Here is a 72,089-nt window from a genome sequence, read left to right as displayed (position 1 = left end):
ATTTTTAAGACATTGTGAAACCATTTTCCAGAGTGGCAGTACCATTTTACATTCCCACCAGCAATTTAAGAGAACCAGTTTCTCTGCATCTTTGCCAGCATTTTGCATAGTTTTATATATATAATTACACTAGTATTTATAATATATTATATTAATATATTAGTGTACCATATATATATTAAAGCTGTTCAAGTACTCATATAGTGATATTTCATCATGACCTTAATTTGTGCTTTCCTAATGAGTAGTGGTATTCAATATGTTTTCATGTACTTATTTGCCATGTGTATATCCTCCTTAGTGAAATATCTCTTCATGACTTTTGTCCATTTTCTAACTGGACAGTTGTTGAATTTTGAAAGTTCTGTATATAGATGTGTCTTTTGTCATATATGTGGCTGGAAATATTTTCTCCATATAGCTTATTTTTTATTTTTTCTTCTAAACAAGATTTTTCACAAAGTAAAAGTTTAAATTTTGATGGGCTATAATTTATCCAGTTTTTCCTTTTTCAAATTTAAGTATTATGTCTATGAATTCTTCAACAAGCTATAGGTCCTAAATGCTTTAGCTATGTATACTTCTTTTTTAATTTAAATTCAATTAGCCAACAGATAGTATATCATTAATTTAAAAATTTTTTTTAATTTTATTTTTTCAGTGTTCCAAGATTCATTGTTTATGTACCACACCCAGTGCTCCATGCAATACATGCCCTCCTTAATACCCACCACCAGGCTCACCCAATTCCCCACCCTCTCCCCTCCAAAATGCTCAGTTTGTTTCTCAGAGTCCACAGTCTCTCATGCTTCATCTCCTACTCCAATTTCCCCCAATTCACATCATTAATTTTTGATGTAGTGTTCAATGATTCATTAATTGTGGATAACACACAGTGCTCATTAGATCACACACACACATACACACACACCTTTCTGGAGGCACGCTGTAGAGAAAGTACACACATTGTACACATTGTATTCGATGAGTTTTATACAGAATACATCTGTGAAGCTAGACCCAGATCAGTAAACAGCCTATTCCTGGGTGCCTTCTTGGTCACTATTCCCACCTGCTGTCCACACCCACCACATCAGTCACTTTGTGGCATCTTCAGAAGGCAGGGATCATTACTGGGGACACCTGGTAACCCTTATGTGTATTAATCCACTGACCCCTCACCTCACTGAGATGGTTCTATTACTGACTCACTTACAGGTGAGGAACATGCAGGATGAGCTACTTGCCTAGCTCCCATTGCTGGTGATTAGCAGAGCCGAGATTCAACACAGATGACTGGTTTCAGAGTCACACTCCTGAACCACTAAACTGTGCTGCCAAAATCTCATGGTGCCTGAGAGAAACAGTGTGAGTCAAATAAAACTAGATTCTGGAAGAATAGTCACTCACCCCTGCATGGCTCTTTGCCTTTAGCATCCATATGTCCTTTTGTTTGCCTCTCCCTACCTGCTGCTCAGAGCCCAGTGAGGGGTGTGAGGCTCAGAGCAGGGAACGGCTGGCCAGAAGGCCACAGATGAAAATGGACAGTCATGTTTGAGCTCAGAACAAATCAAGAAAGATTCTTGCTCCATTTTGCATGGGGAAACTGAGGCCAGGAAGGGGTTAAATGAATGACACTGTCCCTCCCTCCTTCTGGTGGATTTTGCTCATGGCTGGGGCAAATTTTTTTCAGTCAGTGCCCACACCTGGACTGAATGATCAGAGGCCACTTACTCTTTCTTCAGACTCTTTGGTGGAACCTGGGACCTTGGCTGCACTTGTGCAGGTGACAGAGGTCAACAGAGACTGAGGGACAGAGCCAGCTGCTTTAGGAGGAGGAAATGACAATAAGAGGGCAGAGAACTCTATGCATCTGGGGTCCACTAGGGGATGACATATGAGCTTCTGACCTGCAGGGACAGCCCATAAAACCCTTGGCAACATGACGTTTGTCCTGAAGCCTGGGGTTGCCAGGGACACTTCTGAATTTGAATCCTACCTGATTGTGCACCCCAATGTTTGCTTCAGCAATCAGTTCTGGCTTTTGTCATTTGTAATCAGGGTTGACAGTGACACTGATCACACCAAACCACTGCGTGAATTTAGTAGAATGGTGCATTATTAGTAGACTATTAGTAGAATAATATATTATTTATCTTATGTGGATGTGAGGACTTTTTTTTTTTCTCTTACCTATGATCTCTTTCTGCTCAACCCTGTTGATACAGATCTAGTAAACATTGATGGGAGTTTACTCCCTTATAAAGAAGAGTAAAAGAGAAAATTATCTTTTTAAAACCCTCTTAGTGTTGAGTGTTTTCAAGGATCTCATAGGACTACAGGCAGGAGCAGCTTAGATGGAGTCATGGGGAGAAAGCAGCCCAGGATCCTGTCTTATAGGTAGTGCAGAAATGGGCTCTCCCTGCCTTCCACTGGGGTGGGAGGTTGCTGCATTCCTTGAGCAGCTGCTGAAGATGCTCTGTGCAAGTATCCCCACGTGGTTAGGGTGCTCCCCAGCCTTTTACTAAGATGGCCATTTCTATGCAGCCCCTAAGAGGTCCTGGAGCTCCCTTCCCTTTGAGTCCGCCCTGTGTGCTCGTCCACATGCTCAGAAAGGTACGTGACAAACACACCGAGAACTGACAGCACACATATCACCTGAAACCTACCTCCTTCTGTTATCTGAGGGCCCTGGGCTGGTAGACGTACAAGCTCTTCATATTTAAGTGACAGGGAAATACAATAGAAAGTTCAGTGCCATAGCTTGTCACCTCGTCTCCTCCTCCTCCCTGCTTCTGACGTTGCCTCTACCACCTGCCCTTCCCCCCACAGTCCCTTCATGCTGGCTCTCCTTCCGGGCATACACATCCCACATTCATCGTCCCCTCAGGGCCTGGCAGTTGCTCTTCATCTCCCTTGAGACACTCTTGCCTAGATTGTCCCCTTGCTCTCTTGTCACTTAAGTTCCAGTGGAGTCATCCCTTTCTCAGAGGCCTCCCTATGCCCTGGAAATGCAGCCCTCCATCCAGCCCGCTTCTGTCCTCTACTGCATTCCCTGGCATCTGCTGTCCACTTACTTGTTCCCATGTTTAATTCCTGTGGCTCCCCACCAAAATGTTAGTGATTTGAAGGCAGGGATACTTATTCCTTCCTCTCACCACTGATGTCCACTGCCTGGGACAGCATTTGGGGCAGATTCATCATTCAATAAACACTTGCTGACTTGTCTCCTAAACTTGAGTTTCCAGATTTCAGTCATTTGAGCTTCATCCTCAGGAGGCTTGCCTTGTTTGTGTCACATCTGTACTAGGACTTAATATTTGTCTTTAAACTGACCTGCCTTCTAACTTTATCCCACACCAATGAAGTTAGGGAACTTACATGCTGATTTACATGCTAAACATACGTTAAAATATACACATGATTATTTCACACTTTTTAGTCCATGCTTCCTGGAAATCATGGTGCTCCTCTCAAGTGTATACACACTTTTGGGAACATTGCTGCACCCCAGCCCATGCTTGGCTATTTCTCACACCCCCTCCCAACTTGGCTGCTGTTCCCTATTCCCCTTCCACCGCAAAGTTGGAGTTCAAGTTCATCATTGAGAACTGACATCCTGGTGCAATTCAGAGTTTGACTAGTTTGGCCTTCGCTGCCAGATGCATGACCCTACATGATCATCTGACCCTCCCCAAAGGCCTGGCCAATGTGTACAGCCCAGACCAGCTCACTGACAACACTGACCATCCCCAGAGACCTGCTGGTTGGGCCACAGCATTGATGATCACAATTATTTTTTCTCTAAATTTGGCAATGGCCTCAGGTCCTTCTCCACCAACCGTGTCAGAAACATGAGTTCTGGCCAAGCCAATTTCTCATATGCTACTTTCAGCCTTAGCTGAGTCAGATAAAGGAAAGGAAGAGATGCAAACCTCTCTAACCTGCCCTGCCTTCAGCTTTGGGCCCATTGGAAAACCCAGATGGCTCTGCCAGGCCAACTTGGTCTGGTTGTGTGTCCTGCATCACCAGCAGCTGGGATGTTTCTGTAAATGGGATGTGTCAGGATTTGGTGCATATTATTTTTCCTTTCCTATCTTATCTTTGCGTTGTTTTATCTCCTTTTTCTGAATACAAAGCATGGTTTCATCACTCAAGGGACCTTCTCCTTGAATCTGTTTCCCCTTTCTTCCTTCTTTCCTCCCTTCATTCCTTTCTTCTCTCTCTCTTCCTCCCTCCTCCCCTTCCTCCCTCCCCCTCCTCCCTTCTCTCCTTCCCTCCCCACTTCCTCCTTTCCTTCTTTCACTCCCTACCAATGGCCACCAGCCCAATGTACTCTTTCTACTCCTCTTAAGATACAACTTGTTAGGGACCATGCCATCCCTCGCCTACTCTGAGCCTTCTAGACCTCCATGGTCCTTTTCCATCGCATTGAGCAGCCCAATGTTAACCATCCTTACATGTCACTTCTTCTTTTAGTCTTCCTGTCACAGGTTAGGTTAAATGTCCCTCCTATCTCTTTTCAAACATCTTGTACCCCCTCTCTATCAAAATCAGAGCATTGCATGGGGCAGTGTGTGTGAAGGGTTGATTCCCGGGTAGGGGACCTTATCTCCTTGTAATCACCACTAGTCCACCCTCTAAATAATCATGCAGCCCAAATAAGAAGTCCCAGAGTCCTGTGGTAGCTTCTCTGGACTGTTAGATTTTTGAGGGAGAAGCCCTGTTCTTGCTCATCACTGGGTCCCTACCACTTAGCAGAAGGCTGTGGTAATAAATATTCATTGAATCAGTGGCTGTATGAATTGATTTTCTAGAATAACTGACACTGGCTGGAGTTTTATGACTCTACTGAGTAATAGAGAGATAATGAAAGGAAAGAGTGAATATACTAGATTCCCCTGTATAGCTGACAAAACAGGTCCTAACATAACCAATTCATTGCCAAGTTAGGCTCTGGGTCAGTTCTATTCCCTCCTTCAGTAAAATATACTGGAGTAGGGCAGAGGGGAAGAGGGAGAGAGTGAGAGTATGTGAGGGAGAGAAGGAGAGGAGGAACTGAGGGAGGGAGAGAGGAGAGCAAGGGGGAGGGAGTAAAGAGAGAGAAGGAGAGAGATTTTCATGCTGTTACTGACCTGGGTTTTGCCTCTCAGTTCCACTTACCATCAACAGATGACTGAAAAGGAAACAGTATGATAGTTTTAGACCCCTTCTTTCTTGGTATCTGTCCCAGCTAGCTTCAGAGAAGGATTTTTTACTGTCAGAGAAAGCAGGTCCAGTGGTAGAAAAATGTTAAGGAAATGCATAATGTAATTTTTAAAAAGGAATTTTAAAAATGACATCATAAAATCAGGATTTCTTCCTCTTTTTCTTTCTAATCTGAAAGTTTAGAAAATCTAAAGAAATAAAAATATCGTATATCATCATTTAAGTGATGTTCAGAGAAAAATTCCCTTCTTAAACATGAGTACCAATAAAAAAGGAATTAAAAAAAAGGAATTAAGCATCTAACTTGGTTTGAAAAAAATAACAACAAACTAAAGGAAGAAAAGTACAACGAAGTAATGAATAACACACGAGGAGAAATGATGGCTTACAAAGCAGAAAGTTAAAAAATGAATTAAATATATCCAAGTTCTGATTCTTTGACTAAAGTGATGAGAGAGATATGCATTAGTTATCTTAATTAAAAAAAGAGAGAGAGAATGCAAAAATATACAAATTAAAAAAATTAAGGGAGGTATGCCTGGGCGACTCAGTTGGTTAAGCCTCAGACTCTTAGTTTTGGCTCAGGTCATGATCTCAGGGTCCCGGGATCAAGTCCTGGGATCAGGCTTCCTGGTTAGGTGGGGGAGTCTGCTTGAGAATTCACTCTTCCTCTCCCTTTGCCCCTCCCCCACTCTCTTTTTCTCAAATAAATAAATAACTCTTTAAAAACTTTTTAAGGGAAAGTTAAAGCTAGAGAGGAAATTAAAGAATCATGAGAAACTGCTTTGTTCGACTCTTTGTAAATGTATCTGAACACTTAGATAAAATGGATAATGTTCTAGAATCCTTTACCAAAATTGAAGTGGGAAGATAGAAAATCTTAATAAACCAAGCACTGTAAAAGAAATAGTGAAAGCTGTCAAAGAGCAGCCCAGGTCCAGATGGTTCCAAGTGCAATTTTTGCAAATCTTTCAAGAATAAATCATTCTAGTGTTACTTAAACTGTTTCAAGGCATAGAAAAGAGAAAAGCTTTCAAATTCTCTTCATGAAGCAAGCATAATATTAATACCAGTCTCCATAAAACTGCACAAAAGAAAATCACCATTCAATCTCACTTACACTGATGCAAAAAAAAAAAAAAAAATCCTAAATAAATTCAACGGCACTTTGATAGAAAAATATACTATAACCAGTAGAGTCTGGTCCAAGAACATATGGATGATTTAATAATAAGAATGGCTTAATAGGATGATTTAATACTAGAAAATATTTGTTGTTTTTAACCATGAAGTTGCATGAAAAAAATTGGAAATTCATCAAATCTTTTAACATGCATTTTAGTGTTTCATATTTTTTATTTTAATATTTTTTATTTTATTTATGATTCAAATCATAATAGTTTCAGTGTTTAGGGCTTCTCGACAGTCTTTACCAGATCTTCACTCAGTGAGAAATTGAATAGCTTTGCAGACTGGCCTTTGCATGGGGGTCCTGGGTCTGCTGGTTGACCCGGTTTAGAGCACAGGTGAGCCTCGGGACTGAGTGTGTGAAAGAGAAAGAAAGCCGCTCAAGGGTGCCCATAGAGGCCCTGTCTCCCCCCGCAACTTCTCTCTGCTCCCACAAGGGACAGTCAGAGAATCCATCTTGCCAGCACTCCGAGGGGTTGTTTTCGATTGTCATGGAGCTCAGTGAAGTGTGCCTTGCCTCTTGTGGGGGGGAGGGGCATCCTACAGGGACTGGTACTTCCACAACAGCAAAGGTGGCCACTCATTTCTAAGACATTTGAAATGGTTATATTTTTAGATGCAGTCAAATAGTGCACTCAATAGTGACAAATGACAATGACCTTGAGGTAAAGGTTACTATATTGGGGATGAACATCATAATGGATTTCCACAACCACTTTGGCTCAGTGATGGTGTTGAGCCGAATCAATGAGAGGGTTGTACCAATTTTGAACATTTCCCCCTACCATTCTTACTTGTGTATGTGATAGATATCAGTGTATATTGATGGAGACATAGAGAGAAAGAGAATGGGGAGGGAGTGAGAGGGGGAGACTTGTTTTATTTTTCGGAAAAGATCAATAATTAAGGAACCTGCTGGTTACCTGATTGTGGTTTGCAGAGCAACAGCTGCTTCTCAGCTGAGGTGACCCCCACCTTGCACTGGGTGGCATTTGCTAAATCCTTGCTCACAAAAGTGCTGGCCAGACAGAACACAGGCAGACTTACAACATTCTGGGGGGGCTGGGTACATACTGCGTCATATCTCTTTGGACACCTGGGCTTGTCTTCAGTTAGATTGTCAGCATGCCCTCCCATCTATCTGCTAGTGCTGTGAGGACAGTGTGTGCTCCAGTTTCTACCACAAGCACCCTATGCATTAATAGAGAAACATAGCCATTAAGGTCCTGGAGAATCCGCTGTTCTGTTAGGCCGGCTGTATGGAAAGCCAGCCCTGGGACACAGAACTCAAAGCCCACAGAAGCAGAGGGGAGTGTGGAGTGTGGCACTTCCTAGCGCCAACCCCCTCCTGCAGCCTGGAATCTTCATTGCCGCTTCTCCAAGGGTTGGTTGTCATCTTCTCCTTAATCTTTTCTGGGGATGCAGTTTATACTGCAAAAATCAATCCCCCCCTCTTTTTTTTTTTTTTAACTGTAAATGACACCTGCCATTGTTTTGTTTTCAATTTCTTTGACATAGAGGTGTCAAATATCTTTTCAATATGCTCATAATGGTCAATTATATCCATTCGTTTGTGATTTATTTGTTTACTCAAAGATTTTAATTTATTTATTGGAGGGGAAGAACAGAGGGAGAGGGGCAAGCAGACTCCTTACTGAGCATTACCTGGGGTGGATCTCATGACCCTGACATTGACTGAGGCGAAACCAAGAGTCCGATGCTCAACCGACTGAGACACCCAGGTGCCCCTCATTCCTTTGTGATTTAACTTTACATTTCATTGGCTCCACTTTTTTCCCTCATTGGTGTGATAATGTTTTTAAAGTTAACTTATAAGAACTTGAAACAGTTTTACCCTTATAAATTTCTTCCTAGTATTATTGAACTAGAAATTTGTCATTCTCTAACTTTTACTTCTTGAGCATTCTTCTGTCCCTGTAGCCCCCAATCATGAGATCCCCAATGATGTCATTCTGTCCAAAATTGGGTAGCTCTGTAGGAAGCTGGCTCACTATTAGAACACCTACTAAGGCTGACACTTGCCTTTTGTCTTCTTAGTGGAAGGTGCTGACCCCTACATCTCTAGGTCACTGTGTGGCTGGGTTAGAAAGCTACCTTGTTCCTCTGATGGCAGCTTTCTCAAAAGACCAGGTATAGGCAGAACAGCCTCAATTGTCCATGGAGGAGCATTTTTTTCAAAATGTGCTGTTTTTTAAATGTTTACAAACAAATCAGCCTTGCCTTTTTGTAATTGGATAGATGGGGGGAGAAAGAGGAGGAACAGAGATGGCGGTTCTAAGTCTCGAAGGGAATCAGCCCCCACAAAACACGCCACTTTGCTGTATAAATCATTTTGAGTTCAAAGGTTTTGATTTCTTGAAATCTCTTACCTGTTTTAAAGCTGAGTCTCCCCCAAAATTCATTTGTCATCAGTACCCTCCTTTCCCCGAAACTTTAATCTCTTCTTAGAGACAAGCAGCAGGTAGCACAACCATGCAGTTACTGTCACAAAGCTATCATATTCCCCTCTATTCTAAGGGTCCATTTATCTTTCCAAAAAGTTGTTTTTCTATAGGTGCCCTGTCTGTCCCCCCTACCTCTTCTAAGAAGTCTTTTGTTCTCCCAAAATGCCCCTCTGCCCCTCATCTATTGAGATGGTATGTAAGTCCACATTCCACCTCTGAGTCACATTCTTCTGTGAACTCCTATGTCCATAAGTGAATAAAAATGTACTGTTTCTTGCTAATCTGCCTTTTGTCAGTTTAATTTGCAGATTCCTAAGTACTGAATGTCAGAGGGCAGAGGAAAAGCCTTTTTCTCTATGATAGTCTATAACTCGGCTGGTGATAGAAGGAGACCTGCCTGGGCCCTCTTGAGGCCAACTTGCCCATTTCCACCTCGGGAAGAGACTATGCACGAGTGTCTAAGGCACCTAAGTTTCAACAGCCACAGTGGATGGCAGGGAGAAACAGTGGTTGTCATGGGACACCCCCAGATTCCAGGTTCCTCACCAGCATTGGTGAAAGCTGATTCCTTTGTGACTGAGTAACCCCTGGGATTCTTGGATAACCCAGTCTGTGTGGGTTGAAACCTCAAGAGGGATACACTGAACCAACTGTTCACAAGGCTTATGCATACTCAAGTAATGAGAAAAAGTAAAGTGATTGACATACATTTGTGGAGTGGTTCAAACCAGTTAAACCAGACAGCTACTGGCTATCCCTTCCAAATCTTGTTGTCTTCAGACTGAATACTCTATTGTCATAAAATCTTTAAAATGACTTAAACTGGGGTGCCTGGGTGGCTCAGTCAGTTAAGCATCTGCCTTTGGCTCAGGTCATGATCTCAGGGTGCTGGGACTGAGTCCCAAATCAGGCTCCCTGCTCACTGGGGAGTCTGCTTCTCCTTCTGCCCCTCCTCTGCTTGGGCACGCACTCCCTCTCTCACTTTTGCAAAAATAAATGAATAAAATCTTAAAAAAATTAAAATGACTTAACTTCCTGGCACCCTCATCATCCTTCCCTTGTTCATTGCCAGTGTGCCAATATTGCTGTTAAACTATGGCATCTAGAATTTACCGGATAATCCAATAGTTACGAGGTTGGTGATCACTCCTCTTCTGTATGGGGTGTATATACAATATAGGCTTGATATTTCTGTTTGTCTCATCACATCAGCTTTTCTCTGTTCCCAACCCAGTCAGAGCCTGGGATCCTGGCACCTACATGGCTGGCATGGGTGCATCAAAGGTGCCCTTGCTCTCTGGCCAATGGGAGACACCAGTGAGAGGTCCAGAGGACAGGAGGAGAGTGAGGTCCAAGAGTGTTTATTCCCTTGGATTCCTCCCACTCTGTCCTCTACTCAAGGCCATAGCTCCTTTCAGGCATGTTTCTCAAAGAACTCTCTCCTGGTTCCCTTCTCTTGAGTTGGAGATCTAGGGATGGCAACAGGTCCCATTCTTGCACCATCCTAAGTCTGTTTAACCTTGCCTACATTTTGTAAGTAGTTCCTTCATTAAATACTCCTTAATTATCCCATTTGACTTTGTCACCTATTTCCTGGGAATATGCATTTCATGAAACATCCCAGGTGTTTCCTGTGCATGTTATATATGAGAATCATTGAGAGGTGTTGGGGTGGCTGAAACGAATTCTCTCCAGTGTTTTACATGATAGAGAGTTATACATATGTTGGAGACCTTCCACTTGCCTCCCTGTGAGGGCAGAACCATGCACACTGTTCTCCCAGGATTATCTTCTGGCTGGATATTGACCCAACTGTCCGTGAATAGCTCTGCAGTGGACTTCCTGACATGGGTAGGTCCCACCGGGAAATCAGAGGCTAGGTAAAGAGGAGGCTGTGCCTTTGATAAGCTAGGAGTGGTGGAGTTATAGGAATTCAAAGTTGAGCAGTTGAGAGAGAAGTCGTTCCCTAACCTCTCTGTCTGTGGAGGGTCTGGGGACAGCAGTATCCTAGAGGGAAGCTGGCTGCCAGGGTCTCGGGGTGACCAGTGAACATGGAAGAGCCCACAGCTGGATGGACAACCCAGGATATGCTGCCTTGTCAGAACATATACTAGAAGAACTTACTCTTGAGGTGGAGGGAAGGTGTCATTTCTAGTTGCTTTCTCATTGCTCTGTTTTATTTAAAGGAAAATTCAACTCCCAGTATACTTAGAATATGCAATAATAACTGTTGTTTGGATTGGGGGAGATGTCCACCCACTGGGCCCTCCACATTCACTCTTCTTCCTTCAGCTTATTATCCCAGGGGCAGCCTGAGTGACACTTTAAAAGGCAAACTGGAGTCCAGCCCTCCTTTTCCCCTCCATCATAAAGGTCAGGACTGTTTTCTAGTGTATTTAGGGGAAGTTCACAGAGATACACACCCCAGAGTCCCCCTTTCATTTTGTGTTTATTTGTCTGTTTATTTCCTTAAACTTCTGATTGGATGACTTAATGAGATGGGCAGACTAGAACAGCTAAGCTCATGTGAACATGGTCAGTGTGATGAACATAGAGAAAATGGACCACCTGGCTGTTCAACCCAGCGCTGCCCATGGAAGAGGAAGGACTGAATCCAGCAGGTGTATATGGATGGCACCACTCAAAGGAAACGTGATATAAGCCTGTTCTATCAAATTTAAATTTTAAATGTAAAACAACCAGGTGAAAACAATTTTAACAATTTTAGTAATACAGAATACATAATAAGATCAAATTACTTCAGGTTTTCAGTTTTCACTTTAATTAAAATTAAATAATATGTGGAATTTAAGAAACAAAACAGAGGATCATAGGGGAAGGATGGGAAAAATGAAATAAGATGGAATCAGGAACACAGACAAACCGTAAGAGACTCAACTCTGAGAAACAAACTGAGGGTTGCTGGGGGCAGGGGGTGGTGGGAGTAATGGGTGATAGGCATTAAAGTAAGGAGCACTGGGTGTTATATGCAATTGATGAATCACTGAACTCTACCTCTGAAACAAATAATATGCTATATGCTAATTAAATAAAATTTAAGAATCTTAAAAAATGAGATATTATTAAAAGTCAAGTTCTGTAGCATAGCCCCATTTAAGTGCTCACCAGCCTCAAGGGTGTCCTAGAGGTGATCCAATGCAATGCAGTCTTAAGGCTCTTGCTGCCTCATCTGTCTTCAAGATCTCTCGACCCCACCCCCCAATTCCCTTTGACCCTGTGGGCCCTCACTGTCATCCTAGGCAGTCTCCACTCCTTCCAGTTTATTCCCAAGCTCTCTTGGATGCCCTTGGCATCACTCTCTTAGAATGTTAGGGGATGGATTAAAGGCTTTTGCAGGTCTGTGTGAAGGAGGCTTCAGATGCAAATCTCCTTTTCCAAATTATCCTCTAATTGCTGGGAGCAGGTGGAAGCCAATCATAATGAATTCTGCTGCAGAGCTTTACTTAATCCTGGAGTGTAACATTCAAGGACTCAGTCTGGTGAACACAAAACTTCCGTGTCCTTGCAGCAGCCCCTCCCTCACCCCTGCAAGCCAGGCCACCATCCTTGCAGCTCCTGTTAGCCAGTAATAAAGAAGCTGCCAAGTGTGCACAGTGCATGACATCAGCCCCCGTCTCCTGACATCTGGAATCCCCACAATGCCCCTGCGTGAAAGCTGTCGTTATCCCCTTCACAAGTGCTCAGGGGATCAGCCAGGATGGGGATATGTGTTTGTCTCACCCCTAGCCATGGACCTCTAGGCCCTTCGCTGTCTGGAAGGTGAAGGAAAATATCCAAGCAGCAGAACAGTGTCAAGAGGCTGCCTCAGAGGGAGGCTTATGGAGAGCTTAGCTCCACAGCTGAGTGCCGGGTGCTAAGAGCAGAGACCTCTCCTCCTACCCACAGGGGCTGTCAGGCCAACTGAGACAGATTCAGGGTGACCAGCAGCTGCTGGAAATGACCCCTTGCCACGGTTTCTGTCCACTGCAATCGTTTTATTGTTGATAGCGTTCTTCTCCTTTTGTCTGACATATAACGAAAAATGAATATCTTGATGAATTTTGACCACTGCAAACACACCATGTGACTACCACGTCAATCAGGTTCTGGAATATTTTCATGGCACCAGAGAGGGACCTCAGGTCTCCTTCTTAGAAATATCCCCTGCCAGGGCAATGACTATTCTGACCTCATCACGACAGTTTAGTTTTGCCTTTTCTTGAACTTCACAAAAAAAATAGAATCATGTAAGATATACTCTTTTATGTCTGACTTCTGCTTGACATTATGTCTGTGAGATCCTTCCATGTTGACGTGTATGGGTGGTTTATTCATCTTCACTGCTGAGTGGTATTTCATCAGAGGAAATACCTCAGTTTGTCTGTTTTTCATTCTCCCGTGGATGGACATTGGGTAATGTCCAGTGTTTACCTGTTATGACTGAAGCGACTATGTCTTTTCGGGGATACATGCAGTTATTTCCCTATGGTGGAATTGCTGGTCCCTAGGGTAGATGCATGTTTAACTTTATTAGAAACCTTCGGTTTCCCAAAGTAGCTATTTTATACCTACAGCAGCTTTTTACAAGTGTTCTGGTGCCTGACCAGACAGCTGGCGGTCCACCTGGCAACTAGATCATGGGAGCCTGAAGGGGCTGTTTGTGTACCCTCCATCTGGACATGGGTCAACAGAACCCTAGCGTGAACCAGCTGAAATCAAGAGGGGAATCATTAGCTAATGGTACAGCGTGCCTGGAGCCAGGGGCCTTCCATCATGTGTTTTCTGTCTCTCAGCCCAACTTCTCACAGGCTGTGGTCGACCTTCTCCCAAACTGGCCTTCTCCACATGGCTGAGACCTGGCTTCTGACAGCCTGGGTCCCCTCCCAGGCTGACAGCTTGGCAAGCATTGGGTATCTTCCAACCCAAAGATAAAAAATGACAAAAATTAAAGCTACCCCAAATGCCATTTTTAACTTTTCAGATTGGCAATAATCTAAAAGTTTGCTAGCACTCTCTATTGACATGGCTATAGAGGAATGAGCAGTTTCATACATTGCAAGCGAGAGTAAAAATTGAAACAACTCCTGTAGAGGGAAATTAGCCCCCATATACCACAACAAGCAATCTCACATCTAGGAATTTGTTACACATATATTCTCAGACAAGCAAGGCCGTACATGTGCAAGGTTAGTCATTACCGTATTGTTTGAAATAGCTAAGAAAGGAAATAAGCTAAATGTCCATCAAAAAGGCACTAATTAAACAAATTATAGTCCCTATACTCAACAGAATACCCTGCGGTTGTATCACCGAAAAAAATACAGCAGAGGAAGTACTCTACATACTGATACGGGAAGATCTCCACTAAGTTACAATTTGGAGAATAAATTCAGGAGCAGAAAATGTGTATTTAATGTCACCGTTGTGTAACTAAAGGAGGCTATGATAATAACATGGTACTTGTTTGTATATGTGCCCATAGAAGTCCATGATTATGGAGGAGAATTGAGGGGAGGGAAGAAACAAGACTTTTTACTTTATGCATTATATTTTTCTAGGCTCTTTGATATTTGAACTATATAAATGTATTACCTAGTTAGAATATTAAACACTGAGTTCTTTTGAAAAAAAGATTTTATTTATTGAGACAGAGCAAGAGTGAGAGAGAGAGGGAGAGAGAGAGAGCCCACACACATCAGCAGGGGGGAGGGGCAGAGGAAGAGGGAGAAGCAGGCTCTGCACTGTGCAGGGAGACCTATCTGGGGCTCCATCCCAGGACCCCAGGATCATGATGTGAGTGGAAGGCAGCCACTTAACCACCTGAGCCACCCAGGCGCACCACTCTGATATTTTAAGTTGAACATTCCAGCACCTAGTGAACGAAGGCAACAGCTCCTATGGGTCTGTGAAGAAGTTCCAAGGCTTACGGAGCAAGGGTTGTTTTAAGGGAATGATTTTCCTGATCCTTAATTTCCACACACACACTTTTCTGGCTTGCTTTGCATGATAATACCTCTGAAATGACAAAATGTGTTCTCAATTTTAGTTACTTGTTTTACAAAATGAAAAAGTTGTAATTTATTATTAAGAGAATAAAAAGCAAAAATACATTGCCCTCCCTTACCGCAATTGACTATGGTACCTCGCCGCAGGGTGTGAAAACCTCAGGGAGAATGGGGGAGGACTCTTCTCTTGCTAAATCAATATTCTATTACCCCCTGGACTCTAATATTTCCCTATCTCATAGGTTTTACGTTAAGGGGAAAGACAGTCTAAGAAACAGTGTTTTGACCACATTAGGATGTTTTGAAAATAGACACATAGTAGCCCGAGTGGTGGGAGTCAAGATTATTGCCCTTCTTGAAGGTGAGGACAATGACAATGAAGCAAGGAGTCCGTAAGTCAGAAACACTGACGCTAAGTTAAAAAAAGAACTCTGCTTTTAAAAATGTATTTAACTATAAGCAATACTTTCCAACTACACTAAGTACTAATCCCAGGTCAAGTCTTCAGCTGAGAGCACAATAGCACAGCCTAAGCATGTAGCTTAGTGACACTGATTCATTTAAATGTAGCACAAAAGCCTTGCCAAGACATTCACAATTCTCAAGATACGTCAAATAAAATCCACAGATAAAATTTTTAGGTGATTTGTTTTGGATTTTGGCTGCAGTGTATCCTCTTCAATAGGAAAATTTAAAGCCCTTTTTATGAAATCATATCATGAAATAATCCAATGATAGCTAATGCTTATTTTATTATCAAAATTAGTAATACTTTTTTTTTGTAGTTTTGATCAGTTGTGTGATAATTCAATCCAGAACCATTTTTTCAAAACATGGAAAGCCTTAAGGTCATAGGAATAAAATATTTTTTAATGTGTTAAAATATTTTTCAATGTATTTTTAATGTGTGATAGGGTAATCAACAAAAGATTTTCAAAGTTTTAATGTTTAATTATTTTAGAAATGTGTGAAGTAAATAGGAAAGAAATGTGAATTCAAGGAGAAAACCAAAAGACGTAAAATTTCTCAACAGTGAATAAGAACTCATTCATATATTTTAGATTGGGCGGTATGGGCATGAAATTATTATTATGAGCTCCAGATTCCCTTTAATATTTTAGAATACTGATAGTTTTATGTTTAAGTGTCAATATTTGCAGTACAAAGAAAATTATATCGAAACTCTTATATGTGAGCTTAAAATATGCCATGGGATACATTGTTTTTCTTTTCTTTTTTTTTTTTTAAAGATTTTATTTATTTGAGAGAGAGAGAGAGATTGAGAGAATGAGTGGGAGGAGGGCAGAGGGAGAAGCAGACTCCCTATGGAGCTGGGAACCTGATGAGGGACTCAGTCCTAGGACCCTGGGATCATGATCTGAGCCAAAGGCAGATGCTTAACCAACTGAGCCACCCAGGTGCCCTTGACACATTGTAAGCGAAAATATGAGGACTACTGCAGGAAGGAAAGGCCACGGTTACAAAGATGCTGTTTCTCATTCCTGATCCTACCCTCTCCCCGTCCCAGTCCATGGTCAACTGGACCAGAGAACTCTGTGCCTGAGCAGCCTTCAGCCAGTCTTGCCCACAGAATTTTCATTTCAGCCACTCTCCATCAAAATTAAAAATAATAACACATCAGTTAGATCTTGCTACAGTGATATTACATAAAACAACAACAATGACAACAACCAGGAACACCTCAGTGGCATACAACAATAATTTATCTCAGGTCACGATTCTCTGGCTTGGCTGGCCAGTTCTGCTCATCTTGGCCTAAGCTCTGTTGGGACCATCTGGGCTCGCTCACACATCTGTAGTCACTGGGATGGCTTGTCTTCCCTCCATTTGAAATATTATCCTCTAGGAGTCTGGTTTGGATTTGCTTTTGTGGCAGCTGAGTAGGGCTCTAAGAGGGAGAGAAAGAATACCAGGCCACCTGAAGGCCTCACTCAGCACCCATGCACCGTCTTTAAGTATTCTTTTTTTTTTTTTTCCTGCTCTTTTCATAACTTGGATACTTCAAGGTATCTTGAAAACCTTTTCTCTTGCAGGAACCCTGAAAAACATTTTCCCCTCTAATGAGGCAGAGACAAAGTCTTAAGGAAGCCATAGGGCAGAGTGACCAACAGAGAAGTTAGGATACACACCGCAGTGCAAGGTTTTCTGCTCCCCCAAATGAGGTAAGGCAGGGGCTGGTGTATACGGGTGGAGAAGGCAGACTGGGGAGGAAGGTATGAGCTGTGAGTGCTCTGAGTGAGGGGAAAAGGTTCTCTTGTCTTTAGGATGAGGAATGGGGTGGGAAGGAGCTATCCCCACTTCTTCCGAAGTGGGGACCTCCTGCTGATCTGCAGCTGGGACACAATCCACCAGAACCCCCTGAAACTCCTCAAAATTATGCTGTGGAATTTGAACCATTTTCATGGAGCGTGCATAAAGGTAAACCTTACGCCTTGATCAAGGTAGAAATAATGGAACCATTTGGTAATGTCCTTATGAGCCAGGGCTGCTATGGATAGACTGACCTTACATGACAGGCTACTGTTATTTGAGCACTTATTATGGGCCTGGTATGGGCAAAGTGCTTTACCTGTGCTGCCTCATTTAGGCTCACAACCCAGGACAGGGGTAATTTATATTGTAGGATGGCCAGTGGTCCCAGCCAGTTCTGTAAGCTTTCTCTTGGATGTTCAGAGAGAAGGAGGGGGGCAGAGAGGAGGAAGGGAAGTGGACAAGGAAGAAGAGGGAGAAAGAAGGCTTCTTCTTTGACAACAAACAAAAATTTTTCCCTTAATTCTGATTGGTCCATCCTGGGTTCTATGCCCATGGCTAGTCCAAGACCCATATACCAAGGGAATGGCCAGTGCCAATTAGCTCAGCTCTGAGCTGCTTATGAATCCTGGCAAGGGAAATGGGTTATTATTATTGGCTGAAACTAATCAGAGTCTCCCTCTGGAGCAAGAGTCAAGTTTTCAAACCATGGGGCACTACTCAATGTGGGGGAGGGATGCAGTGGAATTTGGGAGGTCACCTACTGTGCCCACTATATATGTGCTCTTATCAGCCTCACATTGCAGAAAAAGTTGAAGCTTAGGGAACAGAAGGGTAGTGTCAAAAATGGTCCATAGCCAGCAGACAAGGAGGTTCAAGCCCCTGCCCTTCTGATGCTGATGAGAAGCCTTGGCACTTCATTTTGCAACTCTGGCCTTCTGTCTTTCCGTCCTTCCTTGGTCTTCAGATGGTTTAGCTCTATGGTTCTTTCTGGTGTTTATGTTCTGGACTGAGACTCAATGACCTGTTCAAGTCCACAAGACCAGTAAACTAAGTGCTCTGAACCAGAATTTGGTCAAATGGCCACACCTAACTCAAGGAGACTGGGAAATGTAGCCTCCAGCTGTAAGGCTGAAATGGGGAGGGGTGTGATTTTATTCTATAAGGAAGAAGAGATACTGAGATGTAATACCCTGACACAACTTTTCTTTGAGTAACGTATTTCGTTGGAGTAGATCTTAATAGTTAAAATGTTAACACATTTTATTTACTGATTCATATATTTCTCAGAAATGCAATTAATAATTTTTTATTCTCAGATACAACATGTAGAGGAATAATAGTTTGAAAATTTAATTGATGTATCTTCATTTTTGCTGATTTATTTTAATCTACAGTCCTTCCTCTGCTAAAATTAGACTGTGAGGCTGAGCCTTATCTCCTCAGGAGCGGACTGAAATGTGGAGATAGAAATGAGCCAGTGTTCAGCTTTGGGTTTTGAAACCGACTTTTTGAAGTTCATGACAGAGGCAGTAACTTTGAGAGATAAGATTTTTTAAATTCTAGACTGCTCCAATACCAGAAGCCCAAAGTTTATTCCCTAAACAATAGTTTCTAAAGGAGTGCCTGATGAGGGAAGAGCTTGTTTTCTTACCCAGAAGGAAATAAGATCTGTAGGAGGGATGTAGAGGGGAGGAGGTTCAGAGAGCTGGAGAAGGGCTGTGCTGGGACCTGAGCAGGGATCCCCATCCTTTCCTAGGCTGTTGGGGCTATCAGACTGGGCAGTAAGAGCCTGATCACCCAGCTGGCACCCAATTTAATCATCACTGCCTTGTGATTTGGGCGACTTCCTTCTGTGCCTGCACTTTCTTTCCTGTAAGGTAGAGATAATAATATCTACTTTATGGTGTTATTGTTAGAATTCAACAAATAAGAACATACAAAATACTTAGAGCCTGGTACATAATAAGTGCCCAGTAAATCTCTTGTTCTTGTTAACATCTGGAAAGAGAGGGATCTCTATAGAGTTTCATTTTATCTCCAATTTTTTGGTTTTTTAAAAAATAATTTTATCTTATTTTTCAGTGTTCAAAGATTCATTGTTTATGCATCACTCCCAGTGCTCCATGCAATACGTGCCCTCCATAATACCCACCACCCAGGCTCACCCATTCCCCCATCCCCTCTCCTCCAAAACCCTATTTGTTTCTCAGAGTCCACAGTCTCTCATGCTTTGTCTCTCCCTCAGATTTCCCCCAATTCACTTTTCCTTTCCTTCTCCTAATGTTCCTCCATGTTATTCCTTTATGCTCCACAAGTAAGTGACTCTCTCTGCTTGACTTATTTCACTCAGCATAATCTCCTCCAGTCCCGCCCATGTTGATACAAAATTTGGGTATTCATCCTTTCTGATGGAAGTGTAATATTCCATTGTATATATGGACTGTTTATATATGAATATATGGACTGAATATATATGAATATATATTCATCTGTTGCAGGGCATCTTGGCTCTTTCCACAATCTGGCAACTGTAGCCATTGCTGCTATGAACATTGGGGTACATATGGCCCTTCTTTTCACTACATCTGTATCTTTGTGGTAAATGCCCACAGAGCATAGTGCAATTGCAGGGTCATAGGGTAGCTCTATTTTTAATTTCTTTTTCTTTTTTAAGATTTTATTTATTTATTTGACAGGGATCACAAGTAGGCAGAGATACAGGCAGAGAGGAGGAAGCAGGCCCCCTGCTGAGCAGAGAGCCCGATGTGGGGCTCGATCCCAGGACCCTGAGATCATGACCTGAGCCGAAGGCAGAGGATTAACCCACTGAGCCACCCAGGTGCCCCTTTTTTTAATTTCTTAAGGAATCTCCACACTGTTTCCCAAAGTGGCTACACCAACTTACATTCCCACCAACAGAGTAAGAGGGTTCCCTTTTCTCTACAACTTCTCCAACACTTTTGTTTCTTGTCTTGTTAATTTTGGCCATTCTAACTGGTGTAAGGTGGTATTTCAATGTGGCTTTGATTTGAACCTCCCTGAGGTTAAACATTTTTTCATGTCTCTGTTAGCCATTTGTGTGTCTTCTTTGGAGAAGTGTCTGTTTATGTCTTCTGCCCATTTTTTGATGTGATTATCTGTTTTTTGAGTGTTGAGTTTGAGGAGTTCTTTATAGATCTTGGATATCAGCCCTTTGTCTATAGTGTCATTTGAAAGTATCTTCTCCCATTTCGTGGGTTGCCTCTTTGTTTTGTTGACTGTTTCCTTTGTTGTGCAGAAACTTTTTATCCTGATGAAGTCCCAAAAGTTCATTTTCACTTTTGTTTCCTTTGCATTTGGAGACATGTCTTGAAAGAAGTTGCTGTGGCCAATGTCGAAGAGGTTACTGCCTCTGTTCTCTAGGATTTTTGATAAATTCCTGCCTCACATTGATGTCTTTTATCCATTTTGACTTTATCTTTGTGTATGGTATAAACTTGACCATTCTATTGTCTCTAATTTTTAAAATCTCTATATCATTTCTTCCACATTTTTTTCAGTTACACATGGTTCAGATATTTTACATGTGAGAGTTTAAATATTTTATTAAGTAAATACTACTCATAGTGTATAACAGTCTTTAATTACATACATTATGTTAGAATGTGTGCAGAAATTCTTACACTCTGAGAGCACTACATGAGATTTGAAATCTGTAAATCATGTTGGATACACCTTGTAGAAATTGTAGATTTAATTTCAAAAAGATTAAGTAAGGAAACATTCAGAGACGTATCCAATTCATAGCATGCCTGTCACCTGACATTAACAACATTTCCAAGTTGACAGGCATGGTGTCCATCTGTTGATACCTGCATGGTCCATTGGTTTGAGAGATCATGAAGAAATGAGACCCCAATAAAATTTAGTAGAAACACATTTTGAGGGAAGATTCCCACAAGCACAGAACTAAACTGGATGATTTGGAAAGGACTGGCTTCATGTTGCCTTAAAATCGCAGTTGTGGTTCAGTCCAGGTTCACTTGACCGAGAGTGAGGGACATGCTTCTGGGACAATCCCAGGGTCTTATGTAGAATGTCTAGGCCTTTCTTAGTAGTATTCCTTTCCCCTGTGTGCCACATACTCTTGTGCACACACAAACACATAACCCACATTCTAGCATCCTAATCATCTGCTCTGGTTGCCATAGCAACCTCTGTAGTCAAGTTCCCAGCTGAACAAGTTTTAGGAGACACCAGAATATTTTCCTGCTCTGTTCTCCCTGGAGGAACAGAGCCTGGATGGGATAAAGATGGCTCAAAGAGTGGCCTGCATTGAGGACAGTGGAAAAAGGGCCCTCAAAGATACCAGACCAGCTCTAGGTAGAGCCACGGTGGAGAAAGGTTTGCCCGAGTATTTAGAGTGGCTCACCAGGTAAAGGTCAGATTGTACATGGACCCCGTCTCTCGACCCCGCAGGGTGCAGGGCTCTAGGAGGCAAGGATGGCTGTGTGCAGAGCCTCAGCTGCTGGTACCCAAGTGCCAGCCTGTATGCATGTTTTCTCTCTCCACCTTAGGGCTGGCAGGTTTGAGCTGAACAGAAAACATCCATCTCTAGCTTCTCGAAAAATCCAAACCATAAGCTCTCTAATAAGACTTCTGATAAAAAAAATTTTTTATGGTCAAAAATAGACGAATGTTTCTTACTATCATCGTTTCTCAAGGCCTATTTGCTGCGTACTACTGCTGCTGAAAAGCCAACATGCAGCCCAGTTCCCACCACATTTCTTCTGTGAGCAGGACTGGGAGTATGGTGGGGCCTGGGCATGGGGTCCAGAGGAAGGTGAAGGTAAAGGAAGTCACCTGAGAGGGCATGCCTCCTATGGCTTCCTGATGCCAGTGCAAGAGCTGGAAATCTCTTTCAGGCCTGTTTACGAAGAGAGAGTCAACATCCCCTAAGAAGCTACAAGGTTGCATGGTAAGGAAATTTCTTTAAGCTTTGGGAAGTAAAAAGTTTTTAAAAATTTGAAAAAAAAAAAAAGGAAAGAAAACTGGTGATACGTTTCCCAAGGATAGGGAAGACTTTCTTATGTCTGTCTGATGCAGAAACTATCCAGAACTTGAGATGAAGCTCAAGTGACTACTGAGGAAATCTTACAGCTTTTATTAGAAAACTAAAAACAATTTACAATAAATTAACAAAGATTTCTACTCAAAAGGCTTGGGAAAATAGCAAGGTAAACTCAAAGATCTTAAGAAATAAGATTCAAATCTTAGCTCTGTTGTTTATATTGGCTAAGAGAGTTTGGGGAAGGTTAATTCATCTTTCTATGCCTAAGTTTCTTCAGTTGTAAAATAGGAATAATAATTAAAGCATCTACCTTCGCACAGTTACAGTAAGGATCAAATGAAATACTGTATGCAAAAGTGCTTCGTGAATGGTATAGCACAATATTAGAAAGAATTTTCATGGACATGGAAAGGTATAGCATGTATATACATCCCATTTTTGTAATAAAACAGATACAATACATAGAAAAATCTGTACAAATAGCTACCGATTAAATTTTTTAAATCTATTATTTTAAAATAATAAATAATATTTTATTTTAAATTTTTAATATTTTATTTAATTAGTTTAAAATGTATTTAAAATATTTAATATTTAACATTTTTGATATATTGTGTAAATATATATTTATATATTCATATATTTATATTATATATAAAATATATTTAATATATTTAATATTTTAGAATAATAAAAATATTTAAAATCTATTAAAATCCAAATCTATGGCAGTATTCTCAACTTCTCTAAACTAATTTCCCTCCAGGATCTTTTCAGACTTTCCCCCCCAAATTTTGTTCTCCAACAAAAATTTAATACTACAGATATACTGTATATCTGTCCATGTATGCATTGTATGACTATTAGTGCTTTATGAAAGAATAAGCTTTTCTCTCCACAAGGACCAGTTTTTGACCCCTTAGGGGCTGTGTGGTGCCCAGTGAGAATGGGTAGTGTATGGACAGTAGAAAAATGCAGATTTTTCTTTGTGGTTCTTTCACATTTTCCCTTACTTTCCCCCTTTATTTTTTGTGTTCACGTCCTCCTTCCTTTACTTCTCACAATTAACATGTATTCCTTGAATATCCTAGTGATATTCATTCATTCATTCATTCATTCATTCATTCATTTTTGCATAGTGATTTTTAAAAAAAACAAGATGAGTGATAAATGTACTGGACACTTCCAGACCCCTTCTTTATGTGTTAAGAGTTAGTGTAGGTTAAAGGCTCAGAACATCTTAGAATCAAACTACTTGAATTGAAATCATGACAGCATCTCACAATTGTGTGACCTGGAGTGTGTTCCTTACCTTCTCAAAGCTTCAGCTACTCATTTTCAAAACAGTGATATCTACAGTACATCCCCCTGAAAGGTGCTTATATTTAATCATCATTCATGTCAACTTGGTGGGTGCTAACCGATTCCTAGGGCAGGAAATGCCTGTAGCTTGGGGTCCACCCTAGATAAGATGCCTTAACCTGTGGAAGCTGCTGGAAGGGAGAGAATTTTTGACACTACAGCAAAAAGGAGGTTTGTCTTGTCCCTTGGGCCTCAAACCCTGTGGGCGTTTATTTGCCTACTCTTTTCCATCCTTCCTCAGCCTTAATTAAAAACCTAATTTCTCTATTATCATAACAATGAGTGAAACAACAACTGATTTGTTTCGCCAAATTAATTCTCCTTTTGGGAACCTGGGAGAACATTATTTAGCAGAGCAGCAGACAGAGATTTAAAAATGGAAACATCTTTCCAATAAGGAAGCCAAATTCAGAGAATGATGGAGCTAATATTTCAACATTTGAAGGCATCTTGGAGTTTGTTCACTGCGGTGTCCTCAGTATCCTGGACAGTGCTGGTGAACAGAAGACACTCAGTAATTACTTGCTGAATGAGTGAGTGGAATTAGTGTCACCAACATCTCACTCTTTACAAGTTTTAGCTGTTGCTTGCACAGAGTATTTACAAGCAGGTGCAAGAATTTAACTTATTTTGACATTCGATTGGATGTTTTGTGTATTTCTACCTGTTGGCAACTAAGTAAGAACAGGTTTACCTTTTCATGTAGTCAAAATGAACAAAGTCCTCTAACATCATTCTATTTACCAGTGATGAAATGTTTCTAGAAATGAAAAACACAAGATATTTCCAATGTAGGTTCCAAAGTCATATTTTTTTTTAAGGAGATAGGACGGTGTCATGGGATATGACAGCACCTTAGAGATTAATATGTACGAGATGGTGAACTCACTATTTTACATGTCAAGTTAAATATTTTGGTAGTTTGGAGTATTCCCTCATACCTTCTTTTTTTAATTTATTTTTTTAAAGAAACATGAGAAAGAAAGAAAGAAAAAGAAAGGGAGAAAAAAAGAAAGAGAAAAAGAAAGAAAGAAAACTTACCTAACTTCAAAATTGTATCCAGAGGGGAGAGAGTTTAAGATACCTTTTCCAAGATACTTTTATTGTATTACAATCTCATCTTCATTTCTCGTTTTGCATATCTTAAGGTTTATTCTGAAGAATTACTGAATGGAAATACAATACAATTATGCATCATCAGTAAAGAAAAATTTGCAACATAGGAACTAGCACCTACTCAGTTTCTACTTTTAGCCCAAAACTTCAGAGGAGAAGGAAGCAGAGATGGGGGTGCAGGAGAACCACAATGCATCCTTTCCTGTGTGTCATCTCTGATGGGTAAGATTCACTAATTCTTATATTTTTGTGACTAGATTTTTCAGAGCTGAAAATTGCTGCCACCAGCTAAGTTTGGGCCTTTGCTTCAGGCACTGCTAGGGTATGACTTAGGAACTATTTCCAACCCTAATAGGATAATTTAGTATCCAGTCCCCAAAACCATGTGGTCTGCAGCTCTGTGTTGAAGAATTATAGGCTTCAGGCCAGGAGTTAAAAATAAATAAATAAATAAATAAAAAGAAAAAGAAAAACCCAAACAAACAAACAAAAAAACATTCTAAAGATACTATAGTCCAGTGGCATTAAACATTTTCTAGCAGCAGAATTTACTTAAATGTAAGTTTCTCTGGAAGCTGCAGCAGATAATATCGAGGTCCCATCCAGATTCCCTTAAAGCTGCTTCCCATGGCCTAGATGCACTGTCATTTCCAATGGGTGGTACTGTCCCTGGACTAGAGCCTGCTTTGTCTGTAGTTGTGGAAAAGGAGAAATTTTTATCTTTCAAATTTCTATCTGGAAATTTCTATCCCTCTGGAGTGGCCCTTACCACAGGATAGGAAGATGAGAGCCTAGCACTCTTGCCACAGGTCATGGAAATTCTGAGATGTAATTTAAACTCCAGAGCTCCCTCTGGGATCAGGCTAAGGCCATTCTGCTAATCACACCTTTCCTTGGCTTTTCCCACTGCCAGGTCTGGCTTCTCCAACTTCTGTATGATTTTCCCTAAGAAGTCACTAGCACACACGATCTTTCAACTCCAGGTCTCTTTTGGGGACCCCAGCCCTAGGACAGAAGCCTGACATAAGCAAGTGGAGGGAGGGATGTATAGGAAGGATGTTTACAGACCATTATTGTGTCGAACTTTTGTACTTTTTTCTTTCTCATTGTTTCAGTTTCTCTCTCAGAGAGAAAATCAAGGCAGGGGTGGTAGAGAGGAAAACAGTATTATGCAGATTCTATGTAGACCGTGCCCTTAAAAGCCTATGGAAAACTTTGCTATTTCAGGAAGCGTGTTGCTGGCAGGAGACCCTGCCAGTTCTGAAGCCACATCATTTATGCTGTGATGACCCTAAAGGTCATCTGTAGCTTCAGCTGACAGTTCCTGAAGACCTCATGCCTTCATCCCTCGAGCCCCTGCACCTCTCTCTGCTTCTGAACTTTCCTGGCCACAGAAGTTACCAACCAGCACACAGACTGGGCAGAAGTGCTGGAAGGTTCATTCTCCCAAGATCAAGCCTCAACTCAAGGCAGTTGGGAGCTGGTGAATGAATAAATATCTCAGCCTCTTCACCCTTTGTCTGGACAGTTGTGAAGTCTAGGTTCTATCCTAACTCTTGGAAGGGTCCTGGCAGGATTGAGTTTCAGGTGCCTGCAGTTGTAACCTATTCATTTGTCCAAACTTTTATATGGGTTTCTTCCCTTCTTGCCTCCTTTCCTCACTCCCTCAATATTTCCTTGGATTATCTGCCAAACAAGCTACCTTCACCCAGGTCTTCAGGTCAGGATTGGCTTTGGGTGAAAGTCAAAGCAAGATGTTCAGTTTTCAATAGACCCAGCCAGAGTCTGAAATCAGGTTCCATTGTCGAGAAAGGCAGTTGCAAGAGCCAGGGCTGTGCATGTGGATGGGGAAGAGGGAGCTAGGGGTAGAGGTTGCCCCAAACTGAACTCAATTCTAGCCTGGGGATGGGAGTATCTCAGGAAATAAAGGCAGAAATCTGGCTGTGGACTGGGCAGTCAGGTTTTGATCAGGGAAAGGTTATAGTCGTAGATGTGAAGTAGGTTGAGCAATGGTGCGAGGGTGACAGGTTTGAGTCAAGAACAGAAGATCTGACGAGGAATGATAAAGATGCTGAGACACCTTCACCTGCTGAATCTGACTTTGTGACCTTGTTGAGGGCAAGTCATTCCTCTGTGGGCTCTTTTTGCACAGGTTAATATAAAAATATTTAACTACCAGCAAGACACAGGCACTGACCAATCAAAACGACCCTTGTGTAAGTGACCAGAAGACCCTCCTCTTAAGCACCAGTCCTGCTCAGGGTAAAATAGGGTCAGATCCCAAAGCAAGGTTTGCAGGCAGTGGAAAAAGAGTTGAGTTGGGTACAGCTTTCTCCGGACACAGGAAGTTGCTGCTTGCCTCCTCTGTAAATTACAGGTGTGATTGATTGCAGGAACCTGCTCACAGTATCTGGAATTGTCCCATTTCTGAATCTCTCTGCTCAGACCTGGGAGGTCAAAGCATGGCAGGAGAAGATCTACCTTGGAATCTCCAGCATGGCCATAACAACCCCTGAGATCCAGGTTCTTTACATTTCTCCAGGCCTCGGTTTTCTCACTTGTGTGTGTGTGAAGACTAGAGTAAGACAAGGAGGTGTTTAGGTTGTAAAATTTAAGGCACTCTCTTACATTTGCATACACCTGTGAGTAAGTACCTCCTTAAATTTTACATCCTAGACTCTCAGCTTGCTCTCCATTAGCCCAGGACCTGGTGTGTATGTGTGTGTGTGTGTGCGTGCGCATGCACACGCATGTGTGTGTGAGAGAGGGAGAGAGAGAGAGAGAAACAGAGAGAAGGCAGGGGGCCTTCATGCTCCAACAATAATACAATAATATTATGGCCATCATTTGTGGAGCATTAGGTCATAGCCCTGACATTGTCTGAAGTACTCTTCTTGCATTATTTCCCTTTATCCTCACTAACAACCCTATGTGGTGGATATTATTTCCATTTTACAGATATGGAAGCTGAAGCTCAGCTAGAAGGAGATAGGACTGGGGTTTGAGCTTAGATCTATTTGACATCAGACTTTGAGCCCTTCACCACCGAAGCACACAGATCCACACCGTGTTTCAGTGCTACTCTGTGGATCTGAGGGCTCATACATGGTACAGCCCATCTGCCTTTCCTTATGGATAACTGGAGTGCCAAACTATAAACTAATATAACAGAGCAATAAAGGATAAATAATTGTATTTCAGAAGGATTCTCCAGTGTATGCAGGAATTCCTATAGCAGGGAGCTGTCTCTGGGTGCCAAATTTGCTCAGAATTTGATGTGCGGTTCTGTTTCCATGGGATTTTATTTATACCTCCCTTATTACTCATTTAAGGCAATGAGGATGATTTATATTTATGGATCTCTTTGGAGAAGCATAGAATCCTTTACCATCTCTCCCAAATCTCAAACCCTCCACACAGGGGTTATAATCCCTGTTTCACAGCTGAGAGAAAGAGGGGCACAGAGGGATGAATGGATCAGATCAATGGCACTGATGGGGGCAAATCTGGCCCTAGAACACACAGACCCTACACTCCATGACCTCCTCATGGTGCCTTCACTAACCTAAGCCTTGAGGAGGATGAAACTTCATTTGAAAAAGTTCCTGTAGACTCTGCGTAGTTAGTGTGGAGCAGCGGCCTGGTCTGATTAAACTCTCCAAAAAGTAATTTTCTGGTGCCCAAAGGGCAATTGTTTCTTACCCATTTCCATGCAGGCTTTTAGCTACTTGCATTTCCATAGAGCCTCAATAAGAGAGGTGATGAATCATGCTCTTAGAGAGCCTGGCAATATTTTCCATACCTGTGGGGGAAATGGAGCCTTTAGGGACTATTGTCCTCATGCCTAGAGGAGAGTCCACAGGAGTTGTGCATCACTGGGTAAATAGTCACTTCCCAAAGGAATTCTTTGGAGGCCAACAGATGGTGGGGAGGTGGGGCAAGATCGGCTTTCTGGTGGCTTGGCTTCATTCAAATATGTCAGAAGCCCCGAAGAGATTCTGGCTTGCTTCTGTAAATGTCTCTTGTTCTAAGCACTGGCTGGCAGTGGGAGGTGGTACTCCCTGAGAAGAGCTGGGAGGCAGGGAGTGGAGACTCAGAAATGTAAAGGAGTTTCTGAAACCTGTGTGGGTTGCTCTGTCTTCATTTCCAAACCCAGAAATGCCACAGGCATAAAAAGGAGGTGGCCAGATCTCCAGAACCAACATAGAAACTGGAAAAAATAACTCTGGGACTGTGAAGGTGGTAGGGTCCCAGGGTGGGGTGATAGTGACAGGACAGGGGCCACAGGTAGGCTTTCTAGCTGCTGGAGTGGATGATGGCCCTCTGGGTCGTTTTTCACAGGGCAGACGGAAGTCCCACCAGAGGGAGGTCCAGATGGCAGAGGGAAGTGCAGAAGATAACAAGTGCAGGTGGTTTGGCAGTGTTCCTCCTCCGACAGGGTAAGCCCAGGGTGCTACCTGGGCTCTGAGAGATGTCCCTGGAGGAGCACCATGGGAGCCCTTCATCCCCAACTAAGTGGATATACTGGCTGGGTCAGCCCACCACCCTAAGGGGCTGGGGTGAGCAATCTCAGGGAACAATAAGACCTTTGAGAAGTGCATGTGCTGTTAACAAACCCAACAAATGGAGCACCTTGTGCAGGTGGAGCAAAGCTAATGGAACAAGAATATAAAATAAGCATAATAAATATCCTCCAGGAGATTGGAAAGTAAGAATAACCATTTACGAAGGAAATGAATTAGAGATAATAAGCATGAAAAATACACTTGTTAATTGAGAGCACCCAATGGGTGGGATGAGGAACACTGCAGATTCCGTTACAGAATGAGGTATGGAGAGGGACATTTGGGTCAACCATCTGACAGAGGTGTCAGAAAGGGAGAGAGATGAAAAGGACAAGAGAAATCAATATGGAGGCCAGAGTTAGAAGGGTCGACATTTGTTTCTAAGACTACCACCAAGAGGGAAATGAGTTAATGGAGGGGGGAAAATAAGTGTTTGAAGAATGAATGACTGAGAATTTTCTAGACTTAATTGAAGAATCGAGCCCCCTGACTGGAGGGGAGCACGGTGTGCCAACAGGGTAGGTTCATGTACACACACATCAAGATAATTAGAATGAAATTTAAATACATCAAATACAGAGAAAATGTTCCGGAGACAGGTAACAGATCTCTACAGATGAGTCCATTTCAAACAGACATCAAACCTCTCAACTGTCACGTGGGAGGCAGGAAGAATAGAGAGCAACATCTGCAGAGTGGAAGAAAATACCTTCTTACCTAGAATGCTATATCCACTTAAGTCATCGCTGAAATGTGAACAGGAAGAAAGACATCCTCAGAGATAAACGGTCTCAAACGCATGCTACCTAGAGACACTGGGAAGGGGTCTCCTGGAGGAAGAAAGGAGACATGAGGGCAGTAAAGTGAAACAAATAACCGAGTCCACTTACTGCCAGCGAAGTAGATAATACATTAAAGTGTGTACCCACAAACTTGTGGAACTGAAATGTCAGGCCACATCGGCATTGCAGGGCTTTTGGTGCAGGCGGAGAAAAGGGAGAGTGGAGAGAGCTCAAGGGGGTGTGGGAGAAGGACAGGTTTGCCTTACTCACGTGGAAGACACTCATGGATGTGCAGCTGCTTTTTTAGCGCTCATGGTTGGGGCCTTGGTCAGTGGTGCCTCCCCACTCCCTGACCCTTCACCAACACACCTGAAGCAGGACAGGCTTTTCTAGCACATGCCAACCATAATGACAGAGCACCCCTCTCTTCTCCCCCACCTCTTCCCCTCCTCCTCCTTCAGATTTTATTTGTCAGAAAGAGAGCACAAGCAGGGGGAGTGGCAAAAACAGGCTCTCTGCTGAGCATGGAGCTCAATGCAGGACTTGATCCCAGGATCCTGGGATCCTGAGCTGAAGGCTGATGCTTAACAGATTGAACCACCCTGGTGTCCCGCATCCTGTACCTCAACAGCAACAGTGACAACCATTCTGAATCTTGTCCTTTAAATAAGAAAAACTCTGGGACAAAACCATGTTAGGAGAACTTAGGGCTGGGAAACTCTCATCTGACCAGAGGAACTGTGTTGCTCATAGGTGAGATCAGTGCCACCTCGACTTGTCCTTCTCCTCACCTCCCAGGATGGCCAGAGCTAAGTTGTCTGGTGTGGTGCCATCCCTCCCGCTGGCTTCATTGTTTTGGGTGGCTTTTTCTCTCTCTGCTCTCTCCATCCTTAGTCTCCCCCACCCCCCGCTCACCTCCCCAGCCCTTCTCTTGTATTTCTACTGGACTTCACTTATAGAAGCTAATTTTTGGAGGCTTTTTGTTATGAGACCAAGCTACTTGGTATCTAGCTCTGTCTACAGTAAAGTGGGTTCTGGAGCCCCTCCAAGCACTAGCCATATGAGATTGGGCAGGTGAGAACTCTTCTCTGTACTCCAGGCTCTTCATCTGTAAAAGAGGGAGTGCTCATGGTCCTTCACGTGGGGTTGCTGTGGGGGGACCGAGATCATGCAAGAAAAGAGCTCCATGCAGTGCCTTAAGTCTTCAATAAATGTTAGTGTTTTGATCAATACTATATCCTTTTTTCTGTCATGTTTTTATTTTTCCCTGGAATGACACCAGAATCCTAAAATTATGACCATGTGTTACAGACTAGTGGCCACAGAAATGACTTGCTGTTGGGCCTTTCTCTGAAAGATAGAAAGTGGTCTGGTCCATAGTTTTAGAGAAATATCTATATCTATATTTATATCTATATATCTTTATATATACATACACATACATACAAACATATACAAAAACATGTGCATATACATACAGACATATAATATATATGTCTAGATAGATACAGAAAGAGACAGAGACATAGAAAGAGACTATGAGATCCATGATAACTGGTTGTGGTGGGCACTCCAGCTTAGAGCCATCAACAGATTCAGTTCGCAGTTGGAGTTGTTGCCATGCATGAATCTCCCCAGATACTATCTGGTTTTTTGAGCATTTGTGGCTGCTCTCCATGGACCTCTTTTCCAGCAACTCCAAGTCTGACCTCCCTCGTTAGCATGATGCTTGCTTTAGGCCTCTTTCTTCCGCTTCTCAAAACAACCCCTTTTTTATTCCATGAACAGAGAGGACTTCAAGCTTGAAGAAGGAATATTAAATAGCCCATTAAAAAAAATTTAAATTTTTTAATAAACATATAATGTATTGTTAGCCCCAGGGGTATAGGTCTGTGAATCACCAGGTTTACACATTTCATAGCACTCACCATAGCACATACCCTCCCCAATGTCTCCATAACCCCACCACCCTCTCCCTACCCCCTTCACCCTGGTGCCCCCTCAGTTTGTTTTGTGACATTGAGTCTCTTATGGATTGTCTCCCTCCCGATCCCATCTTGTTTCATTTATTCTTTTCCTACCCCACTAAACCCCCACATTGCATCTCCACTTCCTCATATCAGGGAGATCATATGATAGTTGTCTTTCTCTGATTGACTTATTTTGCTAAGCATAATAGCCTCTAGTTCCATCCAGTCATCGCAAATGGCAAGATTTCATTTCTTTTGATTAAATAGCTTATTTTAATTTCCCCCTGGCTTTAGGGGCTGAGGACCCAGGACCCTTCCCTGGTGCCCCTCCTATACTGCCTGTCATAGTCTTCCTTGCAGGTGCCCAGATCTGGCCCAGCTTCTTAGGCTCACTACCTCCACTGCATACCACCAGCTCATGGCTCTTCAGGGTGTGGAAGCTGATCCTGGGCTGGCTCAGTGTGAATGCCCTGGCCCTTGGGAGAGGATCCCACAGAAATAGGGCTGCAGAGATGAGCACAGACACGTTAAAAAGTAAAGGGGAAAGCAAGTGGATTTTGAAGAGAAAGGACTGCCTGACCAACAAATATTCACTCTCCACCTGCCAAGTGGAAGTTACTCAAACATATGGAGGCTACAGTCGGCTGCACAGCAAGCATCCCAGCCAGAAACTCCTGGAGAGTGGGGCCAGACTCACCTCCAAGTGTGGCTACTGTATCTGTGTTTGAATATGCCATAGGCTTTTCAAAACCAAACACTTGCCAGCCTGTGCTGCTCCTCCTCTCATCTTCCCCAGCCCAGAGGATGTCTGCTGCTGTCGGCTGGTAGCTCTCCTTTAGGCAGGGTCTCCTGGAGAAGAGATCTAGCCCTTCTTGAGGGGGAGACCATAATCAGAATATTTGGTGTGATTTTTTTGGATGCTAAGCCTTATGTTCAAATACCCAGAACAGTGGCTGGCAGGTAGCAGGTATTCATTCAATAACATTAGTTGAATGAATGGTGAGGGCTTTACAGAAAGCAGCATCTTGCTTCTGTTCTTAGCAAGTCTTTCCTGTGTAGAGGTCTGAGAGAATTAATGTTTGTATTTCCCTAGGCATTGGTGGTTGTGGTTCACCCCTTCCCCAGCTGCTTTGAGGGGCTGCTACAGCTCACAGCAGCCCCTCTCCTTTGGAGAATAACCCACAGAGCTTACCTTGCCTAGGAGTTATAAATATTCCCACCCAAAGCAGCCCATAGAGACTGGTTTACTGATAAAAAGGTACAATGCCCTTAGCTGTCTCTAGGCTGCTAGAAATCATAGGATTTCTGCTTCAGAGCCCACATTAATTTCAGGCCAAGGCTAGACTTACTTGAGACCAGGTATGTTTGCCCCTCCCCTTCCTTTGTCTTGCTTCCCTTCCTCCCATGTGCGGAATCCCTGTCTCAGGCTCTGCTTCTAGGGGAACCCAGCTAAGACACCCTCCAAGAGACTTCTGGTTTCACTCTGAACTCAGAACTGTTGAGTTTGGAAGGGATCTTAGACATCAAACCCCTTTATTTGGAAGACAAGGAAATCAAGGCCAAGTGTCAGGGCTGGGCTAGGAGCAAACCCATGCTGATAGTTTTATTTAGCAACTGCCTGCAATGTTGGACATGGGAGGCTATTGCTCTGGCCCATAATCTTACATGCTGTGGTGTGTGGCAGAATCCCCTCATCCCATGATCTAATCTCATCTCCTTCTCACCCCCAGGGTTTCCAGGTCTAGCAGTGAGGGGGTGGTAGCAATATCTGTTTCAAGACAGCTAGAGGCACTCTGTTCACAGAAAGGAGAAAGGCCATTGCTGCTGCTTTCACAACCATGAGGAAGAGGTCAGGCCCACCCCTGGCTGACTGTCCTGGGCCCCCATGCTTGGGAGTGGGGGACACCTTGGAGGACTCTATTTTCCTTTTTTTTTTCTTTATCATTAAAATCTATCTTCAAAAAGTATTTTTATTTACAATCATGTCCATAGTGGTCTCCTTTCAAATGTGATCCTCTTGGTGGCCACAGCCTGGTTGATGTGCTGAGGGCCTTGAGAGATTCTAAGAAAGACCCTGAAGGGGTTTGTCCCTCCACCCCAAAATGTTGAATTCCTAAGCCCAGCACGGACTAAGGTCTTTGCAAATGCACTTATACGTAAATTAAAAGAGGACATGTTAGAGGTGGACAGGCCTTAGTCCACTATGAACAGTATCCTTACAAGAGAGGAGAAGACAGACACACAGGAAGAACACCACATGATGACAGAGGCAAAAGCTGGAATGATAGAGCTGCAAAGGAGAGGAAGCCAGGGTCTGAATGCCACCACCAGAAGATGGAAGGGACAATGAAGGAGTCTATCCAATCTCATGGAGCATGGCCTGGCTGGCACCTTGGATCCAAGATTTTGGAAGAATTTGTTTCTATCGTTTTGAGTACCCAGTGTGTGACGTTTTATTATGGCAACACTGGGAAATTAATACAGGGTTGTTTCTGGATACCCAGGATACTCTGTACCATTTTTTGCTTTGGGGAACCAAGTGCCTAAACAGGAACTTGCAGGAGAAAAGCAGTTGACTGGTATCCCCACTTTAGAACCCCCACACCCTGACAGGGGTCCAAATTCCAAGAATTAGAACCCAAGAAAGAATGAATTCTTGCTTCTCCTCATAGCAAGATGATGGGGTTGTGAGGGAAAAGCGTTGTAGGACGAAATAGGGAGCAGAGCTCTTCCCGGGAAAGGGGCTGCTTGAGTTCTAATCGGGGTTCCATGCCCCGGAAATTGGATGGAACATGCCAGTATACCTTGTTTTCTCTGGAACATGGCTGAGTTTGGGGATAGACTCTGCACCTGGTACCACAATTTTCTCAAGTCCAAGAAGGCCCACCTCATATTCTTCAGGTGGGTTCTTAAAGGACTGCTTCTGCCCTGGTCAAGCTCGACAGGTCCTAAGAGTCTTGAGTTCGGATTCCGAGCAGCCATCTTTTCCTCCCTGCATTCTGCTTCTGCTCCAGACTCCAGCTCCCTTCAGACCTTCTCCTCGCTGGTATGCATTTGTGCCTCGATGAAAGACCCGCACAGGGACCTTACATTATCCACCATGGTGTCTCATTTTGGCCCTCTTTTCTTAAAAAAACAAAACAAAACAAAACAAAACAAAACAAAACAAAACAAAACTGATGAAGCTGCTTGTTCATTAGTCTGTTCCGTGTATTTTATATGAAGACTTACGGGGAAATTTCCCTTATCATGCTTATTAAAAATGTATTTAAATTCTTCCAAAAGTTACTTTTTAAAAACTAACTCACTGTAGCTAGTGAAATAATACAAAGTTACATATACACATATACACATGTAACCATTTCTATCTGCATGCCCTTCCATCCCCTCCTTTCTGATAACCTCACTTCCTTATCCTCAAATTAGCTGTTTGGAGAGACTGCTGAAGGCTAATCAGTATCCATTCTGCCTGATCATCTCAGTTTAACAAACCTTAGATTTTAGGTATTACATTGTTCCCTAGCTAAAAGATTACATTTCCCAGCTTCCTTTGCAACCATGTGTGGTCATATATCTAGATTCTGACCAATAAGATGTAAGTGGAATTGTCATGTGAGAGAAACTTCTCAGAGGCCTCCTTTAAAAGTAAGCTTTTCTTTCCCTTTCCTTTCTCCTTCCTGCTCTCTTGTATATGATGGCTGGAGTTTCAGCAATTATCTTGGACCATGAGGACAAGGGCCATACCATGGGACAGTGGAGGAGGGATCCAGAAGCTGTGTCTGTTTCTGGTGACCTTGTAGAGCTATCATATTGGACAGTCTACCTCCAGGTTCCTTTTACACATATGGGAGAAAGAGCTTCTATCTTAAATCACTTTTTTTCCTAGTCTCTGTTACTCACAATGAAACCTAATTCTATCCAATAACAACTATTGGCCAACTTGTCGTTTCCTTCCACATACTTCTCTAGGTCATATAAACTGGTGCAGATACATAAACATATATGCATTTTTGGTGCATTTTTTTGTGTAAAAATTGAGCTAATAAATGTCTCTGCTTTTAGCTTTTCTTACTTGACAGTGGATTGTAGATATTGAAGTATTGCTTATAGTGTTCCAAAAAGAAAATAAAAAACAAAACAGAAAACAACTCATAAAGGTTAACAACTTTGGCTGATGGACACTCTTCCCACCTCCAAGGTAATTGGGCTGAAAGACAAAAAATAAAAAATTTGATTATGTTGGACCAATTTCATCATGAAAGGGATAGCATTTTGTCCTTACTGATATAGACGCTTATTCTGGATACAAATTTCCCTTCCTTGTATTCAATGCTTCTGCCAAAACTCCCACTCACGCACTTATAGATTGCCTTATCCACCATCACAGCATTTCACACAACATTGCTTCAGACCAAAGAATTCACTTCAAAGCAAAAGAAGTGCAGCAACTGGCCCACACTCATGGAATTCACTGGTATTGCTATGTTTCCCATCATCATGAAGTGGCTGGCTTGATAGAATGGTAGAATGGCCTTTTGAAGACACATTTACAGCACCAGCTAGGTAGGGCTGGAGCAAAGTTTTCCAGAAGGTATATATGGTCTGAATCAGCATCCAAAATCTGGTGCTGTTTCACCCACAGCAAGGTTTCACAGGTCCAGGAATCAAGGGGTAGAAATGGAAGTGGCACAACTCACTATTATCCCTAGGGACACACCAGAAAATTTTTGCTTTCTGTTTTCATGACTTTACATTCTGCTGGCCTAGAGGTCTTAGTTCCTGAAGGAGCAATGGTGCCACCAGCAGACACAGGGTTTCCACTGAACTGGAACTTGAGATGGCCATCAGGCCATTTTGGGGTGCACAGGCTTCTGAAACACCTGACAAAGAAGGGAATTGCTATGTTGGCTGGGGTGCTTGATCCTTACACACAAGGGGAAATCGGACTGGTTTTCTACCATGGAGAATGGAAGAGTATGTCTGGAATACAGGAGATCCCTCAAGGCATCTCTTAGAATCACCATGCCTTGTGATTAAGGTCAATGGAAAAGTATAATGACCTCATCCAGACAGGACTAATAATGGGAGAGACTCTTCAAAAATGGGCTTGGGTCACTTCACCAGGTAAAGAAGCATTACCAGTGAAGGTGCTTGCTGAAGGCAAAAGGGATACAGAATGGATAGTAGAAGAAGGTAGTCATAAGTCTTAGTCATGATGACGTGACTAGTTATAGAAACAAGGCTGTAATTGTTATCACTATTTCTTCCTTGTTTTATGAGTGTTTGTGTGTTTATGTACATATATTAAGTAAATATTTTTGTTTTCTTTCTTCCCTTATTTTCTTATCACGTAAGATGTATTGTCTTTATATCAATATTTAAATATTGTTAATTTTACATCATAATATGTAAGGTACAGGATATTAAGGAGAAGGGTAAAGTGCACTCAAGGAGTTTACCTCCTTTTTCAGGGAAAGGTTTTTCAGTTGTATGCAGAATAGTTGTATCATGTTAAACAGATTTTTTTTTTAAGATTTTATTTATTTATTTGACAGACAGAGTCATGTTAAACAGATTTATAACCTTGCAATTGTCTTAAAGATATGAAGTATGGTTTAAGGACACAGATATAGGTGCCAAAGTGACAAGTAGTAGACTTGTGATGGTTAATTTAATGTGTCATTTTGACTGGCCTAAGAGATGCCTACATGGCTGGTGATACATTATCATTGGATGTGTCTGTGAAGGTGTTTCTGGAAGACAGTAACATCTGATTCAGTAGACTGAATGGAGAAACTGGCCCTCACCAATGTGGGCAGCAACATCCAATCCATCGGGGGCCTGAAAGGAACAAAAAGGCCAATGGAGAGGTGAGTTCCTCTTTCTTCTTGAGCTAGGACATCCATCTTCTCTTGCCCTTGGACATCACAGCATCTGGTTCTTGGGCCTTCAGACTCGGGGACTTATACCATCAGCTTCCCAGGCATCAGGCTTTCAGAGTCAGGCTGAATTGTGCCACTGGTTTTCTTAGTTGTCCAGCTTACAGATGGAAGGTTATGGGACTTTTTGGTATCCATAACTGCATGAGCCAATTCCTATAGTAATTCTCCTCTCCTGTCTGTCTATCTATCTATCTATCTATCTATCCGTCCATCCATCTATCTATCCATCTATCTACCCACTAAATTATCCCATTGGTTCTGTTTCTCTGAACAATCTTGACTGATACAAAGATCCTTTCATTTGAAAAATTTAAGCTTTGGTCAGGCCCTAGACAAATAAGCAAAGGTTGGAAAAAAAAATCATGTGTAATCACCCCTGCTACATTTTTAAATTCAAAAACTATTTTTTTTTAAAATTTAATTTAATTTTTTATTTTTTATAAACATTTATTTTTATCCCCAGGGGTACAGGTCTGTGAATCACCAGGTTTACACACTTCACAGCACTCACCAAAGCACATACCCTCCCCAATGTCCATAATCCCACCCCCTTCTCCCAACCCCCCTCCCCCCAGCAACCCTCAGTTTGTTTTGTGAGATTAAGAGTCACTTATGGTTTGTCTCCCTCCCAATCCCATCTTGTATTTTTATGAAGATATACATATTTGGCTCTGTAGAAGAGAACTTAATTGGCCGATCTGCTTAAATGAGGAAAAATAAAGTATTTGAAAAAATAAAGATGTGAAGTGGAAGAAAGCCTTGTAGGCTATTACATATATTTGACCAGTTGGGTTGAGGGTTACTAGGTATCAGTATTAGCAGCTGCTAATCTGACATGTGACTCAGAGTAAACCACTTTCCTGGTAGGCCTTAATTTGCCCCCCAAGTATGATGAGAAGGTCTCTTGAGACATCTTTGGGTAAAAGACTTTTTTTTTTTTAAAGATATTTTTTATTTATTTGACAGAGAGAGAGAGAGAGAGAGGTGTCACATGTAGTCAGAGAGGCAGGCAGAGAGAGAGGGGAGGAAGCAGGCTCCCTGCTGAGCGGAGAGCCCGATGTGGGGCTCAATCCCAGGACCCTGAGATCATGACCTGAGCCGAAGGCAGCGGCTTAACCCACTGAGCCACCCAGGTGCCCCTGGGTAAAAGACTCTTGAGTTGCCAGTAATGATGCAAAGCCTCCAGGCAAATTTCCTAGTTCTGTACACCAAGCCACCACCACTTCCCTTTGATTTGCTAAACAGTACAGGTGACTCCACAGACCTTGAGGCAAATGCCTACCTGTCTCTCTGAACCAGCCCCACAGAGAAAGTCTTAAAGGGATCAGCATAGGCCAAGGAGCATCCTTCTTTCATCTCTGACTTGCTTGGGTGATATTTGCAGCAGAAAACAAAACAAAACAAAGCCCAGGCAGGTAAATGCTTATAGTACAGTGTGGGGTGAGACCCCTCAGGGGATGGAGGGTCCTCAGAGGAGATGCTTGGATATCTTAGAAGGGATGGGCCAGGCCATCAAAGGCTATGCCAGCAACAGACAGAAGCAGGTTTCTGTTGAGGGAGACAAGAGCAGAAAGCAGGTAGTAGAATCATGACTGGGGTTCTTTGTTGCATGTGAGTTGACTGGATGATGCAGTCAGAGAGAAGAATTCACCGAAAGGATATTGGGCAGCTTGTGGTATCCCTGGGATATCTGGAGAATGAGGTTTGGGGGTTGGAAGTGGACAGAGGGAGGCTGTATTGACAGAACCACAGTTGTGCCACAGATGCAGACTGGTGTGGATGCCACTGAGTTGACCACTGAACTCTGGATGTTATGATGACAGTGCTCCCATTAGCAACAGGAGGATTTCTCTTTTTCCTTGCTTCTTCGGGTCACTAATTTTCAACTGTGAGTCTTGGGAATGTGGGTGAGATTGAGCTAGTTCCAAGCCTAGACTACCTGCCTATGCCCTACCTGCATGGTGTCTTTGACATCTATCATGGGAGCAAGACTGATGGAGAAGACATTAAATATGGGAAAATGAGGTTGGGATAGTGGGCTACCAAAGACAAAAGGGAGGAACATATCATTACTGAATAGGCAAAATCAGTTTCACATGAACATATCAGATCTTTTCAAGGCTTAGAGAAAAGAGACTGAAGGTCAAATTATAAGACGGAAAAAGTGATTTTGAGGGTCCTTCATTGTCCATTTATTAGTTACTCCTTAATTAGGATTTGAAATCAATTAGAACTTGGATAAAAAATATCCAAACCTGCTATACATCTGTACTCCATATGGTTAGCTTGATTCATATTTGAAGAAGGAAGTGTGACTGGGATGTTTTCTTCCATACTTGTTTGAAAGGACAGAAAGTAGACCAGGGTGACCTGGCTCTAAGATCAGTCATCACAAAACTCAGGAGGTCCAAGAAAATTTGGCAGCAGGTCAGGGGTCAGGCAAGGAGCTTTCAGCCACTCCCATGGGGCAGGCAGGACAAAGTAACTCCCCCATCCCAACAAGAGAATATAAACAATAGATACTTTTATGAGAAGCAGGTTCCCCACTTGTTCTTCTTTCCTAACCCTGGGACTGTGTGAGAAGGTCTTTAGGCACCCTGTTTCAGATCTCCTAGCAAGAGGAATCACACCCATGCCTGTCCAAGTTCACACACATTTCCTGGAGTAAGTCAATTCTTCCTTGAGACCATGGAAACACAAAGATGGTGGCGGGGTCATGGCTGACCATGAAGGTTTGGTCTTCCAACCTAGGCCTCCTACTCATTCTCTGGACTCTTGAAGGAAGGAAGAAGAACTCCAATAGAGAAAGCACCTGGCTGTGCCTGGGAGGGCCCAGGGGTTCTTCAGAAAGGGGTGAACCTTGAAGGTTGGATGAAGGGAGAATGCTGCTTAGGGGAGCAGGAGAGATAGTCCTTGCAGGGAGATGAGCACGGCAAAATCCTTCAGTGCTCTACCCTCCTCTTGAAAAGATAGTCAGTGAAGTTCTTAACCTGTAGTGATTCATTGAAATATTTTTTAAGGTCTTACTACTGTGTGTGTCCCCAATCATACGACTTGAAGCCAGGTCAAATAGTAATGGGTATTTATGGTAGCATGAGATTTCATATCCAGGAATGCAAGGGGAATGTTGATGATGGAAAAAGTTGCTATGAGACTTTCCTAAGCCACTCTGGGTTTTCAGGAGTTAAGCACAGTGATGATGTGGCCCTCCCAGATACAGTACTAAGTAAATGTTTCACAGGCAGTGGTTGAACATGGTAACATGGATCTAGTTGTCAAGTTACAGGGCTTTTCTGGACAGAGAATCAGGGAATTTTCAAGACAGGTGGAGTCATGGAATTCTTTGAGCTAAGGGCCCAGAGAAGGTGAGATTTGAGGTCACAAAGCTATGAGTGCAAGAGAAGCTCAGCACTAGCAATTTTTTTGGTACCATTATGTTTTATTATGCTTTCTATCTAAGTCAGGGAATTGTGAACAGACCCAGAATCTTGGTCCTGGAACTTCCTGACATTTGGAGCAGGAGATCCCTTAATGGACTGGCATCCTCACTGGCTACCACTGGACTGACCCTCACTAGATCAGGGTGAGGTGAAATAGGCTGATTAGGCCCATCTGGGACAAGGTAGATGTTAACATCCTGAACCACTGGGATTATGAATGGAGAAGTGTGGATTTCCATGGAGAACTGAGGAGCTGTTTCTGACAAAAGGGAATCTGACTGCTTGGAAGACAAAAGTTGTAGATGTCCACTCTGTTAGCCTATCTGAATCTAAGTGGTTTGCACTGGTTGCAGGTGCCTTGAGCTTCCTTGACACTGGGAAGCCAAGACTATCCTCTTTTTTCTAGTTCTCTGGGGAATTGCAGGCTTGCCTTTTACACTCAGGTGCCCAGCAAGGGCAACGACCAGGTAGTGTCATTGCCAGGCTATCCAGGGAAAGGGAAGGAAGTGGGGGAGCAATCGAGTCTGCCATAATACATCATTCTACCCCAAATGAAAAGATTAAGCAGTTTATTATTTTAACTGCACAACTCATTAAAAGAAAATACATAGTCTTATAGTCTTCTTTGACTGACATGAAGTATCTTATTAATGCTTGATACACCTGCCAAGGATGCGAAGGGAAGGCAGTGAGCCTGGTGCCTGGGGACCAGGGACCTGTAGGAACCACACAGGATGCCTACCCTAGGAAGCCTCAAGCTTTGGAGTGTATTGCCTCACAGTCTGGGGGCAGCACCTGCTTGGACAAAATTTGAATCCTTGGGGAAGGATGCTGGGCAGGGGTGATAGATGTAAATGTGCTTTCCTGGAACTCTCTTGGGGCCGAATGTTTTCACAGGCTGTGGTTGAGCATGGTCACTTGGATCTAGTAATCAGAGAATCCAGGAATTTTTGAGACAGGTGGGGCCTTCCAGTTGGGGTGGGGCCCAGAGAAGGTAAGAGATCTAGTTAAGGTCACACTGCTATGGATATTAAAGCAGCTGGGGCACTAACCCTTTTTTGTGGCACTATGCTGTAATACTTTTTCCATCAGATACAGAGGACTCTGATAGTTAATGCAGAGATACTCTGTTCCTGCAGGCAGTGTGGCTGGCCTTCTTGGTGCCCCTGTACTCTGTTCCCACATAACCTTATAGCTTTGCTTTATAGCAAGCACTTGTTACTCTCAGCCTGAAAACCTTCCCTGGCTGCAGGGCCTGCTGGTACACAGGGTACCAGGCAGTTAACCATTCCAGGAGCAGCCTTCCACAACACGAGATGGGAATTGGTACATAAATATCCCAACTCCTCACCCCTGGGTCTGACCATCCGAATCATCTTCTTCACTCCTCAAAGTACCATGCCAGGACAACAGCATTCAGCATCACCTGGGGACTTATTAGGAATGCAAACTTTCAGGTCCTACACACTTTGGACCTACTGAATCAGAAACTCTGAGGTTGGGAGCCCAGCAATATGTTTCAATGTGCACACAAGGCTGAGACTTTATTCTATAGTCTCCTAGAGCTTCCTCCCTTAAAGCCTTGGGAGGTTGTTTATGAAAATGCCTTTCTTGGTCTGCCCTATTTTGCCTCACTCCCTACTTTCCTACTGATGCTTTCTGAGATGGGCTCCAAATGATGAGCTGCTTGCACTCAAATCCTTGCTCCCTGCTTCCCCTGAGCCCAGCAAAGATGCTGGTACAAGGGGGCCCCCAACCCCTCTGAGGTATCTTTTCTCTTTCTTACCAACCCCTGCTGGTTCTGCACACAGCATGGGAGGATACAAAGCCCTTAATAGGTCCCATCCTGCATATCAACATGTAAACTGGCTCTTTCCCACCCAGGCACCACCTACTGCCAATGTGTGGCCACACTAATCTGAGAAATGTACGAGTGTCACCAAACCACAAAGAGCACTTCCTTTAAACAACAGCAATTCAACTTTCAAATCAGATGGAGGACTAGCACTGCCCACCTCACAAAACACTTAACTATAAACTCCACATTCACAGTCCCGCAGACACCACCCTTTCTGAAAATACAACCTTGCTGGAATTTTCCTCTCTTTTCCCTTTGTAGCCAAGAATTGGTGAGAGAACTCTCCCTCATGTTACCTCATGCCATTTTCCGAAAGGCCAGGATTTGTCCAGCCAGACTGGGGACATGCGGCTGAGGTCCAGGGGGCTTAGTGGGTCCAAGTGGGAATAAAAATGCTAACTGCCTTGGTTTAGGCTTGTAGGTGCTCTCCTTCAGGATGGCTGATTGTTGCTATACCTTGCATGCTAACTAGCCTCCCTCTAAGGGTAGGTATAGAGGGGTTTCCAGGTCTCTAAGAGCAATCGGCACCCTGCCAGCTGTGAAAGCCCATGATGCTTACCTGTGTTAGTTACTTCCAGTGCTGACTGACCACGTGGCCAGCCCATGGTCTCAGAGCGAGAAGAACAAAACAAAGCAGATATTAACCGTGTCACTAGCATGTCACTACTTTTTCAAATCAGTAATTATAAGAAATACCTTTTAAAGGAAATAAACTAATACTAACTGCTTCCAGATATGCTTGGTAAAACAGACAATTCTGTCTAGAATACAAGTGTTTTATAATCTCGGCTTTTTGTTAACAGCTTTATTGAGGTACGTTTTATATAAAAATTCACAAGTATCCAATTCGGTGCTTTTTAGGAAATTTAGAGTTGTGCAACCATCGCCATGACTCAGTAGTTAGTGCAGCATCTACACCCTCCCCCAATATGATCTCTTCTGCTAATTTACACTTCATCTCTGTTCCTACCCTGGCCTGGGGCAACTACTAGTCTACTTTCTTTCTCCATAAATTTGAATCTTGGCTGTTTTAGAATGCAGTGTTTCTTAGCTGCTGTGTTCTCATTTGTCCAACAGCAGATTAGATAGGAAGCAGTAGGGGTGATGGAAAACACACGGCCCAGGAACCCAGTAGGAACCTGTTCAAATGGGGCTGTTACTGGATGTATGGGGCTGCAGGTGCCTCCTCTTGGGGTATGGTTTCCTTTTTGGTAAAGTGAGGTTTCCAATACCGGCTTGGCAAAGTTGTTGAGAGATACGCAACATGAAGCACATTGTGAGCTAGCAAGGTGGCATTATCCTGATTCGGAGATGAGGAAACCAAAGCCCAGTGGGCAAGGTGACGCTCCAGAATTACTCAGCTAGAAAGTGGTGGAGCCGGAGTTTACACTCTGTGTTCCCATGCCGAGACTCAGGTATTTTCTAGTATGCCTCACTGGTCTTCCAAGATGAGTAGCAGTCAGGCACATTTTCAAGTCTCTAAGCTATACAGAATAACACAATTCTCTACTGAGCTTACTCATAATCAACCTTCATTGTGAACTGAGAGAACAGCAGCTTTTAAAAAAAATTTCAGTCTAGTTGACACACAAAGTCACATTAGTTTCAGGTGTTCAACATGGTGAATTGACAAGCCTATATGTTCTGCTGTGCTCCCACAGTGTAGCTCCCATCTGTCACCATACAGCGCTATTACAGTGTCATTGACTATATTCCCTACGCTGGGCCTTTATTATTATTTTTTTAAGGTTTTATTTATTTGACAGAGAAAGACACAGTGAGAGAGGGAACACAAGCAAGGGGAGTGGGAGAGGGAGAAGCAAGCTTTGGCTGGGCAGGGAGCTGGATGCAGGGCTCGATCCCAGACCCTGGGACCACGACCCAAGCCAAAGGCAAACACTTAACAACTGAGCCATCCAGGCACCCCTACTCTGTGCCTTTAATTCCCAGGACTTAGTCATTCCATTTCTGGAAGCCTGTATCACCCATCCCCTTCACTCATTTTGCCCATGTCCCCATGTCCCTTCTCTCTGACAGCCATCAGTTTGTTCTCTGTATTTATAGGAGACTGGCAGCTTTTGCTATCAGCTGCTACTGGAGGCGCACACATCCAGCAAGTAAGAACTTCCAGTTTCTTCTAGAGTCACAGTTATGCTGTCCATGGCTTCTCTAAGTTCCTACATGGCAGCTGGGACCCAGACAGCTAAGGCACCTCTCATCCCGCAGGCTCCTTCCCCCTACTCTGTAATTCCATTTCACACTGGTTCATAGCAAGTGTTCTTCATCAAGGAGGGTCACTGCTTGGCTCTCCAGCTCTGTTAGCCAAACACTAGGATTCATCTGCCCCCAAGCACAGGGCCACTCCCATAAGAGGCAGCCTCACATTCTACAATCCTGACCTTGGTGACCAGACTCTCAAGTCATTCTGCCTTTAGTCATTTGCTTAAGAGTCATCCAACAGGTTTTGTCCCAGGAAAGAAAAAAGCCACAGCTCGAGTGATGTCTGGGTCATGAAATCTCCCAGATCACTGCTCAGTTTAGTACATTTGCCAAAATAACTACTTGGGAAAAAAACAAAAACAAAAACAAAAACAAAAAACAAAAACAAAACCCGGAGACACAGATCCTCCCTGAAATTCTGAATGTGTCTGTAAGGAGTAAGACAAGAGGGACTTACGGGATGCTGGAGGCTGCTGTTGGGCTTGCGTGGGTCACGGCCCCCACTCTGGAACCCAGTTTACTCCTTTAGAAAATAAGTTTCTTCGATTGAGTTTTTAAAAAAAAAATTTTTTTTTTTTAAAATTTTCTATAGCTTTCTCCCTTCTCCCCCTGGCCCACACATACCAAGTTCTGTTTTTACTCACTTTATATCTCCAGGTTTTATGTAAGATTTTATTAAAAAAAGAAATCCATTGCTACAAAGAATGGGAAAAGCCTGGGTTTGTTGCCTCCAGCTCTAACAAATAATTTAAGACTCGGTAAAAGATTTCTTTCAAAACGGAACACTGTCCCTGTGATTGATGAAAAGCAGCGCTTGGCCAACAAGCATTCTACAGCTTCTTTTCAGACAGTGCTTTAGGAATTCACCAATGGGTGAGTCTTAAGTTTTATTTGGAACAACAGATAAAGTAACACACGCCACGTATATCTGTGCAGCACCCTTCAGCCTTCGCGTTGATGATGTGCTGTGGTCCTAGGGGCCTCCTTCATGTATATTGTTGAAGGAGGGAGCTCATTCATGAGAAGCAGGGGGCTCAGTCCATCAGAAGGGGCTCAGTCACTGGAAAGGGGGCTAAGTCACCAGAAGGGGGGCTCAGTCCACTGGAAGGGAGCCCGTGGAATGTGCACAGGATGAAACAGCAGAAAGTGCTTCAGTGAAGCCACACTAACATTTTGGCCAGAGATCTCTTTCATTCTTCAGCCCCAACTTCATACAAAATTCATACACTTTCAGTCAAGGGTGTGTGCAGGGTTCCCTTGCTGACCCCAGGGAGCATGAACCTATGTGTGAGTGTGCTTGGTGTGTTTGCATGTGACAGAGACAGACAGGGCTTGGGAAGGAGGCAGAGAGAGAAAGGTTTAGATAAAGTCATACACAGAGAAAAAAAAAAATCACAGAAATAATGTTACATTGAAACAGACATACACAGATGGAAAGAAACCAAACTGGTGGACAGAAGGGTAAGTGGAAAAACAAGAAATAGAAAAACAGAAAGACACACAGAAACAGAAAAGATGTGGTCAGCCCAAAAACATTTGTTGACTAGAGTTTAAAAGGGATGTGGGGGAGTTATGACACATTAACAAACATGACCTAAGGATTGTATTTAGATTATATTTAGATTGTATTTAGATACTGATTTAAGGAATTAGTGCTAGCTTTTCTGAGTGTGCTATGGGATCGTGGTTATGGTTTTTACAGAGTGCTTATCGTTTAGAGGCATCTGAAATATTTATGGAGGATGTCTGAGCTTGCTTCAGAATAATCTCGGGGAGGGCAGTGGAGAATGTTCATGATTGCTGAAACTGGGTGATGGGTACCTGAGAGGTCCTTATTTTATTCTGCTGCTTCTGCGTGTGTGAATTTTTACATAGTGTGGAGTTAAAAAATATTTGTTGAATGCCCAGAATGAGTCATGCATTTTGTGGGAATGGAGGCAGGGAGAATAAGACAGAGACAGAGACAGACATGGAGATGGAAGGACAGAGACAAAGACAGAGAGATAGACAAAAACCCAGACAGAGAGGAGAGAGAGAGATACGAGTGCTCAAAGGATGTGTCAAAGTAGGCTTCATTCCACTGATAATGGGATACTGACAGATATCCCAGCATTCCTTGGGCAAGCTAAGTTTAAACCCAGATGACCTGGACAGTAGTCAGTCCACTAACCACCAGCCAATGCAAGTCTTCATCTCCTGGCAGAGCCTCCTGTACTGTGTTTCTGGGAGTCCTCTGGGAGCTCAAGCCCAAGTCCACTCAACTACCACATGGTGTCCCAGGCTCCCAGCCTCTTTTGCTGGCTTTTGGCTCCAAATGCTGCCTCTGTAGGGCACCTCTGTCCTTCTGTCTCACTAAGCACTGGGATTTCTCTGGTCACAGCTCTTGCATCCAGAGAGCACACTGATGCACTGTGGACACCTCCATCCTTCCCTCCCATGGGTCACTGCCACCAATCCTGGGCATGGCTGCACCTGCTGGCCATCTCCACTCCTGCCAGTCTGTGTTTCTCCCTACACTGGAAACTGCCAGCCTAGCCAAAGAAATTGCTAGAACCTCCATGTGACAAAATACACCATGGAGGAGAGGAGGGTGTCTCATGCTGCTAACTCACATGGAGCCCAGGAGTGCCAGATCTGAGCTGCTCTGGCTCCAATACCTCCCAACCCCTCACTGAACAGCTCTTTTCCCTCTCACTCATGGTGCCCTGTATTCTAGGACTGACCTGATTCTGCGGGGCTGGGTGGGACAAATCCCAGGGGAAAGTCACCACTCTGTGTCCTGTATGGCCCCCTTCTAACAACGAAGGCCAAGCTCGCTGCCCTTCAGATGTCTTCCCTCACTTGAGGTTCTGTGGTCTCCAGAAGTCTGGCCCCTGCCTCCCACCCCAAAATGTCTTGAGCCAGACAGAGCTGGAGCTTGGCAGAAAGCAGATCCCTCCTGCACACACGTAACTGTGCAGGAACACTGCAGGTGCTGTGCTCTGTGTTGTCACACGGCTGGACGTGGCTCTTCCTGGGTCCTAGCCTCTCTCTAGCATCTCCCTCTGCATTTAAATTCAAGGGGACATCATGAGACTGATGAATGTTGAAGTCCCTCTGGACTTAGTCCTCTGAGTCCTAAGAGAGGCAGAAACTTCCAGCAATAAAGGAGTGATTCCCAAAGCCATTCTCTGACGGCAAGAATGTGGTGCATGGGGATGACTCCTTCCTCCATCTTCCTTTGTTATTAAGGAGACAAGATGCTGGCAATGACTGAGAGCAACTGCAGAGTGCCTGGTACTGAGCCCTTAACTAGTGGGATCTCTGTAGGAGTTCTCGTCCCATGTCTATCTCTTCCTCTGGCTCCCACCAGTCAGACCTCTCCTCTGGAAAGGAGGCAGAACTGCTGGCCACACTTCTTCAGGGAAAAACGTGCATTCCAAACCTTCTCTGTGCGTCTGGATGGAGATTAGGGAGCAGGTTTGCAACTAAGGCCAAAAAGCCTGACTCAGCACAGGATGGAAACTGACTCAAAGCTGATGTATAAAAAAGAAGGGGAGCAGAGAAGAAAAACTTACCTAGCTTCTGCTTAGATTTCACAAGTGTTTATTGCCCCTCTCCTATAGGTGAAGCATTATGATAGGTGTTTGCATATCCTATGAGATGAATTGTATTATTAATAATACCATTATTATGGTAGTATAATAATACCTATAATAATCATTATTATAGAAGCTAGCATTTATTGAGCATGTACTATGTGCTCTCACACACACTATCTTATATAATTCTCACAATAATCCAGTGAGGTGGACACTTTTGCCCACCCCTCACCCCCGTTTTACCAACAAAAAGTGAAGTTTGGGGAGTCCTGAATCCCACCAGCTACCTTATTGCTCCAGCCCTCCTGACTCAGGGGTTGAGCTAGGGAAGGCTCGAAGGCTATGGATGCTGTGGCTCTCACAAGATTCTAATGCTACTTTTACTTCCTAAGCCAAGCAGAGCAGAACAGGCAGCAAAGAGACTTTCCCTGTTGTCAGTAGAACATACCAGCGCTATCTGAGATGCTAAGACCCGAGCCAAGCAGACACCTCTGCCTCATCCCTCTGGTTTCTTAAGTAGGCTGGGACCCCATCACCCCGCTCAGCCAGATGGCTTTTCATGGTCTCCACCAGGGTTTATGTCACTCAGCTGGGTTAGCTTTGAAAGGAGAGCCACCACCATTGGGCTCAGGTGCTGAGCCGGCTTGTCGGAGGTGACCCCTAACCCTGCCATTCCTCTCATCCTGAACTTGGACAGTTGAAGCTTACCTTTATATTTCACTCCACCCCAAATTCAGTCACATTCCTACTGCCTGTCAACTGTCTCTTCTCCTGAAGAGATTTTCCAGATGCAGAGATGTGGCTTCCAGCCCACCAATCCCTTCCAGACCTAGTAGCCTGAAAGTCTATTGACTCTCCATCTCATCTCATTGCTCCTGTCAAATCAAACACGGAGAAGTCCAGGCTGTTATTGGGGACTCTCTAGGTCTCCTAAAGCTTGACGACTAGAAGTGTTTTATGGACCAGTGGCGGCAGCATCCCTGGTTAGAGCTCCGGAACCTGCTGGAATCGGATTGACTGATTGATTTTTAACAAGATCCCCGGTGGCTCTTATATGTTAGAGTTTGAGAAGGTTCTCAAACTTGGCTGCACACTGGAACCACACGCGGAGTTTTAAAACACCACCAAGGCCTGGTCCCATCTCCCAGAGACGCTGATTTTCTAGGTCCAAGGGCCCAAGGGTAAAGGATTCTTAGGAGCTGCCCCGGTGACTCCAGTGTGCACCTGAGGCCGAGAACCACTTCCTAGAGCATTGGCTCATTCCACTTTACAGGACAGGAATGGAAATCAAGAGGAGGGGCCTAGTTGCAGGGGCTTCATCACCCAAAGGGCAGGTTGGACTCTCCCAGGACTGGCCCCTCCTCCTGGCTCCCCCTGCACCCATCCCCCAGCAGGAAGAGGCCAGCCACTCTCCCTGGCAACAAACCCAGGGGGCTTCTTTTGCTTCGTATGATGGGAAGGTGGGAGGTGGGGATCAGGAAGTTCCAGCTGGGGTGCGTGCATTGTTCTGTGGTTCGGTAAGCCACGGTCCCTGCTAACAGGGGAGGACTTACTGGTCAGTTCATCCGGAGGTCAAACGCCGGGAAGCCTAAGCGCCTTTCTTGAGGGACGGAAAAGCAATGAAAGCTGTGATACTCGCACAGCTGCCTGCCTCGCTCTTACAGGAAAAACAGAAGTTTCGGTGGGCGGAGCCCGAGGAGCCGCGCTGAGGACCCCTAGGCAGCCCCGGGGCGGCTGGACAGCCGGCGGTAGCCACGCCCCCTGCAGCCGCGTCCGCGCGGAGAATTCACCCCTGCGGAGGCCCCAAGTCTTGGTTTCCTCCGAGTAGCTATTTTGGGAACAGGAACTCGGATGTTTGGGTGGAAGAGGGGTAGCCAAGCGCCTGGAGGCAGCCGAGACAGAGGAGAGGGCCAAGGGCTGGGCAACACTGAACCGAGGCAGTTTTCCCTGGCCTGGCTTGTCCTTGGGCACAAAGACTCGGTCACGTGGCCAGTGGGGCTGCCACTTGAAAGAGCTGCCTTTGTGCCAGCCTCAGGTTTCAGGGAGTCAGACACAGGAAGGACTTTGTTTTGTTTTGTTTTAAAGCAACAGGGGCTAAGGCCAACTACATTTTCAACTCCGGAAGGGGGTCTACACAGGCACACAAGCCAAACAGACTTCTCCGAGTTTGTTTTTCTGACACATTGGAAACCACACGGTTCAGAGAAAATTCATCTCACATGCTGGGGCCTGCTTTCCCGGAACGTGTCCAGCGACTGCTGTGTCAACACTGCCACACTCAGCAAGCTGCCCTCCCAGTGCGATGGTGTGATTTGCCAAAGGAAAAACACAACCCAGGCTGGGGGCGGGGAGAATCATGCGTGGTTCAAAGGAAGGTTGGACTTCCAATTGGACAAGGCGATTCCCTGGTGACGCAGTTGTCGCAATTGTCACTGACCCTTCCAAAGGTCGCTGCTACATCTCCCTTGGGCTCCCTGTTCCCAGACAGGGCTGCATCTGTGTGCTTGTCTTGAGGCACCTATGGGGTGGGATGTGAGAAGGAGGGAGTTACAGCCTGGGGGACTGAGGATCCTCCTCAGCTTCTCCGATTTACTCTGCCAGGAGGAGGCAGCTTGGTTAAAGAGGAGGGGCGGCTGACTTCTTGGAGATGGGCCATCTCAGTGCCCATGTTGCCTCATACTAGCTCTTTTTCTGAAAGGAGGGTGTGAGGTTCCTCCTTTTGGAGAAATGTTGGTGCAGGTGCTAACCACCAAGTGGGGACATCATAGGTGCTCACTCAGTGTGGATGCCCCTCACCTGTTTGTTGTTGGAGGCCTCTTGGGTGGTATGACCATTCCTTCAGCTTTCATTTCAGGCCATATCCTCTTCCTTTGCTTTTAAGAGACAGAAGACAGCTGCCCCCTCTATCCAGAGCCTTATGGATAAGGATATAGAATATGGATATAGGTTAACGCAATTAACCCTCCCCCCCACATCCCGGGGAACGAAAAACAGCAAGGGAGCTCCCTGTCTTTCCCTCCATGCATTAAGCCCCAGGTCCACTGGACAACAGGAAACTTTGAGTTCATTGCCATGATTCTAGTCATTCCTAGGGTCCACTCAGGGTATGTAGTTTGCAGTTTGGTCACAACATAGTCCAAATGATGCTGTGGGATTTCTTGCCCCTTCCAGTTCTGACTAAGCCCCTGGGAGTGGGTGGTGGATGGTGAGGGCTCTGTGTTGAGAGGGAGCAGCCACCTTGTTCTCTTGCTTTGGGTGCGTGCCTGGAGGGTGGTGGCCAGCGGCTCCATACAGGTGCGCTAGGTACAGGCAACCCTATTGAGGTCTGTTACCCATGTAATTCATACTCTGGGTTTGGCCAGAAGGTGGTGTAAAAAAAGCTCCCTTAGAACGAAATGAGCCATGCTTCCCGTTGGCCCTCACCATACAAACTGCATTCCCTCTTGGTGTAATTCTCCTTGAGTTACCTCCTTCATGGGAAACTTCCAAGGCAGCATGCTGGCTCTTGCCACTGGAGGATATGGGCCCATTGAAATCTTTTCCGCACCACGCTATGTCTGGCGACAGCGCTGCCCATCTCCATCTTCTCCCCCACATTGGCTTCCTTCTGTTCTTTTGGCTCCAGCTAGGTAGCTGAGTGAGACCACCACCTTTGGAAACCTCCAGAAAAGAAACAAAAGGCCTTTCTCTTCTCTCTCAGGATTCCCCAAAATTTATGGAGAAATTCTTTTTTATATCTTGTTCCTTACTCCAATGGTGATGATGATGATAATGGTGATGAGTGTGTATATATATATGGTAGGGTACATGGCTTCTCATTCTGGATCTTTAAACTCTATTGTTCTCTCTTCAGGCAGCGGGAGAACCTGCTTTTGTCTCCTGGCACCTCTTTGCATCAGTATATCCAGTCTCAAACCTGGAGCCATCTTCTTTAGCAACTTTGGGGTTTGGGGTTTTGCACCCAGTACTGGGGCTATCTCCACAACAATGGATGGTCTTGATTTTAGTTTCCAGTGGCAGGACAGTCCCAACAAAGAGTTATGGAGGGGGGGGGTGTCAAAAGACCCATTCCGTCAGTATTTCATGTATCAGCCAGCCATAGTTATATAATTTTAAAGTTAACTGGTTTCCGCTCCCCTCGCAAGTTGTCCACAAGCCACGGGGAGTCATCTCATTGTGTGACCTTGAGCAGTGCACTTCAAATCCCTGAGCCTTGATTTCCCAAAGCTGGATCATCTTTGAAACCCCTTCCAGCTCTAAAGTTCTAACATGAATGTGTTTGGGATTCTGGACAAGCCACTATATGCTGAGCCTTGAGGTCCATATGAAATACAGTGAGTTCTCATCAGACTCCAATTTCTCTAGCAATAGACTGGAGGTCTGGTATGGATTCAGTATAACCCACTGACAATCCGAAACTCCACGTTAGCCTTTGGTTTTTGATCTCATGTATTAGAAAAGCAGACAAGCTACAAAATTGACCAATTTGAATTCTACCTGTCCCTTCCCCTTCTATCCTCTCAAAGACATGCTAATTTGATCTGTAATGTGGCCAAAGGGCAGACAGTAGAAGGGAGGAGAAGCCAGAGGCATGAAAAATCCCCAAACTGGATCATCCACCCCCTGGATAATGGGGCAGTTGCCTGAACAGAATGCTCAATGAGCACTCGTCCCTTTTCAAGCCAGCCCCTTTCCCCATACTGCAATAGCTATAATCTCCATGGCAAAACGCATTAAACTGTCAAGCTCCTTAGACAGATTCCACCATTCCTCACTCAATTCACAGGCAGGATAGAGTTTTTGAAATTAGAAACTGGTTTGTTGCCATTCGTAAGTAGCAGAATTTAAAACACCTTACCAAAATGCTAATCTGGGGTGGGGCTCAAGGGCAGGGCTTTGCCCTGTCCAGACAAGGAAAAGCATAAACTGAAACTTGCATAAATCTTCATATTTGCCTTCATAACGATAAATGTCCTTGAATAAATACCTCTTAACCCATGAATGTATCTGATTTGTAAATATTACTGAAATCCCACTTGACTTCCACTGGTCTCCCTCTATACTATAATTTTTTTTAGGGGGCAGAGGTACCCATCCTTGTTAACATAATCTCCATGTATCTCAGTTCACATCTTTCAGAGAAAAATCTGATTTGGCTAGCCTATGGATATATTGCCTTTGGGTCAGATGAAGGTGTGTTCATTGTCTGCTTTACCCAGAGTCCTTGCCTATAAGAGGCTGTTCCATGTACCTTAAAACTCTGACCACAGGTACTTGGACTAGAAGTGGACATGTGAGCTGGTCAGTGCTTGTAAGCTTCTTGGGATCTATAAGAAACTGGACCAGCGGGCGCCTGGATGGTCGGCTCAGGTCATGATCTCAGTGTTCTGGGATCGAGTCCCGCATCGGGCTCTCTGCTCGGCAGGGAGCCTGCTTCCTCCTCTCTCTCTCTCTCTCTCTCTCTAATCTCTCTCTCTCTACTGTCTTTCTCTCTGTGCCTACTTGTGATCTCTCTCTGTCAAATAAATAAAATCTTTAAAAAAAAAACAAAAAAACTGGACAGCCATGCGCCAGGACTCTTCCCCACTATGGACCCTATGGTCTGCATGCTTCTCTGAAGGTCCCTCAGGCTCTAACATTTTATGTCTTTGCTAAGCCTAAAGACCCCTGTGTCTCAGATCAGAGACCAGCAGGGATGAAGACTCACCAGGACAGAGGGTCTGCCTTGGAGCAGGCTGGTAGGCAAGAGGTCCTAACAAGGGGGATCCAACCTGGATTTACTGAGACTTTTAAAGGAATAACATAACCACTGCTCTACAAGGTTAATTCATTCAGAGCAGAAAGATAGTTTTCTTTGTTCTTATGGGAGATTTTAATTTATTATGCACTGATAAAAGTTTTTTCTTTTACAAATGAATTATGAAAAAAAAAAGAATGTATTTGTGTTATTTTAAATTGTTTCCCAAACACACAAATTAATAAAATAGCTTACAGACTTACCACCTCTCTGTCTTGGAATTTTCCTTTATTGTTTTCCTCTTAGCCCTTCTCTTTCTCTTCCTCTTCTTCTTCTTCTCCTCCCTCCTCTTCTTTATCTTCCTCTCCCTCACATTCACCTTCTTGCTATGATGTTCATCTTAAACGTTCAGCTCCTTGAGTCACTCCAGTGTGTATATCTTCTTAAAGGAGCTCTGTATTCACTTCTCATCCTTCAAACAATGAGCTGGGGGTAATCTGTTATGGTCAATAACTAAAACTTCTGAATTTGTGATTGACTTTTTGTTCCAAATTAGAATGGGTTCCGTGCTGTTCTTAAAACATGAGGGCTCCTTGCTATGAATTCTGATATGTTTTTTAGAAGTAGCATTATAGTGAGAAGAACATGGGTTTCTTTTATAATTAGTACAAAGAACAATAAAAGTTTTATTTTTATAAAATCCCAAGTATAGAGATTATCTCTGGGCTGCACAGAGGAAATCTATTCCTTGTGGTCTTCAGATATTACAGATGAGGTCATTTTCTAGGTTTGAGTCAAGGAAGTTAAAGTCAGATAGCTTCAAGATGGTTTTTATTTAAAAAAAAAAAATCTTTCTTCTAAGAGAGAAACACTACTACTGGAGGTTCAAAAAAAGTATAAAACTACCAAATGATATTGACATTGGAAACTGTCCCCCCACCCCCAAGACTCCAATCAGCATGATCATATGCCTTGTAGGGGCAGAGAGCATGAGTGGTTGGGTTGATCCAAGATGGCGGCAGGAAGTTCAGGTAAATCAGAAGCATACTGAGGGTGATGTCAAGAGCATGCAATGAGCAATGAGCTTCAGTTCTAGGCTGCATAGAGAAGGAAGCCAAATTATGCCTGAGGTGAGAAACAAATGATGGGAGGATGTGAAAGTTTCAGTACCAAATAAGAAGAGGTGTAATTTCACGTGAGTTCAAACCCCTGGATAATAGATGTTGAGCTCAGAGATGGGTCTAATCAAATTTAAAATTCCTCAAATCCTGAGATGGACAGGGATTATGTTGTTAACTTGGATGTTGGTAAATTGTTTGGAAACCCTATCAGTTAACTTTGCTGTGTATCAGATGACCTCAAAACTTTTAGCAGCTTAAAACAACAATAAAAGTATAGTAGATTTGGGTATAATAACATCTCTTAGAAAAGATTGTGGGGGTGGGGTGGGCAGGCAAGGTTTAGATGTTTAAACCACTGTTGAATGAACAGTCATAGCAATGTGGAAGGCCAACCACTACTTTCCAGAGGAAGCCCTCCATTAAAAGAGCTCTGGATGCTAGAAAATCCTTCCTTGGGCCAAAGTGAAACCTACCTTCCTGCCATTTCCACCTGTAGGTCCCAGTTCTGTTCACTGGGCCAGAGAGAGTAGCAAATCTATGTCATTGATGTAGTCAGTCAAGAAGACTTTGAGGTGCTAAAGTGAGCAATCTTTTTCATCTTCTGGGTTACATTCTTTCACGTGCTTGAAGATCTTGATTGGATCTCTCCTCTGCCTTGCCACATGACCAGTTGCACACAAGTCCCCATTGTTCTAAGTTCCTGACTCAGTTAATGAAGTTAATTCTCTGAGAGGAGAGGTAGAGATTCACCAACCAGGAAGACAGAATTGTTTTTAAAGCCTCTGAAGGGCACTTGCAGCAGAGTGTGGTAATTAGACTGGTTATCCCAGAACCTGTAAAGCCTGGAACATCTAATTGAGGCAAAGGTCAATTTTCTGAGCCTAAATTATGTACTTAATTTAATTTTGTTTCTCTACCACTTTATAAATGCAGAACTAGTCAAATAAACATATAGTCTCAAGAGGCAAAAGGAACTTATCAAGGAATTTTTGACTACCTCATTTTATTTAAACTTTTTAACAACCCTGCAAGATAGACAGGATCATTCCATTTTTAGGTGGGGAAACTGAGCGTCAGAAAGCTTACCTTTGCCAAACCAGGCCAGCCTTATTCTGGGAAAGTTGGGATACAGTTCCCACCTGCCACTGTGGATGGGGATTTAGGTGAAGACACGGGTCCAGGGCGCTAATGCACTTGGATGGGCATGTTTCTGCTTGGCATGAAGTTGGCAAGAGCAGTGCCCCCGGGGCCAGGAAGGAGAGTTCTGTTTGATCCTGTGCTACTGAAGAAGCAGTGGAACATTCTGCCTGCAACACTTGCTGCAAGGCCCCATATATAGCAGAGGCCACTGTATAACTGACTGGGGAGAGAGGAAAGGAGGCCTGGAGTGACAGAGGGCTCAAAACAGCACAGGATTAAACATTGCTGGCTCCTGAGAAGAGATTGCAGGAGAATTTGAATTATTGAAGACTGAGCAGGTTTTCAGCACTACTCCCTCCCCCTGCTGAGACTACAAACCTCCCCTCCCCCAGCTGCTCATTTCTTCCTCTCTTTCCAAGCAGTAAATTGGTGCTGATTCTTATTCATGCCATTGCCAGGCAGGGAGTCCCTTCTGCTTAACTCTCTTTCTGTGAAAGGCACAAAGAAGAAGGCTTTGCTTCTCCTCCCCAGAGGCCTAATGCATGGATGTATCTGACTATGCCCACCTGTGAACCCTGAAAACCTGTGCCCACCTGTGCTTGGATTCTATCATCTTCAAGGTTGGTTCTTTCTTTCTTTCTTTCTTTCTTTTTCTCCCTCCCTCTCTTTCTTTCTTTCCATCCATCCATCCATCCATCCATCCATCCATCCCTGAAAGTCTAGAAAGACAAGATTTAAATACATTTTTTTTTCGGGTAGAAGGAGGGTTGTCCATCTAAGAAGGCCTAATTGAAACTCCCTTTCTGTGTCAAACTCATTCATGTGTCTTCCATTTCACATGGACCATATGGCAATAGTTCCTGATTCAGAATTGTAATTTGGACCTTTGAATATCTGCGATAAACAAGTTAATGGCCTCCAAAGATATCCATGTCCTAATTCCCCAAATCTACAAATATGACACCTTATATGTAAAGAGACTTCACAGGTGTGATTAAGTTAGGGATCTTGAGATGAAACGATCGATTATCCTGGATTATCTGGATGGGCCCAACGTAACGACAAGGGGCCTTATGAAAAGCAGGCAAGATTTTCGGAGAAGAGGAGGGAGGGAGAGAAGCAGAGACAGAGAGACACACAGAGAGAAAGAGATTTGAACATGCTATGATGGTAGCTTTGCTGACCGAAGAAGGGTCCATGAGCCAAGGAATGCAGCAACTTCTGGAAGCTGGAAAAGTCAAGTAAAGGAATTCTTCCCCTAGAGCCTCCAAAAGGAACATAGCCTTGCCAATACCTTGTGTTCAGCCCAGTGAAGTCTCAGACCTACAAAACTATAAGATAAAAAAATTTGTGCTGTTCTCAGTCAGTAAGTTTATGGTGATTTGTTATATCAGCAATAGGAAACTAACAGGGTATACATCTGTTTAAACTTGCTTAGTGTGCACCAAGGCAGATGTTAGGACATGTCAGAAGTGGGCTCCTATCTTTGGCTGGGTTCCCAAAGGCAAACTCTGAAACTGAATTGAAAGCAAGTCATTAATTTGGAAATGTAAAGAAGTGGAGAAGTAAGACAGGGAGGCAAATAAAGTTATTCTTTCTGAGCAAGTACTCTTGGGGGCAATTGGGGGTGAGTCTGTCTTGGGATCTTTGGGTAACAGTGTGGAGCAGGCCTCAGAAAAGTTCTGTCTGAAGAGCAGGGAAACTGGGGTTTGTTGTTGGCTAATGGCTCCCCTTGGGGGTTCCAAGAACTTTTAGCTTGCTGCCACATGGACTGATCAAAGTCCTCAGGGAAAGTGTTGCAATTGCTCCCAGTAAAAAGCCATCAGTAGGACAATGGTGAGTGTGGAGGCAATATGGTGGCCCCAAAGGTCTGCTAGGTATGATTTAATGGGATTTAATGCCAAAAAGAGTCTGCCCCCATTCTGAAGATTCACTCTCATGGTTCTTCTCAGGTTTCATGTGGTCTGTCCCTTGGAGTCTAAAAAATGGCAAGGTTGAAGACTCAGCATTTTCATTTCTGTTTTCACTGTTGGACTTAAGGAACAAGAGGAGGGGGTGGGGCGTGAAAAACTGGCTCTACATCAGCAAGGAGAAGGTAATTTTTCCTGGACTGTGGCCTTTGATAGCAAGGTGGAGGTTTCCTGGCTAGGGATGGAAGGCACTTTGTGAAGAAAAGCAGAAAGGTTTCATATGACTTGCTTTCTTGATAAAGAGGTGTTTTTTTTTTTTTTTTTTAAGATTTTATTTATCAGAGAGAGAGAGGGGGAGAGAGCGAGCACAGGCAGACAGAATGGCAGACAGAGGCAGAGGGAGGAGCAGGCTCCCTGCTGAGCAAGGAGTGCGATGTGGGACTCGATCCCAGGACGCTGGGATCACGACCTGAGCCAAAGGCAGCTGCTTAACCAACTGAGCCACCCAGGCTTCCGAATAAAGAGGGATCTTAATGAGTCTTGACAGAGGGAGGGAAGAATAAAATCAAAGTCACCAAGAATTTAACATGAAAAGGGAACAATAGACTCAAAGCACACTCGGACCTGGTAAATAACTTATCTGAAATACAAGCAGAAGGGTGCCATGTTCAAAAGAATGGCACCAGAGTTGCTCTGCAGAATAGGGTGGCCCAGAAACAGATTCAAGTGGAGAAGCTCAGTGGAGGCTATTCCAGGGAGGCTAGAAGCTGGGAGGTACAATCTATTTCACGTCAGGGGTTTTAGTGACAGGGCTGGGCTGAAGTGTCAGCTCTCCAGATTTCTGCTGCAAGCCCCATTTTTGCTGAAAGCATAGTACATTCCGAATGTGCCCTGCTGAAAACTTCAACTCCCAGCAAGCCAGGGAAGGCTGTGAGGGGAGAAAAATTATTCTGAAATGGGTCTGACCACCACCAATAAGCTAGCTGGCAAAATGAAAGAGATAAAGGCTTTGTATAAAGTGACCATTTTATACTGGGATTCATCAGTGAAGTATTGGGGAGGGTAAAAAAAAAAAATGGGTTCTAGACATCAGAAGGCAGACTTGTAAAATGCCACCCAAAAATAGGCACCATCCTGTGGCTAGAATATCTGAATGGTGATATGACATAAGACAAAATGGGGACTTTACAAACAGATTTATAACAATCCAAGAAGAAGGCATTTCCAGAGAGGAATGTGCTAGTAATGACGATCTCAGATAAATTGTCCTCTAAAGAAAAGGGGGCACAGTCAAGGACTATGATGAAAATAAGATAAAGGCTAAGAGGACCTCAGAAAGACTCAATGCCAGGAAAACTCTTGGCTACCACAAATGCTGAAAATAAACAAACAAATCCCAAAACAACAACCAAACATTTATTGAATGCTTTCTGTGATCTAATCACTGTGCAAGGCATGTTCTCCTATTTGGTTCCCACATAAATCCTGTAACAGTGGAAGAAGACATTGAAGCTCTGAGTGACTGAGTGACTCGTTCAAGTTCACACAGCTAGTTAGTGGGTTAAGCAAAAACATTTACAAGTGAGGTGCATCTGCAGCTGATTTGACCTTTGCTCAGAATGGGCTGATTCATGCCTCTATATTTACCCAGAGAAATGTTGGTTGTTAGTGGATTACCAACAGGCTCTGTCCTTAGCCTGGGTTTGGTTAACATTGTTTTGAATGCCCTTGACCTAGACTGCACAAAGCCAGGAGGCACACAGAAGGAATTTTGATAGAGATTCAAGATTATTAGGAGAAGGTAGACTTCACAGACAAATCAGTGTCCACTCGTTGAGGCGCTCCCCAGGGAGAACCTCTGGGTGCTTTGCAGTAGATGCCAGATAATCATACATCTCACAAGAGCTGTGTGGCTGCCTCTGGTGACGAAGGCCTGGCAGTCTGTCTGCTCTGAGACACTATACTCACTCTTCAGGCAGGACTGACATGCCTGATGATGAGGGGTGCCAGGTGTACACTACATGGTTGCTCCTTTAGGACCCCAACTAGTGATGCTATTGGTTGCCCCAGGCTCCTTCTAGCTCCTGAACTCCAGCACACGGTCCTCATTGCTGGACTCCTTTTCCTCGGCCACACTGTCTCACATGCTCCTCATTGTCTCTTCCTGTTCAATAGGATCCTCTCCGCTTTCCATTGTTATGAGTTTCTCACAACTTTTTGTCCATCGAGAGCTCCTCTTTTTATTTTTGAGAGTGTTTATATAGATATGGAACCTATTCTTCCATCTTCTGTCATTTCTAGGCTTTGGCTTAAGAGGGACTGTCTATGGTGTCTGCCGCCACCCACAATGAAACCAGAAGTCACTGCTGAAAACCATTCATGAAGTCTCTGTTTCAGACCCATGGAAGGCAAGAAAATTAAGTTGTTTTCTTTTTAATTCCAACTCAAAAAGCACAAAGAGCTGTTTATGCTTGTTGCCCACGTGACAGCCACTTTCCCTTTTCCCACACACCCACACCGTTTCCTACCCTGGTCAAAGACTGAAAAGGCAGTTACAATAATACTTCATCAAACACTTTTCAGACTTGTGTCAACTTGTGAAATCCCGGAATAAGCCTTGGAATATCTCCCAGAACAATAATTGCTTATAAGGTATCCAGTGAAATTATAATAGCTGGAGGCTGTGAAAAATAATAATTTATTTGGTGATTACATAATATTTCTATTTTTTTCCACCATAGATTACTAGAGCCACAACTTTTCAATTTTTTCCAGCACACTTAATTTGAGCTTTCAAAACTCCTTATATTTGCCTTCTTCTTTTTTTTTCTTTCTGTTTGTCTTTGCAAGAAAACTATAAGAAAAAGAGGAATTAGACTGTATCTTTTTATCTCATCTTATTATCAAGAATCTGTTCTACAAATTGAACATGAAATAATATCCAAATATGACTTAAGGTTAGTAGGACTAATAAGATTCCCAGAGTCCAATTGTATCCTTTGATATAAATCTCAGGAGATTTTTTGAAAAGACAAAGCAAACTTGGAGAACCAAATTCATCAGATTCAACCATAAAAGATATGTAAGAAAATCTAGATAATGTGGAGGATCCAAACTTTTATTGAGTATACTAGGGTTTGAGACAGTCAAAGAGTGGTAACTCCAGGTTGTCTTTATTGGATTTAAGCTCGCGGTAAACCGGCCCCATCCTTCCTTTCCAGGCCCATTATTTTCCTTTGTTCTCTTTTTCCATATATACACACACGATTCAGAGGCCAGACCTACAAATTAGGACCCGATAAGATGTCATGAGTATTAATATTCTAAGAATGTTATTAGCCTTGTTTCTTTAAGGGATCCACTGAAGTTCACCAGAATCCCCAAGATATTTTCATAGTTGGTGGTAAAGACTAGAATTGCCTGTTAAGCCAAAGTTGGTGGCATCAAAATTCTGGACTTCAAGCTCTATTACAAAGCTGTTATCATCAAGACAGCATGGTACTGGCACAAAAACAGACACATAGATCAATGGAACAGAATAGAGAGCCCAGAAATAGACCCTCAACTCTATGGTCAACTAATCTTCAACAAAGCAGGAAAGAATGTCCAATGGAAAAAAGACAGCCTCTTCAATAAATGGTGCTGGGAAAATTGGACAGCCATATGCAGAAAAATGAAATTGGACCGTTTCCTTATACCACACACGAAAATAGACTCTAAATGGATGAAGGACCTCAATGTGAGAAAGGAATCCATCAAAATCCTTGAGGAGAACACAGGCAGCAACCTCTTCAACTTCAGCCACAGCAACATCTTCCTAGGAACATCGCCAAAGGCAAGGGAAGCAAGGGCAAAAATGAACTATTGGGATTTCATCAAGATCAAAAGCTTTTGCACAGCAAAGGAAACAGTTAACAAAATCAAAAGACAACTGACAGAATGGGAGAAGATATTTGCAAATGACATATCAGATAAAGGACTAGTATCCAAAATCTATAAAGAATTTAGCAAACTCAACACCCAAAGAACAAATAATCTAATCAAGAAATGGGCAGAGGACATGAACAGACATTTCTGCAAAGAAGACATCCAGATGGTCAACAGACACATGAAAAAGTGCTCCATATCACTCAGCATCAGGGAAATACAAATCAAAACCACAATGAGATATCACCTCGCACCAGTCAGAATGGCTAAAATCAACAAGTCAGGAAATGACAGATGCTGGCGAGGATGCGGAGAAAGGGGAACCCTCCTACACTGTTGGTGGGAATGCAAGCTGGTGCAGCCACTCTGGAAAACAGCATGGAGGTTCCTCAAAATGTTGAAAATAGAACTGCCCTATGACCCAGCAATTGCACTACTGGGTATTTACCCTAAAGATATAAACGTAGTGATCCAAAGGGGCACGTGCACCCGAATGTTCATAGCAGCAATGTCCACAATAGCCAAACTATGGAAAGAACCTAGATGCCCATCAACAGATGAATGGATCAAGAAGATGTGGTAAATATACACAATGGAATACTATGCAGCCATCAAAAGAAATGAAATCTTGCCATTTGCGACAACATGGATGAAACTAGAGCGTATCATGCTTAGCAAAATAAGTCAAGCAGAGAAAGACAGCTATCATATGATCTCCCTGATATGAGGAAGTGGTGATGCAACATGGGGGCTTAAGGGGGTAGGAGAAGAATCAATGAAACAAGATGGGATTGGGAGGGAGACAAACCATAAGTGACTCTTAATCTCACAAAACAAACTGAGGGTTGCTGGGGGGAGGGAGTTTGGGAGAAGGGGGTGGGATTATGGACATTGGGGAGGGTATGTGCTTTGGTGAGTGCTGTGAAGTGTGTAAACCTGGTGATTCACAGACCTGTACCCCTGGGGATAAAAATATATGTTTATAAAAAATAAAAAATTAAAAAAAATTGTTAGGTATCTGAAATTCAGTGATGCATCCTGTATTTTTGTATTTTTGTTTTGTTTTGTTTAATCTGTCAACCCTAATGAAGGTGGTGCATCAACTAGAGTCTTGTCAGAGAAAAGATGACATGTTTAAACTGAATTTGAAAAGAGTTTCAAAAAGATATTATTGACAAAGGTGCAGATAGTCTCAGGAGACCGCAAAAGATGATGGGAGGTACTCTGGAGTTGGAACAACCCCTAAAGGAGCAAGAAGAAGGAGTGGTTCCAGAACCCAGAGACATAGAAATTCCATGTGGAGGGCTGCCTGAAGAGCAATGACCTTTGTGTGAGAGGCTGAACCCAACGCATCCTGGAGGAGAGAGATCCTGTCAAGCTAGTTTAAAATGATCAGCGTCTTGGGGCTGGTACAGACAGGAGGGGATTGGAGCTAAAGGGTCAAATGGAAAATATACAGCACAGGACATCTTGGTGACTCTGGACATCTGCATAAGGTGGATCTAGTATCAAAGAGACCACAGAACTCTGGGGTGCAATCACTTCACTGTTAATGCCTACTTGGGAGGGTCCCTCTGTCCTGGCACAACCCCAGTATGTGAGTGTAGGCAGATTGGGTGTGGGCCCTAGTGTGACACAAACTATCCCTTTGTGGGTCTGTTTCTCTTGGGTTTATCTTTCCCTTCTCCCCAGCTATAGGTCTGAGAGAAAGCCCAGGGAAACTCCTTGGCTTGTGTATTAGGCAGGGCTCTCCAGAAGATCCAAAACAATGAGATGAAAGCACATGTTTGCACTGTGTTGTTAAGGAGTGAATAATGGGAGCCACATAGCCCATCTCATATTTTGTGGCAAGAGCTTCCTCTAGTCTTTCCATGGCTAATTATTGGTTTGCCTCATGATTAGGTGGATCAATTAATACCATTTTCAAAAGATGGTACCACCCCTGAATCCTAGATGGCAATGTATCCCTAAGATTCTAAAAAATCCCAAGGCTGTCAAATCTCCAGAAGAAGAACTCCAAATGCAGTTCCTTGAGTTTGATTGTGTTTTCCTGTAATATCATTAATAAGCAGCTGGTGATAAGCCTAGCAAAGTCATATTTTACAAAGGTTTTAATTCTCCAACAAGATCAACAAAAGGTTCTCTGACTTTCAGCAAAAGTGATGCCTAAATGTCTAGGTTGGATTGTATTTTTAGTCTCCATAGAGTTTTACCTCACGCAGAGGTCTGAGTGTGGGAATAATGCATGTTCAATCAATCTCTTATTCAAAGCAAGAGCACCACTTATAGATTTCAAGGGAATTGGCAGAATCATTATTGAAGGCCCTAAGCAGAGGCCTGGCATGTGAGATTTGTGTTCTAGAAAGGTCTTTCTGACTGTGGTGTGGAAAAGAGTTGGGCAAGGGAGGGGGATGTGGGGCAGGGTGGGAGGATAAAGATTAGTACAGGGGAGACCAGCTGGGGGTCTGCTGCAATCCTCTGGGGAATGGAAGGATCTGAACTAGGCCAGGGATGGTAGAGTTGCTGAAGAGCTCATGAATCTCCAATTACAGGGAACATAACTGACCATGGGCCTGGCTCCAGGGTTTAGAAATCCATGCTTGTGTTGACCCATGCTTTCCATGGACTGTTCTCCACCAACTATTGAGGCAGCAATAACAAATACATAGGAGTATTCTGAGAGACCCTGAATGCCCAATAATGGCTTTGTGGAAGCTTCCTTACACTACAGAATAGGGTGGGACACTTCCACCAGGGCTTCCTTCCCTTCTCCCTCACTCAGGGTCAGACTGCATCTTGGTCTGACGGCTCTCCCAACCTTCCTGGGCTTCTTTCACATTTCCTCTTACAGACATCCTTCTTCATTGAAATGCTTGGTATCAGCTTCTTAAGGAGCCAGACTAATACAGGAGGCAGTTGCAAAATTAAAACATTTTCTTCTCCTACCCACTTAAGCCCCCATGTTGCATCACCACTTCCTCATATCAGGGAGATCATATGATAGTTGTCTTTCTCTGCTTGACTTATTTCGCTAAGCATGATACGCTCTATGAAACAAGATGGGATTGGGAGGGAGACAAACCATAAGTGACTCTTAATCTCACAAAACAAACTGAGGGTTGATGGGGGGAGGGGGTTTGGGAGAAGGGGGTGGGATTATGGACATTGGGGAGGGTATGTGCTTTGGTGAGTGCTGTGAAGTGTGTAAACCTGGTGATTCACAGACCTGTACTCCTGGGGATAAAAATATATGTTTATAAAAAATAAAAAATTAATAAAAAAAAATAAATAAAACATTTTCTTTTAAATATCTAGGAAATAGACTTAGGAAGGAAGGAGAAGAATGAATTGAAGACAACTCCTGGGTTTCTGGCCAGGAAGAGGCTGAATGATGGGTCATCTGCAGAGGTAGAGAGCTTGAGGAGAGCAACAGGTTTAGAGCAGAGTTTGGCTTTCTGTCTCCTGGGGCTCTGTGTGAAGGGGAGAGGGGAGCCCCTCATGCTGGAATGGCATCTCTTTGCCTCCCCTTACGTCTAAAGTGGATTAAGTGTTGCCGTTCTGGCTTCTTCCTTTCCTGAGGTTTGAGATGTGTCATTGTGGGAAGCCAAGTCACTGTCATTTATTAACTAATTTCATCTGCTCTTTAGCTGAGAGAATCCTCACACTCTTTGTAGAACATAGTACTTCAGATCCCATGCTTATGCCCCAGCTCTTTCCTCAGCCTGGAAAGTTCACCCAGAGTTCTTCACCTTCTGAAATAGTTCTTTCTTGGAAAAGTAGCTGTGTGAGAGAATGGAAAAGCAGTTGTGGCATGGGCACTTAACCTCTAGTTTTCCCATTGAGAGAGGCAGATCTGGCAGCTCCAGAGAGGACAGCATGGGGTCAGATTTTTGCTACGTGACCCTGGACACGTTCTTCACCTCTTGTGCCCCAGTTTCTTTGTCTGTAAAATGGGGATGGCAAGAACTCCCATCTCATGGGGTTATGGTGAGGTTTAAAAAGTCAATCTTGACAGCGACTGGTACATGGTACTGGGCTGGGGGGGACTTCTGTCTGTTTCTTAAGCATGCTTTCCTTTGTATTTCACTGGGTTGTGTACAAATCTTTTTGTACGGGACAGGATGCTATCAGAGGGCAGAGAATATGCCGCATTCTTCCTTGCAACCCAAGAGTGACCAGCATGGTTCTTGGCAAGAGCGCAAAAATGTGATTAGTTATATTAATTAAAATGGCTTCTAGAGAAGGATGGTGGCAAAGCTATGAATTACTATAATAATAGACATATAGATTGAATCCTCATTCACACCAGACATTGTGTTGAAGTACTTTTTAAGCATTATCTCACCTAACTCTCCCATTGTCCCTAATCATAGCCATGATTATTCCCATTTTGCAGAAGAAGAAAGAGGCTCACGGAAGTTTAGTAACTCAGTAGTGAGTCACAGAACTGGGATGGAAACCCACCTTGGCTCGTGTCCAAAGACCATGCTGTTCATGCTAACATTGTCAGAGTTTTCCATGCTCCTCATTTCTCAAACTCCTGCAGGCTAATTTGTGTTGTATTCCACCTCCACCTCCAGGGTCCCCAAAGCCACCACTGTTGTCTCCTGCCTGCTAATTGCATCCTTCCCCACCTATCTCTTGCAACTGTGGTTGTCATTCCAAGCTGGCCTTCTCCCACAACATTCCAGACACTAGATCTCTCCTTCCCCATCGGTACCTCCTGTGGCCCCAGAACCTTGCTAAATGGTTGCATTAGTGTACCCAAAGACGTTTTGTACTCAAAAGATTGCTTTTCCAGGACAGTGTTCTCCCTCAGGCTGTTGATGCCTTAAATCCAGCATGTGAGATCTTTGAGGGCAAGGCAGGCTGGAGGGGAGATAAACGGAGAACAGAAGGATCCTTTGGTACCCACCCCTGCCTCCCCGAAGCAGATTTCAAACACTGTTACTTAGCCAGGAGCATCCATTTCTTATTAGAGAGAGAGAGAAAGAGAATGCACTGGAGATGTGACATGAACCTGTTTATGCTAGGCTTACTCCTGGGGGGATCTGTTAATAGAATCATAAATCTGTGATGGCCTCAGAGCCTGTCATTTCTCTGATTAGGCAACTGAAGCCCAGTGAGGTTAGACACAATGACATATCCAAAGTGGCAGATCCAAAGCCAGGAGGAAGGCACATCCCTAGAGCAGGGTCACTGGTATGGAAGTTCCCTCCCACCCTTCCTTCTTTCGCTCACATGCACGTCCTTGTTGCTTTTGCTAAGCCAGAGGGTGAAATCACAGCCACAGCTTGGAAAGGTTTGTTTCCAGGGAAGACAGGTGCTAAGGTCATACAACTGCCTGGTGAATCACTCTGAACAGTCACCTCAAGCACATTCTCCTGTGGTCAGCTCCACGGGGTGCGGCATTTGTCAACAGCTGCAGAGAAACCTGGACGATCCTGCCTGTGAGACGAACCCCCTCTAAAGAGTTTTAGCTATTTTAACCAACCTTTGAGGACCTCTCTTCACTACAGTCCCAGCAATCCTGTGGGCATCCCCAGGAGATGCAAAGGTCCTTTAGCAAGACCTCATAACCCCCAAAGTTGGGGGAAATAAAACATGACCTAGTAGGAGAAAATAAATCTCTCCATGAGAGCACCATTTTTTAGGAAATTAGAAATAGCCAGAATTGAATCAAAGAGTGGAAAACCAATTCAGATCAATAATTAGGGAAGACTCTAAAAATTTATCCAAGAATCATCTGAAAGAAGGAAATGACTGAATAATTTTTGATTATTGATAGGAAATGACTGAATAATTTTTAAGAAACTTTTACCAAATACACAATTCCTTTGCTATGTAAATTACTCCAGAACTTAAAAATGTGAAAAGCTCCTCTGATTCGTTTCACAAGGCAAGCGTCACCCTGATACTAAACTATGATGATCACGGTTTAAGAAAGAAAATCGTGGACCAATCTCATTTATTGTATAGATGTAAAAATTCTAAATAGAGAGGTAACAACTCAAAAGTATAGTGAAAAGAATATGCATCAAGGGTTCTGGGAATGTGAGGATGCTTTGAAATCAGATAAACTTTAACTATAATTCATCACATTAGCAGACCACAGAGCATTAACGGAAATTCTATCTATTCCTGATGTGTAAATGTGAGCAGAAAGATACTTTCTTGAGATGCTGGTTATTCCCACTTTTTGCCCCCTTCTCCTTTCTTTCCTATCCTGTGTCCTTCTCTGGCTCTGTAGAGTGCATCTCTTGGGCTCCAGAGGGGTGGGGATTAGGGAGCTCCGCCTTTGTATCATGTCCACAGAAGACTGGCAGGTAGAGAAAGAAGTTAGAAGAACTATTCTCTGCATTCCTGTCTACTCCTCTGTGGTTCTGGGAGTGGCTATGTTCCTCCCCAACCACAGTGCTATGTTTCCCTCCCCCATCCCTTAGGCTGAGAGCTAGTAATGTCTTCCCACTGCTGCTGGTTCCGGGGCACCTGATCATCTTTTTTTGGTGGTTCCTTCAACAGCCCCTACCTCCATGCTTAGTTTCCTCATTCAATTCCATTTACTCATTTTTTTTTCCAGTGTGCCATCTGCTTACTGCGAGGATCTTGGCAAACACATGTAGCATAATGGATAATATTTATTATAAACCAATAACCAACATCATATTTATTAGTGGAATTCAATTATTTGATCATAGGGAAAAAACTCTTAGTCGTCCTCTTAGATAACTTTTGGGTCAATGAGAAAATTGGAGTTGAAACTGCAAATTCTAGAGATTAGTAATTGCAAATTCTAGAAATTAGGAATAATAACTAAAAAGTAATATTAGTAACAATAAAATACAATATTTCAAGATTTTTGGAAGATGGCCAGAGCTGATTGCATATGGACATATGTGATAAGAAACTGCAAGTGAAAAAAACTTTTTAACAGGCATTCAGGAATTTAGGGGGAAAAATCAATGGTAAAAAATGGAAAGCAGAAATTAATAAATTGCAAAGCAGGAGAAGGGATCAATAAATTTAAAAATCTGCTTTTTTTTTGACAAAGCCACTTGTACTGGAAATAAGTAAAAGTAAAAATTAGAAGAATTAACAAGAGATACAAAGGAAATTTAAAAAGTTTCAGGGAGGGCAACTGGGTGGCTCAGTTGGTTAAATGTCTGCCTTCAGTTCAGGTCATGATCCCAACGTCCTGGGATTGAGTCCCACATCAGATCCCCTGCTCAGTTGGAGTCTGCTTGTCCCTCTGCCCTTCCCCATACTCTCTCTAGCTCTTCTTAAATAAATAAGCAAACAAACAAACAAATAAATAAACATTTCCCTTAAAAAAAAGTTTCAGGAAATAAACCTGGATGAGATGCTCAATTGTTGAGGAAATGTAGAAATTACCAAAATTTACTCTAGAAGAGATAAGAATTCTAAACAGACCAATAATCAGAGAGGAAATTAAGAATTCCTCAACCCCTGATCACCAGGCCCAGATGGTTTCTCATGTAAGTGAATTCAAATGTTCAGAAAGGTAGATATCTGAAACTTAAATTGTCTCCAAGCATAGTAAGAGAAGTGTTTCCGCAGAAAGCCAAAATAACATGGGTACTTGAATCAGAGAACAAGGAAGACACCCAAGATCATTTATGAACAATGATGTAAGAGTCGTAATAAAAATTAGCAATCAGTCTGAGCAATATATTAGCAAAATTATGAACGAAGACTCAGTGAGATCCATTTTTAGTAAAGCTAGGGACAATGGTAGAGTGTTAGGAAGTCATCAGCATAATTCACCCTGATAACAGATCAGAGGAGAAAAATGGTTATCTCAAGGATTCAGAAACATCATCTGAAAAAAAATTCAATATTCATTCCTGATGAGATCTCTGGATAAAATAGAAATATATAGACACTCCTTGACATGAGAAGGTTGTCTCCATCCCAAAGTTTGATAGTCAGGTTCATAGTGAAAAACTTCATAGCGGTATTGCCATTAAAGCAAGTGATCAGATGGGCCTTCTGAATCGACTGCTTTGGTTTTCTGGAAGTTTCAGCTTTTGCAAATAAAGCAGTTTATAATTAAAGGACTAAACAACGGATGGGGGAGGGGAACGGGGTGACCCAGAAAAATCAACTGAAAAGCTATTAAGTATAATAAGAAAACTTAGTAAAGCAGTTAGAAAATATATGAAGTCATTAGCCTTTCTATTCACAAATAATGAGAGATAATTTTTTTTAAAGATTTTATTTATTTATTTGACAGGCAGAGATTACAATTAGGCTGAGAGGCAGGCAGAGAGAGAGAAGGAGGAAGCAGGCTCCCTGCTAAGCAGAGAGCCCAATGCGGGGCTCGATCCCAGGATCCTGGGATCATGACTTGAGCTGAAGGCAGAGGCTTTAACCCACTGAGCCACCCAGGCCCCCAGAGATAATATTTTTTTAAAAAGTCTCATTCATAAGAACAACAAAGAAGATGAGATACCTTAGCAATAAAAATTCTGCAGGATAGTAGGGTCTAAGCAGTCCAATTTGATGCCCTGACACAGAGGCTGGCATGGAAAAGAAAGATCTTTTTCTGCCTCACTTCTCCATGGATTGAGTGACCAACCAACCAGAAACCAACTGTTCTGGTTTCTCAGGAAACCCCTTGCTAAAACATGAAATGGCCTGATTTTGGCAATGGATGTAAAGGTTGAAGGAAAAATGCACTCTATATGGAGGCCCCCAAAATAGGGACTGAAAGCAACGTTGTATTTCTTGTCAAGAGGATATACCTTTCTGTAGTTGATGTTGGTATTTTTCTTCTGAATGCTGGTGCTCACTGCCATGATTTGCTGTTCACAGTAAGAGGAAATTTACTGTTGCACCTCTCCTAGTGAAGGGACTTAAGTATGCAATTTAGGTGCATTGCAGCTGTAAGCATTAACAGTTTGTCTTTAATTTGCCTGCGGGTTAACTCTTGGGGATTGGATAGTGATAGTGTTAGGTTTATTTTCAACAACTTTATGGAGATATAATTAACATACCATAAAATTGACCTGTTTAAAGTGTGCAATTCAATGCTTTTGGCTTATTTATAGAGTTGTGTAGCCATCACCACAATCTAATTTTGGAACACTTTCAAAGTCCCTGAAGAAAACCCTTACTCATTAGCAGCCACTCTCCTCCTACCCCCAAAACCATAGGCAAACGCTCAACTACCTTCTGTCTCCATGGATTTGCTTATTTTCGACACTT

The 72,089-nt window shown here is 43.3% G+C and overlaps 1 long non-coding RNA gene across 1 annotated transcript; it reads right to left on the bottom strand.

Moving 5' to 3' along the window:
- Positions 1–37,560: 37,560 nt before the first annotated feature.
- LOC309855579 lies at positions 37,561–50,788 on the bottom strand. The gene is made up of 3 exons (XR_014306874.1): positions 50,580–50,788; positions 49,735–49,901; positions 37,561–37,826 (listed from the first exon to the last, which is right to left on the bottom strand). It is a non-coding gene; the product is annotated as an uncharacterized lncRNA (long non-coding RNA).
- Positions 50,789–72,089: the final 21,301 nt, after the last annotated feature.

This window comes from Mustela nivalis (genome assembly GCF_964662115.1).
Source record: "Mustela nivalis genome assembly, chromosome: 1".
In the NCBI taxonomy this organism is placed as follows: domain Eukaryota; kingdom Metazoa; phylum Chordata; class Mammalia; order Carnivora; family Mustelidae; genus Mustela; species Mustela nivalis.
The sequence above is the reverse complement of the archived record's forward strand: the minus strand, read 5'-3'. Positions and strand labels throughout refer to the sequence as shown.